The following is a 72,089-nucleotide window of genomic DNA, read 5'->3' as shown; positions in this document are numbered from 1 at the left end:
AAAAACCACAACCTATCAAATTCAAGTGAACGGGATATAGTATTAGAAGGGAAAAGCACTACACATTTAAATCAATCCACCTCTACGGTAGCCACAAACAGCCACGGGTCTACAAAGAAATCCTGTTGGGAAGTACTCAAACTCCCAGGGGTTAAATTTAGTAAGTAAATGTAATTAAAAGACTTGTTTATGTAGGAAAATCCTGTGGCTATAATTAATTGCAAAGCTGGTAGAGATAGAAAAAAAATCAACTGAAGTAAATTCCATCAATACCCACAGTACTGAGGTAGATTCTGTGGTTTATATAGGAAAAGTTCTGAGGTTAACTCCAAAACTGATACTGGTGCTGAATGAGTAAAGTATAATCCTTAGCATGCCCTAGTTACTAGTAGCTCACAATTGATTGGTTTATGTATTACTTCACATAGAGCACTTATCTAAACTCAATGTCAGATGCAAGGGTAAAACAAAATGCTTAAACATAAAGTGATATAGTCCTAATGGGTAACTCCCAACAGCAGAGAGACAGTGCATAAAGGCAGTATCGGGGAAGGAAGGGGGGAAAGTAATAACACAGCTAGGGTGTAGGTATATATTCCTATAAATTATACATGAACCTGGAGCAAAACTAAGTTATTAGACATGTGCAATTTGTTTCGGTCTGAATGAATATTCGGACGAATTTCGGCAATTCGGACATTCGGATGCTTACGAATGTCCGAAGTTCCGAAGTGTCGAGGTTCCGAAGTGACCGAAGATCCGAAGTGCTGATATCCCGAAGTTCCGAAGTTGTCGAAGTGCCCAAGTTGTCGAAGTGCCGAAGTTCCGAAGTGCCGAAGTGAGATTTGCTTTTTTTTTCTGCAATCTGTCTGTATTCTGTTTTTCTTTCTTTTTTTTTTTAAAGAAAGTTTGTGTCTTTGCAAGCCAGCCTGATTGCCAGAGTCAGTGTCTCTCTACTGCACTGTGATTTTACTGAAGTTATTAATTTTGTGTTTTTTAGCTGTTGGCAGGTAGCCTGATTGATTGCCAGGGTCTCATTGTTGCATTGTGACTTTGCCACAGTGATACATTTTGTATTTTTTTTCTTTTTTTTTTCTGTGATTTAATTTAAATAAAAAATTCACAACAGAAAAGAAATCATAATGGACCGTCCACGTCCTCCAAGTCCTCACATTCTCCCCTCAAGCAAAGTGACTGAGAAAACTGGTAGCCGCCATATCGCTGCTGGTAGTACCACTACTAGCTCCTCCACCAGTACAAGTAGTGGTACACTTGCTTCCTCTTCAACTCACCTGAAGCGGAGGCAAATGGAACGGCAGGAGCTGCTAGTGCTTCCAATTCCTGAAACCAAAGCCAGCAGTAGCACTAGAAAGAGTTCAAGCCCAGTTAGCCCACCTATGAATCTGAAGAGGGCAGAGAGGGAAACTGCAGGTCTCAATGTTCAGCCATTTGGCACCAAAAAGCAGCAGCAGATGCCTTCCAGTGGCAGGGTTGAGATGTCCCCTAGGTCCACAAAGCAGCCACCATCCAAATCTCGTAGACAGCTGTTTACTCCTCTCACAACCACCAGCATTGTTAGTAGTGACAGTAGTACCTCTACTTCCACTACTGCCAGCTCCACTGCTATGTTTTACAGCAGCTGGGCAGTTTCAACACAGCCTGTTACCGCTACTTATCCATTTAGGCAGCCTAAGAGGGAGATATTGGAGTTAGAGGAGGAAGAAAATGCTAGTGCTACTCATGCCACCACCACTACTACCCCTGCTACTGCCACCATCTTTCGTAGCAGCAGCAGCAGCACCACAATAATGGATGACATAATACAAGAAGATATTGTAGTTCCCAGTAGCCAGAGAGAAGAGGGAATTGATCAGTTTGCCCCAATTTCAGCTGTTGGTGACATATCTTTGTTTCTCAGCAGCAGAGATATGGACCAAGGCTCTAGTCTAGGAAATGAGCAACTAGACTATGATGATGAGCCTGAGGATCTCTCTTTTGAAGATAGTCCACCACTTCCCACTCATTCTCCCCTACTGATATCTGCTCCCCCAACTCCAGCAGTGCCAACTGCCTCTCCAGTTGATTGTGAAATTGCACAGTCTTCCCCACCCATAACTAGTAGTGGCACTCGTCGTTCCACAGTGTGGGAACATTTTTCAACAATTGGAGACGGCCGTCTGGCAAAATGTAAACTGTGTGGCAGTGAAGTCGGCCGTGGGAAGGTGTTGGGTTATCTTACTAACTCTGGGACGAACCAACATCTTCGTACACACCACAAGGCCATCTTGCTAAGGCAAGAAAGCAGTGTGGCTCCTCCATCTAGCAGTACTAGGAGAAGTAGTAGTGCCACCACCACTAGCCATGTCAAGAGGAAGGGGGATCATCGAACTTCTGCTGCAGGGCATAGTGCCACCAGTCATCCAATTCATGCTGCACAGCCTACCCTAGAAAATTTTCGTGGGTTTCACTCTAGGGGGATGTCCAGGCAGCAGTCCAGGAAAATTACTCGGCTCATTGCTGAGCTGATAGTCGTTGGAGGTGCCCCTTTTAACATGGTAGAAGGGGAGCCCTTCAAGCATCTTATGGCGGCTGTTTCACCGCAATATGTAATTCCATCGCGCACAACTTTTAGCAGGAACATAGTGCCCTCACTCTACCGTTCCTGGGTTGCGGTGTTGAAGGAGCATCTGGCAAAGGCTGGTGGCCAGTCAGTGCACTTCACAACTGATTTGTGGAGTGCTCCTAGTGGACAGCATGCTTTCCTGTCCTTGACAGGACATTGGTGGCAGCCCAAGGTGTCAGGAGATGTCACCACGTCATGCACAGAGAGCAAGCACTGCTCCTTCCTCCTCCATGCTGAGATGATTGACGAACAACATACCTCAGCAAATATTTTGCAGGCACTAAAAAAGATTGTGGTGCAGTGGGTAGGACACCAGGCAAACACACAGATGGGTTTTGTGGTGACTGATGGAGCAACAAACATGGTGAAGGCAACAAACATGGTGAAGTTCTCAATGATGGTAACTTTGTAGCCGTGCGTTGCTCAGCTCATATCCTTCATTTAGTAGTGAAGGCTGCTATTGAAAACGAAAGAAATCAATGCCATGTCCTATGAGCATTACATCGGGATCGATAGCCCCTTAGTCAGGGAGGATTGGTTAATGATTGGGCAGCTAGTGGCAGTCCTTAGGCCATTCAGGGATGTTACGGAGAATTTAAGCCAAGAAAATGCGAGCCTTGGTCAAGTAATTCCCTTGTTCACCCACCTCTCAAATAAGCTGAGTCGCTTAATTTCTAAAAAGGAAGTGGTACCTGCTGGCCAACTACTTGGTGATGTTGCTGCACTTGTTAGGAGGCTCGAGGAGCAACTAACACGTAGGTTTAATGAGCGCATGGAGTCCTGCCAAGAGTTGATGCTTGCGTGCATGTGACCCAAGAATAAAGGGTAGGATGGCACTCCACATGAATTCCCTGACCACTTGGAGGGATAAATTGATTGACAGGGTGCGTGATGTGCAAAGAAAGAGGATACGGTTGTTTGAGGCAGAAGAGCTGGAGGAGCCTGATAGTGTAGCACCATTATCTACCAGTGTATGCAGCACTGCTCAGTCCACTGGAGCAGCTGCGTTTTGGGCTGAAGCCCTGGATACTTTTGTGGGACCCACTACGGTTCCCTCAAGAAAAGGAAGTAGTGCTGAAGAGATGGTGAAGGCTTTCCTTGGTGAACCACCTATGCCCCCTACTACAGATCTTTTGAGCTTTTGGGAGGAGAAAAGGGATGTGTGGCCTGCTCTCTCTCTGTTAGCCCAGGAGCTCCTTTCTTGTCCCCCAACCACTGTCCAGAGTGAACGTGTGTTTTCTGTTACGGGAAACATACTTTGCCCTCAGCGGTCCCAACTGGCACCGCGGCTCATTGAGCAAATGGCTTTCCTAAAAGTCAATCTGCCCAAGTTGGGTTACCCCACTCTTAGCTTTGACACAGATTAAACTACTTTGTCTATACCCTCCATCTGTTTTTCTCTCTTTTGTCATTATTCTATACTTCTATGTTAAACCCGGCCACTCTAAGGACCGGTAATACGTTTACTATCTTTCCTTAGTAGATATCTGTGTCTCAGGTTTTCGTGTTGGGATATACCTTCCTTGACAGTGTTTTCTCTTCTGTTTAATCGTTCACTCAACCCTACTTTATGACGTACTCCTTATTGATTGGCCACACTACACGTGGCTAATTTATTATGCACCCAACGACTACTATGATTGGTCCAAGTAATGTTCTTTCTACACACGGGCTCCTATTTAAATCCTTCTAGCATTCAGTCACTTGTTTTCTCCTGAGGAAGGCGCCATGTTAGCGCTGAAACGTGCTTTGGGTTTTGGGCTTTAAGTTCTTTTTTTTTTTTTTACTCACGTAACTCACTATGGAACGGGTGTTTGTTGTTTGTTTACTTTAATTTATTGATTTATTTAGTTTTTTTTTTTTATGTATCCTACTAGCTAGTTGTTTAAAAATAAAAAGCATTCAGAGAGGCAGTATCCAATTCATACCACACCCACTACTTTATAATATAAAATTAGTTTTTCTTCTTCTGAGTTCTGAACAAAATTGCATATATCATTGCTCTTAATTTGTTGAATTGATCTAAATAAATAGTGTGCTGGGTTGTATAATAGTTTGCCAACTCCTCGTCGATGTGTTCTGGATGGAAGAGCTCCGTACTCGCTTGAAATATGAGATTTGGCTTCTGAAGATGGACAACTCACGGAGGTGCCATAAGAGCCATTGCCGTGGACTTTTTTCCGACTTGGATATGACTCTGCTTTGTGACCTAAACGAGAGACAGGAGGATTCCCTGACCGATAGTTGGTTGGTAAGTAATGGTATGTCAACACGTCAGGCAATGACATTCCATCACCTGCACTCTTAATCACTACTCGCATGCAGTAACACACCCAGTAAGTTTGATCCCAAACACACCTGTGCAATTCACCATTGCTGTGGATAAGGTAAAACACACTTCTAACACTAAATAAGTTATGCATGCACACAGCAGCCACAACTTCTATACTTTTATGTCCAATATCCATGCTGCACTGCTTCTTGCTTTTACTTGAGCACAACCTGGCTGCCCTGGGTTTAGTGCACTGCTCACACACAAATTAAGCTTTCACTGAACTTCTTCCAATCGCTATAAAGTTGGAGAGGCAAGTGTACTTCACATTCACACTATAAACTGACATGACAATCCTCAGCATTCCTCCCATATGTATATTCACAACAATTCATATCTCCAACAGGTGACACAAGATATGGATTTAAGGCCTGGCTGCTCACTTGTCACACAGCATCTTTGTCTTGCCGAGCAAGCCTACAATGAGACCTGGTCCGTAACTAACTGAACCTTTAGATCACACTTGTGTGGCCGTGCTATACTATCCTCAAAAGGTCGCTGGCATTGTCATTGACTGCTGTTGCCAACATATTTTGGTGCATCAGGGGATTCGTTCACAATCATACATGAAGACTTCCAAGCAGGGGTCAAGTCCTGGGGAAAAAAGTGTGGGAACTCCCCCCCACCAAAAAAAAAACCCACTCGTATGCATATATAAACGCGTGCACACACAAACACTCACAGACACACACATGCACTCAGACACTCACAGACGCACACACATACTCAGACACTCACACAGTGGTGTATTTTAATTTTGTGCTGCCCTAGGCATGACTATACCTGAGCACCCCCTAATCTAAATTTACCACCCCTTCCTGTCAAGGCCGCACCGCTTCCTGATTAAGAACCCACCCCTTCCTCTTTAGACTCCACCCTTTCCTGCTCCTTTTAAAGAAATACTATAGTGCCAGGAAAACAAAGACCAAACATCCTGTCTTTTCATGATTCTATCCAGACACAAGTCTTCTACATCTTCGATTGGTCGATGAATTGTCACAGCCATTTCCCAGACTTATCAGTCTTCTGGAGTTCCAGTCCCATTGGGTCTCCGTGCTCACTCCACAAGATATTTGGCTTATTCATGGACATCTGCAGCCAATGTCTTTTCTGACTGCACCTGTCTGCAGCAACTTAAATATCTGTTAACACCTTTATACATCATTAAAAGGTTGGATGTAGCCAGATCTGCTCGGTAGTGCTGCCATGAAAACAGAAAATGTATTCTATACTCGCCCCTAACTTTGTTTTCCTCATTGTGGTTTTGGAATAAGACTGAGGATGTAGGGCAAGCTGGTCAAACTCGCGGCCTGCATGCGCCCCCAAAGGGCATCTTTGTGGCCCAGTGAGCCGCGAGTACATGCTGGTGTTATAGCAGAGTAGACACCTGCTTTCCCTACATTGCAGGTGCCTACTCTGCTAAAACTTACCCGGCTGGGGAGGAGGGCCAGCGAGGGAGCTTAAGTGTTCCTGTTCTTTATTTTCTCCCTCGCGCGCTCCGTCTGTAGTAAAGCCGGGAGCCTGAATATGACATCATATTCCGGCACCCGGCATCACTAAACCGTGCGAGGGAGCAGTGAGGAGTAGTGATGTCCCGAACGGTTCACTGGCGAATAGTTCCTGGCGAACATAGCTTGTTGGCGTACGCCACGGACGGCGAACATATGCGATGTTCGGTCCGCCCCCTATTCATCATCATTGAGTAAACTTTGACCCTGTACCTCACAGTCAGCAGACACTTTCCAGCCAATCAGCAGCAGACCCTCCCACCTCCTAGACAGCATACAATTTATTTATTTATTTTAGACAGAAGTGTGTTAAATTTGAGCATGCTAGGCTGAACGTGCGTATATCATGGCTAGTTGCACTGAGGGTATGAGTATATAGCAGTACATTGTTGTAAAAGATGGCTGTCATGTTTAGGGTGTAGCTTGCACGTTATCAACTGTGTATTTATATCAGCAGCTCCACCACTAGTTATAAATCAAGTTTGAGTCGCCCCCTGAGATGAGACTGGTGAATAACATAATACATGAACGGTTAAGGTAAAGGCATGTAAGGAACTACGACAATAAACTCTTTAGGAGGTGAAATAATGACATGTTTAAACGCTTGCTACTTTACGATTAGTTAATGTGCAGAGAGCAGTTCATGTGATCAAAGGCATGGTGTGGAGGATCGGCTATAGTGGGACATGCTTGGCAGGCTGCTGTTTACTGCTTGTGCTCATCCGATCCCTTCTGGGCGCCAGGTGCAGACCCTGGGAGTCCCTGATACCTGGAACAACAAAGGCAAGTCTATGGCTGAGTGCCGGGTTCGCGGCTTGAGGTGGTGGAAGCTTGTTTTGTCGGGTGGTCGGATCTGTCCCGGTGGTGCTTTACGTCCGGTGCGGGATTGTGGTGGCTTAAGGTGGAGGCGAGTGCTTGACGTGGGGTAGGCTCTGCATTTCTGTTTGTGCCTCCGGTCCCGTCTTCGACGCCTTTTGCGTTGGTGGATTTTAATGGGGACTGCTTCGCTTAGCTGTGGTGGAGCTTGTTGGGGCTGTGGTGGAGCTTGTTGGGGCTTCCTGCTTGTTATTTGCTTCCAAAATTGATTAAAGAGTCTGTCCAGCTTAGACTCAATATCCTGCCATGCTTTGTTGGTACCAGGAGGACACGCGGCTGCCGCCATATTGGGAGAGTCGCAGATGAGTATGTCAGCCTGGGCGGCTGTGCTCTGTGCGTCCATTAGCTCACGGGTGGACCGGGATAACCCCCACCGGTCCGAGGGGTGGGGTAACGGAGCTCCTGCAGGGAAGTAGCTGCTCCTGGGCATCCCAGGATCGGGAGATCGGCCGCCTCTCCCGCCTGGTGAGCACCAGGCCACACTTGCCACGCGGAGGTAAGTAAGACTCTGTCGAGTTGCTGACCGCTATTAAGCATGTCGGGTTGGTCAGGTAGGAGCAACATTGCTGGGTCATCCCCTTCTAGGGTGAAATTCGCTTGTTGATAGCTGCTTAAAGTGAGATATTGAGGGAGCTCACACGAAGTGCGTCTTTCCTCCATGACAGCTAGGCCCCGCCCCCCGGAAGCTGCATTCTTAGTGAGAGGAGGGACAGTGAAGCTGCAGCTGATTTTTTTTTTTTTTTTTTAATTCTTTATTTTTATCGTGCTTTGAGTAATTAACACATAAGCTCGTGGTGCCCCAATAGCATTCCCCGAGCGTAATTTACAGGCATAGACAGTAGGAGCATTGAGATTTTTGGCACATTTTAAAATGGAGCTTAGATCAGGACGTTAGTAAATACGAGTTACATTTGCATGAGTTACGATTACCAGAAGTTAATTAACATGTCTGACTTAGGTTAATAGCATTGTACAGCACCCTAACCATCTAATAAGTTGCTTGGGTGTACATACATTTTTATACAGTAAGTATCTTAGCTAGGGCTATTAGTCAGACTAAGTATAACAAGATGCAGTAGCATAAAGTAGAGTAAAATAGAGTACTATAGAGTAGAGTACCACCAGGCAGATCGTGGCGCATTGGGTCATCCCCTGCGAGTGTCAGGGCGCTAGAGACTGCTGTGCATTGCATGTTTGGCTGTGACATTATTAGGATATAAGTCCCTCCATGTAGCTGTGTATGCCGCCAGAGTGTCCCTTGGTGAGGCTGCCTGCGGTGAGTTCTGCGGTTTGTGCCTTTCGTGTCGCTTACTGTGTGGGAGTTTAATAGTAGGCATCCTCTTCTTAGGTATGGGGATACACCCCGCAGGTCTCTCCAAGTCCACTGGGTCCTGTTGAAATACTGCTGGGCACAATGTCCGTAGGTCTATGTGGTCGTGTGACCCAGTCGTGGGGTGATTGCAGGTCTTGTGCCGATCAGATCACCTTGTCCGGTGCGGTACGACCTGGCTGTTACAGGGGGACAGCTTTTCAGGGCCTGCCTCAGGCGATGGTCTGCGGTCTTGGAAGTAGGAGGCTGGGGTAAGGAGCTCCTAGTTGGCGCGGTCTGTGCGGCTCTTCTCTAGTGGCCTGTGGGGCAGTTATCGCACGTTCGGCCATTTTGTGGAGGCCGCGTGGCGGTCATTGGCGGCTGGTGCCGAGCTGCCCAGGAGCGCCTTGTGGGTGTTTGCCCGCCTGGTGGGGACCGGGATAACCCCCACCGGTCCAAAGGGGGGGGTGTAACGGGGCCAGGAGGGCTCCAGTCGCGTTGTGGTTCACTGCAGCCGGGATGGAGAGCGAGGCAGCGGCCGTCTATTCCACTCCCCTCCCGGGTAGGCCTCAGTCCCCAATCCCCTGAGCATCTCACCAGGACCCAGATCCACCCGATTTCAGGTGCTCTAGCTGCACTGGGACACTACAGGAACTTGTGCCACGGTTTTCCAGGGTGTTTCAGGCTGAGTTTAGTGGGTATTTGCCCAATATTGGCTGAATTCTCCAGGAGCTGTGGTGACTTGCAGCCTGCTAGCATGGCCGCCTGGCCCCGCCCCCCAGCTGCAGCTGATTTAATAGGGAAATCGATAGCTAGGCTAGTGTATTCAGTGTCCACTACAGTCCTGAAGGATTCATCTGATCTCTGCTGTAAGGACAGCACCCCAAAAAGCCCTTTTTAGGGCTAGAACATCAGTCTGCTTTTTTTTTTTCCTGTGTAATCTAATTGCAGTTGCCTGCATGCCAGCGTGTGTGTCAGGCTCACAGCGTATACTGTGCCCAATTGCCCAGTGCCACCACTCATATCTGGTGTCACAAAGGCTTGCATTTAAAAAAAATAAAAACTTTTTTTACTGTAATATAATATCAGTCAGTTTCCTTCACACGTGTGCGTTTCAGGGCCTGCCAGGGCACAGTGTCACACCAGTGCAACTCATATCTGGTGTAACAGTAGTGTACATTAAAAAAAAAAATACAGGGGCTTGTTGTCACCTTTCGGGGACCCTTGGTGTTGTACGTGGCTGGGTGGAGGAAGAGACCTTCAATGACATCAGTGAGGACAAGGAACGGGACATGGCTAGCTTGGTATCCAACCTTGTGCAAATGGGGAGTTTGCGGTTGTGCAAATGGACTGTTTGCGGTTGTTTGCGGTGCGTTAAACGAGGAGTTTGGTCTGTCACTGTGAAGCGGGCGTAACCCTTACACTACCTGATTGATACAACATCATACCTGATGTTTTAAAGCACGTTATTCCAAACAATTTAGGAATATTAGGTGATTTATGCCCTTTATGGATTAAAACCAGACTCTGCATCAACTATGTAATTTTCCATGGGAGTTTCGCCATGGATCCCCCTCCGGAATGCCCCAGTCCAGGTGTTAGTCCCCTTGAAACAATTTTTCCATCACTATTGTGGTCAGAAAGAGTCCCTGTGGGTTTTGAAATTCGCCTGCTTATCGAAGTCTTCGGCGGTTCGCCCCGGTTCGCGAACATTTGCGTAAGTTCGCGTTCGGGAACGGAAAATGTTATGTTCGCGACATCACTAGTGAGGAGCAGATAGAAGATCCCCACTGGTCACCAGAGAGAGGCCCCAAATCGGCTCCCAAAAGGTAGGGAGCAATAAAGAAAATGATCTGTGTGTATGTGTGTGTGTCTGTCTGTGAGTATGTGTGTGTCTGTCAGTGTGTGTCTGTGTCTGTCAGTGTGTGTCTGTGTCAGTGTGTGTGTGTCTGTCAGTGAGTGAGTGTCTGTGTGTCTGTCAGTGAGTATGTGTGTGTGTCTGTCAGTATGTGTGTGTGTCTGTCTGGGTGTGTCTGTCAGTGTGTGTGTCTGTGTCAGTGTGTGTGTGTCTGTGTGTGTGTCTGTCAATGAGTATGTGTGTGTGTCTGTCAGTGAGTATGTGTGTCTGTGAGTGAGTATGTGTATGTGAGTGTGTGTGTTTGTGTCTTTTAGTGAGTGTGTGTCTGTCAGTGAGTGTGTGTCAGTGTGTGTGTGTTTGTCAGTGTTGCATTGGCTGTGACTGGACAGTGGAGTACCTGGAGGTGCATGGAGTCACGCAATGCCACGTGACATCGACATGCTCCACCTTGACAGGGTTTCAAGAAGTAGCGGGAGGATCAGATTTGGCACAGGGTGGTAGAGGGGGGTGCTGTGGTTTAGTAGAGGGTGGACGACTGGTGTTTAGTAGAGGGGGGTGCTGTGGTTTAGTAGAGGGGGATGCTGGTTTTTTTTTATACTGTACTTTTTAAAATAAACCTAACTTTCTATGAAAGTTTAAGGTTTTTTTTTTTTTTGCGGCCCAAATAAACTTAAACCTTGCTCATGTGGCTCGTGCTAGACTTTGAGTTTGACATGCTTGATGTAGGGGATGTGATACCGGAGAAACTGACGGAAGCCAAGCACAGAGAGATGGACACAGGTTTCTTCAGGAAGGAAGAGATTCTTTATTGGATCACCGATCGGGACTCAGAGGGACTAGCGTCACCAAAATACAGCAAGTTCTGAGCCCCGGACAATAGTGCAGGCTCCTTATATAGGCACATAACTCCTCCCATATTAAGCTCCACCCGCACATTCTCTTAACCAATCAACACAAATAAGAATTAACTTCCTGCTTGACCGCATGGCTTGTCCAGCACAATGGAGGAGGGGAATACTACATCCTGTATTCTTGCACATGCTCCGTACACTACTGATCGTATCTTGCCTCGTGCAACCAACTGATCGATACGTCAGCATATGCACGTACACATGCCACGTGGTAATCTCGGCCTACTAAATTTATTTTTACCGAGATTCCACCACATTCCCCCCTTTGATGCCTCTTGATATTTCACAATTACTTGAGGCATCACTTAACCTTGGTTTGCATACACCACAAGTTACCATGAACCAGACCAGACTTATCTTATGATGTGAATCTTCAACACTCATCTTCCTGCATTGGTTCTCCCTGATCTAGAGCCTTATACTTATAAATCGCCATTATCTGTGCAGCAGCCTTCCTCTCTGCTATATTTTCTATCAGGCTTTGCACAGACCTAACTACTAAGGGTATAAGACACGGCAGGAGTAGACACAACATTAAAATCAGTAGGACTCCACCTACCACTGCCTTAAGCCCTCCAAACCACTCATACCAGCTACCAAACCAACTACTTGGATTATACCCTTTCCATACCTGAGTAGGCACATGCGCTAGTTTAACCATATGGCTAGTAAGCTCAGCTATTGCTTGCCCTTCGTCATCTATTTGAAGACAGCAATTGCTCAGGTTAAACTTCCCACATACACCTCCCTCTACTGCCAAAAGGTAATCCAAGGCTAATCTATTTTGGTAGACTGCCGTCCTCATCCTGGTGTAATGCTTCGCTAGAAGATTGAGCGCTTGTGATGTCTCGTTAGTAATAATCTCAACCACCGCCTTTAATCTTATAATACGGTTGAGCATATAAATAGGGGTTCTGTAACCAAAGGTACCATCCTCAGCCCACGTGGCTGGCCCATAATAATCTATGATACGCTGGGGAGGCCATTCATTATCTTCCCAGGTGCCTATCTCTATGGGTCCCCTTTTCTTCCTATGATTCACATCATACACTTTAACACCTAAAGTCTCACCTGTTTCAATCGGTAACAAGAAGAAGGATGGTTTGAGCATACCCAACACACATGCCCCTTCCCAGTCCTGTGGCAACTCCGAATAGGCTTTCTTACCACAGATCCAGTACAAATTTGCTGGGGCTCTCCAGGTAGAGGTGATGGATAAATCAAACCACACATCCTTTAAATTGGTGTATCTAGCAATTGGGTTAGATGGTTCTGAGACATTTGAAGCCGACCACCAAGTTGTATTCTTTGTATCATCATCATAAGCTTTTTGCCCTAGACAAGTTAATTCTCCTACAGAAGTGTTATACATTATTCCTTTCCTTGCTATGCAAACATAACCTATGATGGAGGTCTTTAATCTCCACTCAGATTTACCTCTAACACTCATATGATAATCGGCTTGTGTAGATATTAGTTGGTCAACTGCCTCAGAACCGGACATTACCTCCTTTGCTTCCCAAGGCCATTGGTCTCCCATGTTAGTACCTCCACACACATAGCAGTTGGTAACATTAAGACTACCGGCAATACTTTCAGCTAAGTCAATGAACAGGTTTTTAGCATTATGGGGGATCTTATTATCTATACTCATCTCTTCATAAAAGGAATGGTATACTTGATGAGTTTGGGAGGATACCGTATCAGTCTCTATCCCTATAAACAATACTGTCCCAGGATCTAAACCCGTCCCGTATATTTGAAACCCAAATAAATTGCCATACTTGTCTAAGAACTTATCGGGGTTATTTATAAGTATATGGATGGGATTACATTCCATAGACTTACAATATGGGCTGGTAGGCAACTTAGTCACTATCATGTCTTTGTCTACTGTCTGTCCCCAAGTCGCCCACCCCACACAAGACCAATATGGGCAGAAGTTATAGTCTTTATTTGGGCATCTAGGACTCACATATTTATTTTTACTACTGGGACAAATATATTTATCATTAGACCCATACGTCCTCTCCCATCTAAGATCCCCACATACATTCCACGGCTTTCTACCACTCGATATCGCTTTACACGCATCAAATAGCAGAACACCCGAAGAATGTACGGATTCTAACACCGTCTTATTAATTAGGGTCCCCTGAGGATCTCCATTCCTGAGAGTCAACCAAATTGTACGAGGTTGATACTCCGGACTGAAGCACTTAGGTTCTCCTACTCCTAAATGGCACACACTATAGTCTATATTTAGGTATCTACATCTCGATACATCTCCTTTACACTCGTATTGTGAATGCCAAATTAGGGTTTGTTCTCGTAGTCTTAATGCATACCTCACAGCTAGGAGTGTCGGTACCTCTACCTTCCTGAATATAAAAACACATATAAATAAACACTATCAAAAACACATCTTTCGCCGTCATCCTCAGTCTTCGTCCGTGCGAAGGCACCTCAGCTTCCAGGATGTAAGGGCTGCAGGGAATGGAGTTCTGCTCGTCTTCACAGGAGTCCCTTCGAGACTTTCCCTGGCTTATAGACTATACGTCGGTGGGCGGACAGGCTTTATTATGGCCTTCTCACTCACGCACCAAATCCCAAAAATAATAAAATTTGTAATCCACAATAGTTCCTCGTTACTCCGACTGAGTAGTGCGTTTTAACCGGATCTTGCAGGGATTCTCTGGATCTGCTGTAACTTGCCAAGAATCGACTGCTGCTGGTTTAACCCTGGAGTGATGTATCCACGGAGTCACTTCGGCTACTTTTATCGCTGTAGGGGTAGACAAAAGAACAACATAAGGACCTCTCCACTTGGGCCCTAACGGTACATTATTCCACTCTTTAATCCACACTTGATCTCCTGGATGATAACTATGAACAGGGGGATAAATATTCACAGGTAATCTATCTTGTACCCATTTCTGTACCTCCTCCATAGTCTTACCCAACTCTACAACCTGCTGCCGGGTAATTCCTTCTCCCAACTGACTCAAATCCCCCCTTAAGTTACCAAGTACGGGAGGTGGTCGCCCATACATGATTTCAAAAGGAGAGAGGCCCCTCCTTCTGGTAGGGGTACTGCGGATTCGCAATAGAGCTATGGGTAAGAGAACGTTCCACTTAAGTTGGGTTTCCTGACACATTTTAGCCAACTGGTTCTTAATAGTTCTATTCATTCTCTCTACCTTACCAGAGCTCTGGGGTCTATATGCAGTATGAAGCCTCCACTTTATACCAAGCATATGAGTCAGTTGTTGTAGGCACTGATGAACAAAAGCTGGACCATTGTCCGATCCTATAGAACAGGGTAGTCCATATCGGGGTATTATTTCTCGTAGCAGGAATCTCACAACTTCTCCTGCTTTCTCTGTACGAGTAGGACATGCTTCTACCCAGCCTGAATAGGTGCACACAATTACCAGCAGGTAACGATGTCCACCCGATTTAGGCATCACTGTAAAGTCAATTTGTAAATCGGACATGGGGAGTCCCCCCATAAACTGGACTCCTGGTGGCTTTACTGGTCCTTGTCTTGCATTATTTTTAGCACACGTTACACATCTTCGTACAATGGCCTGAGTCAAGTTGGACAATCTTGGTATGTAGAAATGTTTTCTGAGAGATTCTTCAGTACTGTCTCTCCCAGAATGTGTCCCGTTATGATAATTTTGGACAATTTCTACCGCTAGTGATGCTGGTATGACTATTCTTCCATCTTCTAGCTGATACCACTTGTTCTCCAAATACTTTCCTGGTTCAGTCTTTAACCACTCCTCTTCTTGAGCTGTATAAACTGGAGTCCATTGGGACAGTGGAGTTGGTATAAGAGCAGCTATATGCCCCACATACTCCTGTCTTCCTGATTCAGCAGCACGCTTAGCTGCACTATCTGCCATCCGATTTCCCTTAGTTACGTCACCATCTCCTCTCAGATGCGCTCGACAATGTATGATACCGACTTCTTTCGGTTCCCACACTGCTTCCAATAGTTGTAAGATTTCAGCTGCGTATTTGATTTCTTTGCCTTCTGAATTCAGTAGTCCTCTTTCTTTATACAAAGCTCCGTGGGCATGAGTGGTTAAAAACGCATATTTGGAGTCCGTGTAGATGTTTACTCTTAAACCTTCAGCCAATTGTAACGCTCGTGTCAGTGCTATCAATTCTGCCTTTTGTGCTGATGTTCCTTTCGCCAGTGGCCGAGCTTCTATCACCTTGTCTATTGTTGTCACTGCATATCCTGCATAGCGGATCCCTTCTTTCACATAACTACTGCCGTCGGTATAATATTGAACATCGGGGTTCTGGATGGGAAAATCACGAAGATCTGGTCTACTTGAGAATACTTCATCCATTACTTCCAAACAATCATGTTGACTTTCAGTAGGTTGTGGCAAAAGGGTAGCTGGATTTAAGGTGTTTACAGTCTCTAAATGCACTCTTGGGTTTTCACACAACATTGCTTGATACTTGGTCATACGGCTGTTACTAAACCAATGATTTCCTTTGTAATCCAACAACGTCTGTACTGCATGTGGGACTCGTACATAAAGTTCTTGACCCAGAGTGAGTTTATCGGCTTCAGCTACTAGCAGGGCGGCTGCAGCTACGGCTCTTAGACAAGGTGGAAGTCCGCTGGCCACTGCATCCAATTGCTTAGACATGTAGGCAACAGGTCTTTGCCATGATCCCAAGTACTGTGTCAATACTCCCACAGCCATTCTTCTTTGCTCGTGTACATACAGGTAGAATGGTCGTGTGTGATCAGGTAGACCTAATGCTGGGGCACTCATCAAAGCCTTCTTCACATCTTCAAATGCCGTTTGCTGTTCTTGGGTCCATAAGAAGGGGTCGTGCTCTGTACCTTTGATAGCTGCGTACAGAGGTTTTGCCAGTATCGCGTAGCTGGGAATCCATATCCTACAGAAGCCTGCTGCCCCCAAGAATTCTTGCACTTGTCTTCTATTCTTGGGTATTGGTATTTGGCAGACAGCTTCTTTTCTCTCTGGCCCCATAATCCTTTGACCTTCAGAGATATGGAATCCCAGATATTTGACAGTTGGCAAACACAACTGAGCCTTCTTTCTAGACACCTTGTATCCTGCCTTCCAGAGAATGTGTAGTAGATTGTGCGTTGCTTGCTGACAGATTTCTTTTGTAACTGCTGCTATCAACAAGTCATCTACATATTGTAACAATACACACTCTCCTGGGATGGACTCGAAATCCAGTAGATCTTGACTTAGGGCTGAACCAAATAGGGTAGGTGAATTTTTAAACCCTTGGGGCAGTCTTGTCCAAGTCATTTGGCGTTTTGAGCCCGTTACAGCGTTCTCCCATTGGAAAGCGAAAATACATTGACTTTCTGCGGCAATTCGGAGGCAAAAGAAGGCATCTTTGAGGTCTAAGACTGTAAAGTAGGTAGCCCCGCCCGGAATTAAAGCAAGCAGGTTATATGGATTGGGCACAACTGGATGTATACTAACAACCGCATCATTGACTGCTCTCAAGTCCTGCACAGGTCGATACTCATCTGTACCGGGCTTTTGAACAGGCAGCAATGGGGTGTTCCAGGGGGAAGTACAGAATTTTAGGATACCATACCGTATGAACTTATCCAGATAGGATTGGATGTTCTTCTTAGCCTTCTGCGGGATGTGGTATTGTCTTAGGCTCACTGGATAAACCCCAAGTTTTAGTTCAATTTTTATAGGTGGAATATTGCCGGCCAGTCCTGGTGGGTTGTTCTCTGCCCAAACTCCTGGTATGTTAAATAATGTCTCATCACTCCTAGGGTTTTGGCTAGTCAACGCTGTATAAAGTCGCCACTCTTCTTCCTTTGGTACGGATAATGTCATGATACCTGAAGGTCCATTAAACTTTAAAGATGTTGTTCCACTTGGTAGGAACGTAATCTGCGCTTGTAATTTTGATAGCATATCACGTCCCAGCAATTGGACTGGACATTCAGGCATATAAAGGAATTGATGTTTTACTACGTGGCCTCCCAATGTACAGAGTCGACTTTTAAGAACCGGTTTTTCAGCACTTCTTCCAGTTGCTCCTATTACAGTAATAGTCCTTCCAGATGGAGGAGCAACTAGATTAGTCACCACTGAATGTTCAGCACCAGTGTCGATCATGAACGCACTCCTTTTTCCCCCTATTGATACATCGACCATAGGCTCCGCTCGACCAAGGGGGATGGAGCCCGGTCGGTATCAATAGTCCTCCATGACCGTGTCAGCCAATCCTACAAAGTCCCTACCTTCTCTATCGCGGGACCTTTGCGCTGCTGGAATATACCTGTCTTCCCTAACACTTCCTCTGTTCCCATTACTCCCTCTATTACCATTACTCCCTCCGGGGCCTCCTCTACCTCTCGCTCTGCCTCTAAAGTTTCCGTAACCTGTCCTAGGTCTGTCTCTCTCACACTGTTCTCTTCGAGGACACTCATTTCTCCAATGCCCTTCTTCCCTACAGTATGCGCACTGATTTCTACTTAGAGGTTCCTCATTCCATCTACTATCGCCTCTATCTGGGCCCCGTCTATCTACGCCTGCGATCGCTACCGCTAGCATATCAGCCTTTTTACGCATCTTGCGCTCTTCCTCTTTCTTACTTTCTGTTTCCCTATTCATATAAACCTTATTCGCTACCTCCATTAGTTGGGTGATTGACATACCTGCAAACCCTTCTAACTTTTGTAGCTTGCGCTTAATATCTCCGTAAGCTTGGCTGACAAAGGCGGAGTTCACCATTCGGGAATTATCTGCGTCTTCCGGATTAAAGGGGGTATACAAGCGGTATGCCTCCAATAATCGGTCATAAAAGACACTGGGCGCTTCATCACTTTTCTGAATCACCTCAACTGTCTTTGACATGTTAATAGCTTTCTTTCCTCCGGCTTTCATGCCAGCAATTATAGCGTCTCTATAGGCTCTGAGTTGAACCATATCAGCACCATTTACATTCCAATCGGGATCGGTGTTGGGATAATGTGTTGCGGCCCATGCTGATGGATTGGCTTGGTTTAAAGTACGGGCTTTATCCTCTAGTGCTTTAATGGCTGCTTGGTTAATCCTTGTCCTTTCCTCATTGTTGAATAAAGTCATTAATAACTGCTGGCAATCAGCCCATGTCGGGTTATGTGTCTGTACTATTGAGGTGAACAGATCAGTCATAGCTTGTGGTTTCTCAGTATACGAGGAATTGTGGGTCTTCCAATTTAAGAGATCGGTTGTCGTGAATGGGACATATACAAAGACTGGGTCAGCATGTGCCATTTGGCCTGCGGCATCGATATAGGCTGACCCAGGATTCAGACGAAGAGGCATCTGATAGTGTTTTAATTGTTGGGCACCGGTCAACTGTCGGGTCTGTATGGGGCTACGTGGAGGGGCGTCAGTCATAGGTTCCAGTCGGGGAGAAATAGGGTATGGGGATGTGGGAGCTTGGTTTTGGGAAAAGGTTGTAAATAAAACACTTCGAGCCGAGCTAGATGAAGCTTGACCGGAAGTCTGAAGTGGCGCCAAATCAGGATATTCGTTTTTAATGGGGGTTGGTTCTGATTCCGGAAGGGGAGATTTAGTACGAGGGGGGGTGGATCCTGTACTGGAGGAGGAAGCGGAAGTGGATGGGGGTAATGAGGAGAGAGTTGCAGGACTTCCTGCATTTGCGTCACTTCTTCTTAACGGAAAGTAAGGGGGCGGCAAAGGGATCTCGGACTCAGGGGGCGTGTCCAAAATGGGCCTAACACCAGTCCTAGTGGACGAACAAGTCCTAGCTACCATGAGGCGACACTGCTCCTCGTGGCATGTCTGGAGCCATTTTGGCGAGTCATTTACGGCCTGTCTCCAACAGTCAATATAAGGAAACTGGCCGTAAAGTTCAGGCCTACCCGATACAGCCACGTGTAAGCGCTGTACCAGAGTTGTATCCAAACTGCCACGTGGCGGCCATGCCGCAACCAAAGTAGGCCACTCCCTAGTACACAAAGTGACCAAACGTACAGGAGACATTTTAACCCCAAAATCACAAGTTTTGAATCCCTTTTTAAAATTCTTCACCATACACCCTAAGGGATCCGGAATCGTTGACTGCGACGCACCCATACTTAACAATGGAACGTCGTCGACAACTAATACTATACACGCGTACTATTCAACAGTCACACCCGTTTCCTCTAGCAACAGCACCACGTGGTACGGTTACCAAGTGAAACGTACACAATAACACAATAAACACTCAGGGAATTCCCGTACACACACAGCTGTTACACCAGTCACTAGATAATCAATATTATGCCCTTTGGCGTAACTATACAGTCACCCACGCTATAATTCTCTATATACGAATTACCCGTCTATAACACACCCCAGTAACATCGTCTTTTACAAATAGCGGTTACAGTACGGTTAGCATAGGTCAAAGCACAAGTTAAGGTCACAATACAATTATTAGTGGTTATGGTGTTAAACATGCAATGGACGACAATGATTAGTACTTATATACAGTGTCAGTAAATATACAGGGTTATGGTACCGTGCACTATAATACAGCAACACACTATTAACACTCTCGCTAGACGGCTGAGCTCGCGCTATCTAACAAGATATACACTTTACTAAACAATCTTTATCACATTTACAATTCCCAACTAAACTATTGGCCAGTACCTTGAATGGACTACCTAAAAACAATCTACATACGTTTTGGTTAGCCACACTGCCCAATCACCATATATAGCGAGCTAGAGGACCGAATTTACACAGACGCCTCTTAGTCGCACTATCAAAAGTCTAGTGGGTTCCAAATTTACACGCCTTCCCACTTAGCCCAGATAGGATGAGAGCTAGCGAACCGAATTTACACAGACGCCGCTTAGTCTCCCGGTCCCTCCGACCTAGCGAACAAAATATACACCCTAGAACGCTAGTCTAGACAAGACACCGGTGTCCGGCTAGGGCTATTTACACCAGAGCCCCGCCTGACTAACAAAATCAAACGGTCTGACTAAAGAACGTTCGATCGAGCGGTGCGCCTTCGCTCCTTCCCTCCGACAGAGGGGGCAGATACACAGATTCAAACCCCTTTGGGCCTACCGCACAATCGGTATACCCCTAGTGGGTCCTGCCGTCTAAAACAGCAGTTGTCTTACCTCCTCGTTCCTGAACCTGAGTTCACACTCATCGACGGGGACACCCCAGCACTTCTCACGTAGAGGCCGATGATCTCCTGGACAACAGACCAGTGGCGCCGAGACGAAGGGAGGTCCACGCAGAAGTTCAGGGGTGCAGCCGTAGAGAACGTGGGCAAAGATAGACCGTCTCACGCCTCTGCCTCTCAGCTACCGTTGAACGATGAGCTTCCCGGCCAACGCACCAAATGATACCGGAGAAACTGACGGAAGCCAAGCACAGAGAGATGGACACAGGTTTCTTCAGGAAGGAAGAGATTCTTTATTGGATCACCGATCGGGACTCAGAGGGACTAGCGTCACCAAAATACAGCAAGTTCTGAGCCCCGGACAATAGTGCAGGCTCCTTATATAGGCACATAACTCCTCCCATATTAAGCTCCACCCGCACATTCTCTTAACCAATCAACACAAATAAGAATTAACTTCCTGCTTGACCAGCACAATGGAGGAGGGGAATACTACATCCTGTATTCTTGCACATGCTCCGTACACTACTGATCGTATCTTGCCTCGTGCAACCAACTGATCGATACGTCAGCATATGCACGTACACATGCCACGTGGTAATCTCGGCCTACTAAATTTATTTTTACCGAGATTCCACCACAGATGGAGTATCTATTATTGTTTAATTAGGAGGTGTTCCTGTGTAAGTTAGGAGTGGGAGGAGCTATACCTCTGTAGCTATAAAAATAGTCAAATCGGTATAGTAAATTGAGGTAATTGTAAACAGTATTGCAAAATTCAGACTAAAATAGCCAGGTGGTGGTTATAGCTTGTAGAATTGTTAAATTCATTACAATTCTCATTGCAATTCACATAATTTTTTCAAGTAACCAAATAAATACCAATTGCATGACTAAAAATGTGTGACAACCTCAACTATATTTCATGAAGGGAAACCTCAACTATATTTCATGAAGGGAAACTGGGCAGTCCCCCCCTCCCCCCCCCTATTTTCCGATTCTACCTCATGATTTATGCATTTTGGAAGTTAGTGAACAGTGTCTAGTTACAGTACATTGTGGTTTTAATTTTTTTGCTAAGGAAACACAATAAAGAATTAGTGCTATTATGGAAACAGCATGCCACTAAGTATAGCTATATAGTGAGCTACATTACAGGAATATGTGGCATTTTCTGATAATTTACAAGCACAGCCTCCTACATTAAAATATATTTATCTTTATACTTTAAGTGTTAATAAAGTTTGTAAAAAAAATAAAAATTAAGAATTCCCTGTCTGCCCATACCTATCATGGCTGCCTCTTCCCACTAACAGTAAGCGATTGGGTCTCGGAAAGCCCACTGCGAATGGCACGCTCAGGGGTCCTCTCAGCCCAGTCACTCGCATTACGCTGCCCCAATATATGCCTGTTTCTTTCCCCTGACAGCATGTATTCACACTACACGTACCCTTTAGTTTATTTACAATACAATACATTTGTGAAACTCGTACACCAGCACAGCTCTGATCCCTGGGGTGTGTCTTCTTATCGGGGTTGCAGTCTGTATCAGGCATCGCTGTAGCCATCTATCAGAGGAGGTGCAGTGACTGTAGTTGGAGGAGGCCTTTTTACACCCGGTTTCAGCCAGCCCTGCTGTCTCCAGGTCCTTAGTCTCCCTTGTACTGCGCTGGATGGGAGAGCCGGCCGGCGGCCTCATGTTTGGCTTTTACCTCTGACCCTGTGCAGTTCCCTGGAAGGTGGACACGGAGGGATGTCTCAGACTAACGCCGTGGACAAGATGGATAAGACCATCAAGGTAGGGGATGGCCGGCACCTGGGTTTATAGCTGGCCAGCCATGGTGCGGCTGTGTGACACCCACGGAGACTGCTTGCCCCTTACCGGCCATTCTTTGACATGTTGTATTGTGTCAACAAAAGACATGTCTGCTGTGTGTGTGTGAGACAACGCATTACATTATAACTGGGCTGGCCGACAGACAACTAGACACTCAGCTATTGTAGTATTGCAGCTCCCAAAGGTATAGCTCGCAAAGCATCACGGTAGTTGTAGTTCTTCAGTAAGTGGTGATCTACCATTGTCATTAAGACAGGTCACTGTCCAACAAATAGAAGAGCCCTAACTGCACAGTGTAAAGACACATTACTGTGAGTATTATTGCTGTGCAGCTGTGTTATACACTCAGATACACCTACAATATGGAGCTACTAGAAAAAAAGGGACAAAGGGATTTGGATGCAAAGTAGGGACTGTCCCTCCTAAATAGGGCTAGTTGGGAGATATGTGCTGGCATTTAAATCCCATGTCTGCCAGTGATGGGCACCCTTTAGCAGACTGTTGTGGGCTGCTTTCCCTTTAACGTCTATAGCGATAACCGAGTAGTCAACCTTTGGCATTCCAGATGTTGTGGACTACATATCTCATGATGCTCTTACAGACCTAATACTAGAGAAGCATCATGGGAAATGCGGACCAAAACATCTGGAATGCCGAAAGTTGTCTACTCCTTTCTGAGGTGCTAAAGATGAGCGACTGATGCTTATCAGGCATTGTTCATGGGGTAGACGAGTCACTTTAAAGGGTTGCTGTCAGGTTGAGACACATCAGGGAAGCTAAATGTTAGGGCTGTTAGTGGTAGGTTGCTCAAGGGGAGCTGATGGTGCAGCAATGTGAACTGTGTTGGTTTGGTGCAGCAAGGGATGCAGGGAATGTCGATGGTCATTGTTAGTTGTGTTGTAGACTGCCTGGTGAATCTTATTGTATGCGTCCATTAATGCTTGCTCATTAATGCTTGCTGGAGTTTATTCACCGACCTGGGAAAATAATTGTTTAGCCACATTTAGAATATTTATCCAGTTCATATGTTTTTCCTATGTACTTACTTTGTTGTAAAATGTAAAATTGTGCAAAATTGTCCTAGTTTAGTGAATAAACCTTTCTTAGGTGTCACTGTACGAGTCATGCTTTAGTAATCACTGGTTACCAATTACTGGTGAGGCAAGCTTTATTAGTGTCATCAGACAAAGCTCATGAAGTGTTTGAAATGGTATACCGTAGTTTCTGTATGTGCATGCCCTCTCAACTTGTGTATTGTGAGAATTTTAAAGACAGGGATTGCCACTTGGTTATTTTAGATCTAAGATTTAGTTACTCTTCTCCACTGAGCACATTGAATACTGCTAAGATTCAAGATACCTGCTCCTTTTTTTTTTTTAAACTTTCCTTTTCTTACAAATAAATTAATTGTAGCTTTATGTTATCTGTGATGTTTCTATTTGTGCATTTCACCTCACGGCTGATTTCTTATAAATGACAATACACTTTCACTATTTACTTTCTTTTTACCTTGACCAACCCCAAATGATTTGGCTTCTCCTTGATTTACACGTTTAAACCCTTATTGTGTATTTGTTGATATCCTCTCTAGGAACCTGGGGCTCTAATTTAAATATGGGTTTCAGAGGCTTTAGCATATTGCCTTTTCTTGTGAATTGTATGGAAAATCATTGTTTTTCTGTGTGTGTTTATTAGAACCTGCTATGACCTGTGTTTACACACGGTAGGGTTTCAATTCTCACCTTTTTTTGAGGGTATGTCTTTTGCCAAGGGTAGATACCTATTGTGCAAAATGTACATAGGATAACAATGAACAATAATTTACTTAACATTGAGGTGGTCTTTCCTTTTTTTTTATTGTGGTACTTAAAAATACTATGTTAATTGTTATGTATATTTGTACTACAGCATTAGGTTATTTTGTCTGCAAATTGATTCACTATATGAGTGGTGTTTTTTGTTCAGCTAATGATCTATAATCTGTCTTTAAAGGTTTTCTACAACTCTTTGTCACATAAAGTATTTCTAATCTCATACTGCTCTGTTGGGCACTTTAGCAATTATCCACTTTTTTGGTCCCCTTTCCATGCATTTATATGATGTCATGGGACACGCTTTAGGTTCAATCAGATGCAAGCCTGTGATTGGACTGTTTTGTGTCAGCTCAGAGTGCATGTACGCAGTCTGAGCCAGAGAGGGGAGGTAGGGAATGAAAAAAATAAACCAGAACCCTGTTTCTGTAGTGGCGGGAGAGAGCGCACCGCGGATGTGAGGTAGAGGAGAATGCTCTTCATCTTGCAGGTACTCTGCCTGCAAGGGAGAATATTATCATATCTGTTGCCAAAGTGTTATGCTCGCTGTCAACAAATGTAAAATATGCATAGAATTGACAGCGTTCCAGGCTGCCTAAGCCATGTGTGCCCTGTTGTAACCGGCCCCTGGTACAAAAGTGCACATTACTTAGTTTGAAACTCTGTGTATTCATACTCCTACCACCATTACCACTTCAAATCACTGAAGTGGTCATTGTGGTTGGAGTAACCCTTTAATAACATCCCATTCTCTGAATTTATTTTTGTATTCCACTTGTTAAAAATCTCCACGACAATTCATATTTTCAGTGTATTTGCCCTAAATGGCCCAGATATGTCAAATTTTGACATTAAAGGGACACTCCAAGCACCTAAACAGCATACACTGCCTACATGACGTCTGCTCTGAAAAGGAAGTTGTAGCGAAAGCCACTTCGCCACTGTGGTTTGGAGGGGGCTGCTTGCCCGCCTCTTACCCTGTGACTACGGTCCCTGGGCGATTTGGCCCTTTATGCACGGTATTTGGGCATACTGTGGGTTATTGGGCTGCCCCAGGATTATGGGCCCTCTCATCAGCCCATACGAAACTTAAACCCCATGGCGTTTGAACTGTGTTTGTGGCATCTAAACGCTGTTTGGATATGTTGAGCGCTCAGATCCAAGCCATCTGGGGATGGGTTGAATGTGGGGGTTCTGTTTAGTATAACAGGAGTTATGTATTTTTATGTCTTTTGGTGGTTGCTGGTAACATGTGCTTAATGGAGGCTGTGTTTGTCCCTGGATATAATTAAATCAGCTTCTCCATTGTCTCCAGGATAGAGGATTCTGGGGAACTAGTTTGAGCTTCTAAAAACCATGCTTCCAGAAGGTCAAATGCACATTTGTACTAACTTTTGAACCCCTGGTCCAATTCGTATGATTTTTGAGTATGTTGTTCCCCCGAATGGATTGATTGTGTATATGTATTTTTATGCGAATGTGATGTATATTTTGGGAGTTATGAATGTTGTGTAAAAACTGTATTTTCCCTACCTAGGATAATTGTATTTCCTGTGTGTACAGATAATTAGTTTACAGGTAGAGGGGAGGGCTATGTGTGGGATGTAACTATTGTGTGATTGGTTAATGTACGTTACTGTGTGTCCCTCCCCTTCATGGGAGCACCTAATAAAAAGGGCTGCAAGCTAGCAGCCAGAGAGTTCTATTTTTACCCTCAACTTGAGTCCTGTCTCTTATTGGGGGAATCTGCTACAAGGGATTGCTATGCTAGGCATATTCCCTTGCTATAATCACTGAGCTCTTGTAAGAGCTTGTTCCTGCTTCGTTCTGAAGGGAGATAGCTGCAGCCTGCAGTGCTTATGGTGTCTGGTGGAGTGCTTGGAGTCCTCTGGAAGCGCTAGGAGCATCTTTCAACGGAGGTACCCAGACGGGGTGCCAGTGGATCCGTTACAGAAGTGTTTACATGAAAATGGCTGAAGGGAGATATTATACTCACCAGAACAACTACATTAAGCTGTAGTTGTTTTGGTGACTATAGTGTCCCTTTAAGTCTCTAGTTTTGCTTTAAAGATACACATCTTATTGAAGTTGTTATAGTGTCTTAAATATTTCCCCCATTATCTTGTTCTTCAGCTATAAGTATTTTAATAGAAGTCTTGAAAGCGTGGCTTGAAGCCCACTGAATAAAAGAGCCAAGACTGTTACTTCCTAGTCATATTTGAAGTCACACACGCATGCACAGTGTCAAGGCTTGTCATAGAGAATCATTGCATTCTATGATTTTCTATGACAAGTGTTTGGTGGATTGCGGCGAGTGCAGCAACTGCGCCTCCGGTCCTCAATGCTCCTCTGTAAGGTGCAGTAGATATTTCTAAGATGAAATTGCACTAGGAGGAGCATGCAGTAGTACTAAGGGAGACTCGGCACCTGAGACGAACTGTTTAAAATAATTTTGTTATATTTTACACTGCAAATAGTAGGGTGGGCCTAAATGAGGACAGAAAGACTATATAGCGTTAGCTATACAGGATTGTATTCCTAACACTATTGTGTTCCGTTAAAATATTTCCTTACAAATCTCTGAGGTGCTCTGTCTCTTCTTGTCATTGCCCTTCTGGAAAAATCTGGCCATTTTCCACTCAGATGAATCTCCTGAGCATCAGTTTTTTTTTTTTTTGTAATTATGGATATAACCTGGATAATAATGGGAAAACAAAAAGCCGTGGAAAATCAGGAGTGGCATAACTGTATATTTATATATTGAAAATTAAAATGGTCTTGTCAACAAAAACTAAACGCATTAAATCTGAATCAGGTTTTTATTTTTTATTATTTTTTTGAGTTCTCTACTTTTCATGAAATATACAAGGATAATCTAAAGAAATTCAGGAAAAGCATCAAACTCAACATCAGGTTTTCAGACATTTAAGCCACAACTTTTGCAAAGGTTGAGTTTATAACCTGTGAAACAGCTATAATGATATAGGAGCACATAATGGTTGGGTAAAGTTATGTGGGTAAGTATCTATTAACAAAGCTAATCTTATAGTTTTGCATTACAGATTTAAGACCCGTAATATCTGGAACGATTGTACCAGTGGTTCAGCTTCTGTCGCCATGTATAAAGGGGATAGAGGACAGCCTCGATGTGTTCCATTATATATTGGAAAGCTCTCAGATTCTGTACCCATGTTAGTAACCCATGCCCATGGTGACAAGTTAAGGCCCTTTTATAGAAATCTTAAATTTAGGCGGCAAACCCAGAGGTATTGCCAGTCGATCCTATCAAAATGCTTCTGTGCATCAAGACTGAGCAGTACCATTGGGATTTTAGCGTGGCCAGCAATATCAATTAGATCTACGGTTCTTCTCACACCAAAATAAATCCTCAAAGGTGACTTCTATCAGATGTTCAGAGTGGAGTGGTGAAGCAATTATTTAGGTGAGATTAGAATTTAGAAAACTCATTCATGATCAGGTATGTTACTGTTCTCAAACAATGTCTGCCCTTTCAGCTGTAGATGGGTCAGGATTTTTAGCTGAGAGCTGGAGAATGAAGCGCTATTTTAGTCTGATGATCAGTAATTTTTCTTTCTCTAGATTTGCTTTTTGATGTTTAGAAGATATAGCGTTTAGGACACCTGTAATATAAACTTTAAACATTGTTTATTCTGTCGCCTTTGGTATTAGTATTATTTTTGATGTGATCTATATAGGGATATGGCTCCTACCATAAAATATTTTAAAGATCATATTGATTTGCCATGGGGGGTGTCAACCCGTTATGAGCTTTTATTTCTAATGAAAAACCTGTCACGTTGTTTGCCTGTGAAGTTGATAACATTTGAGCGCTCATCCATATACTCAAATACCAACTGAAGAGGCATTCAATTCCTTTTTGTATTGGGTTAATTTACCTACAGTCTCACAAGACCAGCTTGACTTCTTGTAACAGCCCTTAACCAAGGATGAATTGGCCTGAAATGTTCTGAAATCCCCCAGACCATTAAATAAATGGCAAAACACAAGGCACTGGGCTCAGACTGGTTTTCCAATGTAATAGTAGTTGGAACACCAGTCTGGGCACAGTGCCTTGTTTTCTGGTATATCTTTAATAGTCTTGGGGATTTCAGACTATTAGGCTGTCAAGTTAGAATCATGTTTTGCTTGTAAATACTTTTGCATTGAGCATATTTGGTGTTTCAGTTTAGATGCCAGCATGTGTCATACATCTTTTTTAAATTATGCATCTTATTGCTCAGATTTGTCCAAATAATTTAGAACATTTTACTCCAGTTATAAATTGCTATTTTATATATATATATATATATATATATATATATATATATATATATATATATATGTATATGTATGTATGTATGTATATATATATATATATATATATATATGTATATATATATATGTATATGTATGTATGTATATATGTATATATATATATATATATATATATATATATATATATATATATATGTATATATGTATATATATATATGTATATGTATAAAAAAATGCTAGCCAAAATTGGTGACCTGCCCACTTTAAAGGGACACCGCTACTAAATATAGAGCAATCCCCATGGAAACGATCAACCATCAGAATGTCCCTCAATATTAGCACTGTGCCCCAATAAATAAAAATGCCCTCACTGTAGGTGAGGGGGAAACAATAGAAAATGATGCTCTGTTTGCTACAGATAATGGGAAATGGTTCTGGTAATGAACTTTTACTAAATTAGGATGTGACTGCTAATCCGCATGCTTCAAAAGCTTTCTGTGGGGGAGATGAGCATATGACACAAACACAGGAGTTTATAGTTTAGCTGGCAACCTAGTGCCAGCACCTAGAGCTATTCATATTTACTCATGAAAACCCTGAAGCTATAACAGAAGCCTGATATAAAAAAAAATGCTTTCTTGATCATTGATTGTGTGTGTGTGTGTGTGTATAATGCATGTAATTTTCTTATGCACAGTTAAAATAATATATTCTGACTTACAGCTATGTTGCATCATGAATGTGGAGGAAAGGCAACCCTTTTAGTAATGGAGGGAAATAGGGAATATAATTTTGTAATATTTGAAGTGGGGTCCGTGTGACCCAGTTTCACTTGACGAGCCACACCAGTAATAACATCATCTCCATACTGATCCATTCCTCTGTTCCATTCCAGGTATTCCCCCTTGATAAAGATACAGAAGGGAAACATTTACGGAACGACAGACTGCAGGTACCCCAGACTATAATGTATACACTCCCGCCATTCTCGACTTTTCTTTCTTTTTCCCCAAACTGTCTGTCACCTGGTATTGCCCAGAAGTTGGGCCTTTTCCTGGACGGGGACTTGAACTTTTCTTCTTCTGCGTACCCTTGCAGCCAGTAATTGCCACTCTTTTCATTACAAATCATATCAACGGTTTTTCTCTGACCATGTCGACCTTTTTATCATTGGGTCTTTGGAGTCTATCTGGGACTACACATTCTTTTTTTCCCCTTGCTTGACTATCTTCATTCCACAGCACTTAACTCCTTTATTCTCCTCTTCCACAAACTCACGTAATCAAATTGCTGTCAGGGTTTTCTGCTAAACAGAGAATTGAGAAGTTAATTGCAAACTATATCCCAAAAGAGCTAACGTTTTCAGATTCAGCTATTTTGACCTACAGATTGTAACTCCTTTGTCAATTCCTGATTAGAAAAACGCATAACCTCTCTCTATTGTCGTTGCCTTCTTTACTGACTTGGCAATTGGCACTCAGCTGCATACATAATAGATATGAAAAAAATAAAATTAAAAAGCACCTCAGGTTTGCATGATAAAGCTATAAAATTTCCAAATTAGTACCGATGGTCGGCTATCTCATGATCTGATTCTATGTGATTCGCTATGACTTGTGCGAGATTTCTGACTCTTCCTCTCCACTCTATTGCTGTTCTTCCAGAGGACTACCAGCTGCCAAAGTTAAGAACCCAAGCTGTAAATGTTCTTAATGAAACTGTATTTGGCCTCATCTACTCTTTGTAGACTATTTGGATGAACGTGGTATTTGTCTTGGAGGCTCTAGGCAATATTATACGCATTTGTGCATGGTACATAGGCTGCTAATCAAATTTCTATGAAGAAAATTTCTATGGTACAATATTCTTTTAATTCTCGCTATCCGTTTCTGTGGGCAGTCCACTCTCTACACTCTTTGCTACGGTGGTTGTAGACACTAATGCTTCTTATTCTTAAGGATTTTTCCTAACTTAACAGCATCAATCGATGTTATTCTTCCTTTCCCTTACTACAAGCCCCTCGCCCACTAGATCAGGCATTTAACCACCATCATCGGTATCAGAGCACACCTTTACCTATTGAGCTTATTCACGTGTTACATCTTTTAATTGGTATCTTTCCTTTGGTGTCTATCCCTAATCTTCACTCTCTGCTTTCCAAGTTCAAAACGCTTTCTGAAATGTGTTAAACTTGTTGTGGAGATACCTGGGGTGCCTAATTTCTATCCAATAAAATAAAATGAAAAACGTTCAGGGTCCTGGCATGTCTGTTTGAAGACATTTGTTAAGCAGCAGGGCAGAAGTAAGGATGATTATATTTTTTTCAGGGTTGGAAGAATTCAAGGTGCTGTGGTGACCCAGAAATGTTTTCTCTGTCTTGTATACACGTCATTTTGAGGGTATTCTAAAATCTCTGACCAGTGCTTCCTCACTATCTAGCTTGCTCTGAGAGCATGAATGGGATCTGCTCAGGATTATGCTTTGGGGTTTGAGGCTAGGTTTTTGGGTTAAAGTGTTTCTGTGTGTCAGTTGGGAGTTCTAAAGTGAGGTGAAAGGATTTAGGTGTGCGTCTCATTGAACTGTTAAATATGTATAGGGGGTGCGTTATCAGTTATGAGATGTGTTTTCGCAGGACTGAAGTTCGGCGACTTAATAGAGATCGATTGAGTCAATGCATCACTATAATGAAATGATGATCGACGCAGAGTGGCAGTTGCCGTGCATGCGCACTGGCCTCACAATGCTTCCCCATGGGAAAACATTGAATTGGCTGAGATTATCTGTAATGATAACCCCAGCAAGGAAATGAGCCATGGGGATGATTAAAATGCTTTATTGAATGAAGGGCAGGGAGAGGGCATGCATCTAAATATTTATGAAAATACTACAATGTTAGAAATACCCTTGCCTCTATAATGCTCTCAGAATGCCTTAAAAAGTGCAAAACCAGCACTCTCAGTGGCTGACTATTCCTTACAAAATCTGTTCTAAATAAGCAAGTATAATATGCATTGGAAATATGAAACAAAAACGTGATCCCATCATCTTAAATTTGTGTCTTTAGAATTTGCTTTGGGATTTGGAAATGTTTGATTTGAATATTTAAAAAAAAATAAATAAAAAAAACTTAAAAATAAAGGGTAAGCAAAATACCAAATTGTTCTATAGATTGTAGTCAAACCATCAAGCACTTTAAAGTGGATCTGAAACTGTCTGGGGACTTTGCATCATTTTCAAAGACACCTTTGGAGGGGGAGAGGCAAGCAAATCTGATTTAAAATAAAAAAAATTGACTTACCTGAACCTTTCCCTCGAGGGAGCTGCCATCCTCTTCCTGTCGCTCCTCTTATGCTCCTTGCGCATCAGCTGCCTGCAGCCATTGTCACTGCTGTACTCTTGAGCATGCATGTGAGTACAGTGCTAAGGTCTGTTGAGAATTCCGTGAGACAGCAGGAAGAGAGCTTAATTTCTCTAGTCGTCACTGGTGATGGCTGTCGGAAATGACAACCTTGTTGAAAGGTATCCACGCCCAGTGTCAAGCTTTGTCAGGTGGAGGAAAAATACTGAGGTAAAGTAGTCCAACGTTGTCTCATTATAGCTTATGACTGAGTTGAAATCCCAACACAGTCAGTTCTATCTGTATGAAATACTCATTTGGGCATGGTGGCAAGGGTGGGGTGGAGGAGTACAGGGCCCCTTTAATTCCTTTCAGATATGTACTGAAGGATGAAAAGCACAACGAGAGGTTTAAATGCAAGGAATAGAGGAGGTTACAGCTATATAAAACAATGTTTAATATGTCTGAGGACAGAGGCACTGCTGTCCTTGGCAATAAACAAAATCAAGAATAAGACTGATGTTTATTTAGGTACAGCGATTTTTACGATTACCTACCGTGTATGTGTAGAATATTGCATATTCTATGTTTCTATTGATTATATATGGATGTGTGGATTGACATAAGTGACAGATGGTATAAGTCACAAGGCTTTCTTTGTCTGAGAGCTCTGGAATGTGGATTTGGGTGTTTTGTCCTTATATGGCTAGAGTTATGCTCTGACGTCAGTATGGGCACTTCTATATAGTAACTGAACAAAGAGACACGAGGGCTCTCTCTTGGCTCTCTCTGTCTCTCTCTCGATGTAAAGATGTAAGGATGTAACTCTCCCTTCAGAAGTCCAGCAATTACCATCTGCTGTTGAAATCCATTATCCTGTAACATCATTTGTTGTTTTATTATGTATCAGTAACTAAGAATAAACCTGAAGAAACCGTAAGTCAGATTACGTATTAGTACTTTTCATTAATATAGACATATATTAATGTCGCGTGCAAATTTGGCCCAAGACTATATATACAAAAGAAGTATATATCAATCAACTGAAGAGAAGAAGAAATTAAGAAGATTTAACAGTGACGATCGATCCAAGCCAGTTTTTACAGTGTGTGTGTGTATATATATATATGTATATGTACCACAACAATATATATATATATATATATGTATGTATTGTGGTTACATTTATTTTTTCCTACAATATATATTTCCCCCTAACAGGAGTTGTCTGTGATTGGCAGGAAGAATCTTGGCATTGACTATTACTGCTTAGGTTTTGAAAGGTGAAAGGCATTCCACTGATAGGGTAATTAGCACTGTTGGCCAAATTGCACAGGAAAGGGTTAAGGGTTAATATGAGGAGCAGGGTGTATTAGACATGCAAGGTCAGGTCAAGTGCCATAGCAGAATCTGTCACTGATTTACACCATCCCTTAACTTCTTACCTAATGGTCTGTGCTTTCAAGTCAACGGTAGAACCAAGCAATCTAGAGTCAGTTACTCACATATGTAGCGGCGTGAGCTTCAATATCACTTTTAGCAATATGTAATGCTGTGCAGACTTTGAACTCTGAACTCCTGCATGCTATATACAAGGCCACTTAAGAAACGCGTGTGTGTTTGTATAAGAACATGTTTTTATTTTTCTCTTTCTGCAGCTGAAGATGGTTTAAAAATCTAATTTTTAGACTCAGACTGGGTACCACTGACATTCTCCGTTAACTCTCTAGCTACTAGCTCCCCACTGAAAGAAGTGAGTGGAAAAGGGATGTAACTTCACTCTCTTTTCTCAATGGTGATAGCCTCAGGATGCCCAAGACCTGCACAGGAAGTCGAGGCGCAGTGCGATTAGCCGCTGTTTTGCAGTCTTTGACTTTCATGAACGCTTTATCTCTTGCACCAAAACCTCCCGGCAGTATAACATGTTCAATGCAACAATGTTATGTTGTCCAGAAAGCATACAGGCACACATGGAATTCTTCTGCTCGTGTATCCTCAGTGCCTGCACTAAGATAGAGGGGATCAGGCAATGCAGTATTATGCTAAAGAGAAGTAGTAGGCTTCAATAGAAAGCATGACACAAAATTCCTATGATTAGGGACTGAAAAGGCAAAAACAAGTTTGGATTTTATAATTGTATTTATTTTTGTAGAAAGAGGGCTGTCTCAGAGTTCCGCAATGGCAGAATCATTATAGGGGGTCTGTGACGTCCTATAAAGTAAATTGATAATTGAGTACTCCATAAGATCGTGTTTCTGTTTTCTTACTTTACTTTTTTATTTCTTCTTTTAATGTAGGAAACGTCCATATTGGAAGACTACCAAATTAATTGGTCTCAGAAGCTTGGTGCTGGTATCAGTGGTCCTGTAAGGTAAAGTTATTTTGGTTTTGACTGGAAACCTGGACTTATAGGAGAATTGTTTTATGTATATTTTTGTAATGTTTTCATTAAGGACTTTTTTTTCTTTTCTTTATAATTATGCCAGAATTTTTACAGCAGCTTTTTTTTTTTTTTTCATCATGTGGTATTTCTTCCTGAAGTTTTGATTAGCCTAGGAAAGCTGACAATAGATCTTGGGCTCTGAACCCAGAAACTCGTAATAATTTGCTGTAAGTGGGCGAATGTGCAAACAGTTGGCTTTTTCTCCAAATTATTGTAATCCTTTCTAATGATAAAACAAATCTTGGTAGGTGTAGGAGTAGAAAAGGTCCTCTCAGTCTTATTCTATAATAACCCGTGCTTATGGAAAATGAAAAGTAGGATAAAGGATTAGTGATGAGCTTCACTCCCAAAATAAGGTAGAAGGCATTTTAAGACACCAGTATTACTACTGCTAACGTAAAATCTGTAACCTGTTTAGTGGATCCAGTAAATCCACTAGTTCACTTTTATTATGTATTAATATAGAATAATTGATACTGCGTCCATTCTGGCCCACTGTTGGCAAGTTTATCGATATGTTGTTCAGCAAATTGGATTTGCTAGTTTGAATAAATTTGCACTGTTTGCCCATTATTTAAGTATCTCACCTCAAATGGTTGTTGGCTGTATGGAAGACCCCATATTTAGTAATTTAATTGGTTCCATTTTTTTTTTTTTTTGCACACATTTTTCCAGACCATACTACAATTATCTGGGGGAAATCTAGCTGGCCACCTGACATATCCAATACTTTGGGATAAAATTTTCAAATAACTGAATATTTTGGTATATATTTTTTAAAATTTATATATAATTTTTTTAACTATTTAAAAAAATATATTTTAAAATGTTGGCCTCAAATAGTAAATTGAGGCCAACGTGTTTTATTGTTTTTTTTTCTCCTGCTTTTATATACCATTATTTAGGTGGGGTTAAAGATGATGCACCTGTGTTATTGAGTTTAGCTAATCAGCAGTGACAAGTGAAGATGTAAGCTATCAGAACAGTGTATGGCTTAGGTATACACATTTTATTTCCTGAAAGCACAATTAACATAATTATGTGTAACTATCAACATGTATCCATCTTGCATGTGGAGCGGAAGTGCTGTTTCTTGGTACAGGGAGAAATATCCCTAATGCAGATTAGTTACTGACAATATTTAAAGGACTGTAGTTAAAAAAAAAAAAAAAAATTAAAAAAATGTAACATTTAATTTATTATAGGTAATGCTTTTGAATATGAGATGTGAGGATGGCATGCACACAAAATGGCAACAAACTTGAAATAAGGCAAACTTCAAGGTTTCCCACTTCCTGATTGACCACCCTCGTGGGTTGTATTACAGAGGCAGCAAGAAATGACAGTGGGATTAGGGGTGTTCTAAGCACCTGTTCTTTTTATGATCAGCTTCTGCTGTACCTTTAAGCAAATAGATCCTGTGCTCTGAATCTCCTGTTACACTGTCCCAGATCACTGTGCTTGGCTTTCATCTATTTATACCAAGAGCAAACTACTTCTTTTTCTGTGCTCTGATACTACCATTGATTTTGAGTGGGCCAACAATAGCACCTTGGCTGCATAATGGCCATGTTATGTTTATTCCAGTCTATCTCTGCCATTGAAACAGTGCTTTGTATCTATAAGAAGATAGAAATAGAATACCATGCCATTCTCTCCAATATACCTTGTATATCGGATCTGTTTGACATTTCTACACATTTAAATGTAGTCCTTTTTCTGCTCAAGATGTTAAACATGATTGTGTTATGGCCCACTGCAAGCTAGCAACCCAAAGTAAGAGCAATTTTTAAAATGTAAGATCTTAGAACCTGTATTTGCCCCATAAGAATGTTGGCTTACAATAGGAGCAATATGTACAAATACATAATTCATTTTACAGTATTTTAAACACAAGTAAACGTTCACATAATGCCAGAATTGGCAATATGCATCTGGAGAGCAAAATAACAAATAATTAATCTTGAGAAAAGAGGAAAAACTTAAAGGACCACTATAGGCACCCAGACCACTTCAGCTCAATGAAGTGGTCTGGGTGCCAGGTCCATCTAGGATTAATCCTGCCTCCTGTAAACATAGCAGTTTCAGAGAAACTGCTATGTTTACAAATGGGTTAATCCAGCCTCTAGTGGCTGTCTCATTGACAGCCACTAGAGACGCTTCTCACTGATTTTCACAGTGAGAAGACGCCGGCGTCCATAGGAAAGCATTGAGGCTGCTTTCCTATGGAGTGGCTGAATGCGCGCGCGGCTCTTACCGTGCATGCGCATTCAGCCGATGCCGACCGAAGGAGGAGGAGAGTCCCCAGCGCCGAGGGAACACGGCGCTGGAGACAGGTTAGTGTTTATCCCTCTTCAGCCCGGCAGGAGTGGGACCGTGAGGGTGGGGGCACTCTCAGGGCCCTATAGTGCCAGGAAAATGAGTTTGTTTTCCTGGCACTATATAGTGGTCCTTTAAGAAGAAAACCTACATAACCAACATAGAAAAGGGATACAAAAGCCACTGTTTGCACCTTTTTTCCAAAATCCACAAGAAGTCCTCATGGGTGATTTGTGAATGCATTTTTTTATGAAACCTTTATTTTTGTAGGTGCAGCATGATGATAACATTATCACATGTGTTCGGCATTACAACGCAAGAATAACATAGATCAAAGTAACAATTTTAACACGTGGGAGCTACCCAATTTTAATTTTTGAAAGCCTATTCAGCCCTTTTACGCCCAGTCTAAGGGTGGGAGGTGTCAATAATGTGTTGGGTGGCGCATACATATAGTAGTAAGTGCCTGTAGGCTTAGCAGCAAGATGCTGCGTCTAGAATAGACAAAGGGCACATCTGGGTGGGTAATTATCTGATACGGGACTTTCAGTATTGTGAATGCATTTTAAGGTGGAAGAGTTCTGGTAAAACCGTGTGCCATCAGTTTTGGCTCTTTTTCACTGTCTCATTAATATTGCTACTAATGACCATTCTTCACCCAGAGTCTGTATGAAAAAGACAACGCAAGAACGTTTTGCATTGAAAGTTCTTCTTGATCGTCCAAAAGCAAGAAATGAAGTGAGTATAACTGGTTATCTGGAGTAAAATATAACTAGGTCTAAACTATTGTGGGTGTCTTAGCTTCTTTATGTTGACATTGATAATCATTTCTTCCCCAATATGCATTTCTCACTGTGCACATCAAACAGAACTGTTTGTTGGTGAACACTCCCAGCAGAAATAATTAATCTTATTTGTATATGAGATTATACAAATGGAATAATGCACTGTTAAATGAAAAATAAAACATATTATGAAAACCAGTAGGGGGTGTGCACAAGTATATATTTGGCTTGTTAAAACCCTTCAGCACTTTTTATTTTTTTATTTTTTTTAAAGTTGGTCTGTTATTAGCATGATGTACTTAAAGGACCACTATAGGCACCCAGACCACTTCAGTTCAATGAAGTGGTCTGGGTGCCAGGTCTATCTAGGGTTAAGCCTGCAGCTGAAAACATAGCAGTTTCAGAGAAACTGCTATGTTTACATCAGGGTTAATCCAGCCTCTAGTGGCTGTCTCATTGAAAGCCGTTAGAGGTGCTTTCCGGGCTTCCCACTGTGATTTTCACAGTGAGAAGACGCTAACGTCCATTGGAGAGCATTGAGAAATTCTTTCCTATGGACTGATTGAATGCGCACACGCGACTCTTGCCACGCATGCGCGTTCGGATGATGTCGGAAGAGGGAGGAGAGTCCCCGGCGCTGGAGAAAGGTAAGAATTTAACCCCTTCCTCCCCCTTCAGCCTGGCAGGAGTGGGACCCAGAGGGTGGGGGCCCAAAGACCCTATAGTGCCAGGAAAACGAGTTTGTTTTCATGGCACTATAGTGGTCCTTTAATGCAATATTCCTTGCAGATATTTTTATTTTAAGAAGTTGTAGCATCTTTAGCAGTAATTTCCATTCATGACCTGTCTGTTTTCATGGTGGAGTTGGTCATCTTGGAACTGACGTGTCCGTGCCTCTAGAACCAAGCATTAGCCAAACGCCTTTATTTCATAAAACACCTGCTATGTTTTTGGTTATTGAAAAATTCCAGCTTAATTGTAATCGTTTGTATTTTGTTTTTAGTCTATATGATCGTGTATAGACACTTTCTCCTGAGAGGGCCATGTTATCACCCAATGTACTAATGACAAAATGAATATGTTTAATTCAAGAGACCTCTCTTGGTGCAGCAATCACACGAAATGTTGCTGGAGATGCTTCCATTTATAGACTTTTTGCCCGGCTTTGCTTTTTATACAGAACCTTCCCCTCCATGTCAGTGTTGCAGCTCTCACTCAAGCTGTAAGCTTGTGACATGGTTCCATTGGGCCAGAGTTTTGAAGCCTGAATTCCTCCAGCACTGTTGGATTGAGATAGCGTTGTCATCCCAAAATATATATACTCTCATTCTATACCCACACTGGACATATTAGTTGATCTCTGAGTTTGTGTGTCTTAGGGCTGCGTACACACATATAAAACCATATACTTTGTTAATGGCAGACATGACTGGGACCCAGAGCAGTTGAGGAATGGACGGAGGGAATCGATGGCGGACTGGGGGGAGGGCATCTACTCCGACCTGTGCCAAAGTTCCCTATCCTGTCTGCTTTATCTAACTTCTCTCTTCTCCCTTTTATCTAACCGCTTTCTCTTACTTTCTGACTTGTACTTATTTTGACATTCTATAGACTTTTTTTTTTCCAGGTTATAACTGGGGAGACTGTATCAATTATCAACTCTCTGCATATCTCTATCTATATCTCTATCTCTATCATAGACCAGCTCTCCTTTACATTTAACTCTCACTTGGGTAGTGGGTAACGAGATCTCTCCACATAGTAACCTCTCATACTGTACCATCGTACGGAGCCTTCTTTGCAAATTAGGGGAATGTGGCACATCAAAGTGGTCTCATTGACAGGCCGACTGCTGGGGGGGGGGGGGGGGGGGGGAATGCTAATTTGCCACTTTTCTAATATTAATTTGGTTGGGGTATTCGATCTCCTTTACTGCTTTTAATCTAGAGCTAGCACTTTGTAATATGTTATGCTTTTGCAAAGGAGACCTGTGTGTCTTGCAATATTCTTCTTTTCTTTTCTACTCTTTGACAATCTATCTCTTAAAAAAAATATATCTAATAAACACAGATTTAAAAACAAAAAAAACATATTTTTGCACTGGGTCACATTTAGCACATATATCAATGTTCATGTTGTGTCTGATATTTTTGGTTGCACATCTCACAGCCTTACTGTTTTCTATAAGTCTGTTCTATTGTCATTTTCTTGGTTTTGTTGAAATGTAAACTTTTTATGTAGACACAATTGCATATTTTCTAATGGGGACTTCTTGTGCTAATTTACCTGTCCTCTATCCTGAACTCTCTTTAATCACACTGATTGCTTTATCTTCAAGGTTCGACTACACATGTTGTGTTCTGCACATTCGAACATTGTGCAAATTGCAGAGGTTTATGCAAATAGTGTGCAGTTCCCCCATGAATCTACCCCCAGGTAAGGAAGGCCATCCAAATCTACATTTGGCTCTCTTATACACTTTTATTCTTTTTTTGTGTGTGTGCCCATTTTAAAGACCGAAGAGATGTGATAGGACATTTCCCTTTTCAGGTTTGTTTGTCTTTTTAGCTTGAGAATTGGGACTGCCTGACAGTTTACACAATGTCAGTCACCAGCTACGATTAATTAGCTGAATGATGTAGTTGATCCCGTAGAGATTCATTGTTTTTCATTGTTTTTTTTCTGCCAATTAGTGCAAGGTGAGGTTTCCAAGATCTTAATTGCATTTAAACATCCATCTTCTGAATCCGATAATGGAAATTCTTTCTGTAATACCTCCTGTTTAGAATCTCCAGTAATTGTTGTTCTTTCTCTCAAGGCGTCTTATTGGATCCTCTTCCTAATTTTTCTCTCCAAGATATATTTTAAGAATGCAGGTGTCAAAAGTGATTGATTGAACAGCCACAATGATTAGATGGATTAAAACACAATGCAAGTATAAAGGATGGAAGCACCTAAATCAATAAACTTCATTTTAATCTTTTATATTTAACTCTATAAGTTGTCATAACATTGGACTTCACCTATGTTTGCAGCTTGTCACGAATGCCCAGTTTGAATTAGAAAGCCAGTTAGCATTTGTTATAACCTTAAGCATGCAATTGTTCCAGATTAGTACCTTATCAGACAATTTTTCCTACCTACTTTTAAAGATGGGTTTTATACGTTACCAATATGAAGTAGATTATTGGATTATAATGTATTTACATAAACACATTATCAGTAGATAAAAACAACATATATGGCTGAATAGTATTTGGGGTTGAATGCTTCATAACTGGTTATTCTATAGATCAGTGATTGTGAACGTGGATGTTACCTGTACACATCACAGTCACAGCGTTATGCCTGGGAGTTATAATACAAAGTTATTTGTCAGAATTGCACATTTTCATTCATTTTTTGTTTAGTTTTTTTTCCCCATTTCTCTTTTTTTTAACATTAAAATGAACTTTATCATCCCTGTTCCAAGGAAGTATATTTTAACGAATATTTCTTGATTTCCTTAAAGGGAAATTATTGCTGAAAATTAATATTGCGTGCAAATATTTCTTTAATTTGCTCTGCAGCTTTGGCTAGAAAATGTGTACACATGTTGCCTGGTTAAGTGACTCTTAGCAGTTTTCTGTTATCGGTTCCTGGTCACAGTATATTTGTGCCATACCACATACAGCTTTATTAGTTAATTAAAAGAGCAGCTGATATCATTCCTCCTGTCAATTACCTCTGCAGATATTTATATGTGGGGGGGGGGAGGAAGATCTGGTGGCTAGCTTCAACATATCTAATCTGTGGGGTAACTAGTGCTGCAAACCATGTTTAACCAGTTAACATCCAGTGCCTAATCCTTGCCTTAATACTAACCTGGCTCTGTTTCAGCAAGAGTTTCTCTTTTTGCACTATAACAGTCATGTCAATATATATAATTTATATTGGTCTTTCAAAGCTGATCAGAATATTTACACACTTCATTTAGCATAACATGTTACTCTCTTAGATTTCAGCTATGCTCTAGTCTAGGTTATTATTGTAAGCCAAAAGCCAGTGTCATTTTACTGTGGGTGATAACCAAGTCTTTGCAGTACAGGCAGAAATCATAAGTACCAGACACAGACTTCTTATGAGTTACCATCTTTTCAGCATTACAGCACACTGCTTTTGGTGGTTATGATGCTGTCCTACAGTTTGTGGTGGTTATGGTGCCTTGAGGCCTCTGATGCTATCCCACTGTTACAAGTTAAACCATTTTCAAACTGTTTGGCAATTGGTCCACTGCACAGATAACACTAGGGCAGTGGTAGGCACCGTTTGGCACTTTAGATGTTGTGGACCCATCAGGGGAGATGGAGTCCAAAACATCTGGAGGACCGAAGGTTGCCTACCCCTGATATAAGGGACAATCCACTTTCACATTATCAATTTCAATACTGTCTTCATTGGCTGAGAGTACTATCTTGCACTCTCCAGCCAATTGATTCCTTCCAAACTTTTTAAAAATAGTTATCTTTTATATGAATTTGCGGTAATCTACTTAAAGACAAAAAGCAAAATGGGGGGAAGGAGGTGAGGGGCAGCAGGCCACTGGGAGCCACTTTTTTTATTTTCAAACTGTTTGACTTTTAATAGTGAGATGGTGCCAGGGGTGTTTTAGTACATTATCACTACACTTGGCTATAGTTCCCTTTTTTTTTTTTTTTATATTAAAAACTCAAATTTCTGTTGGATCATTGGATGTTGCTGATGTTCCAAATAGCTCTGTATCTATGCCAGTGTGCAGTAAATTGATACCCGTTGGTCATAATGTCACCTGATAAACTGATAATATTAGAAGAGCTGTACCTGTCCGGAAGGCAGCAAGGTGGATAATACCACTGCTGGCGGAGAAGTGCCAGTGCTGTCAGTCTGGGCCATGACCTTCATCAAAACTGAACTAAAACGCAACCAGATCGTAAAATAATATACAAGGTCGCTCCTTGCAACGACCAGTGTCAGCATTCACTGCATATTCACTGATATTTGACCCACTCTTTAAATTAACACTTTTGAACAGGGCACGGCTGCTAATTGTTATGGAGATGATGGAGGGGGGCGAGCTGTTTCACAGAATCAGCCAGCACCGGCACTTCACTGAGAAGCAAGCCAGCCAAGTAACAAAGCAGGCAAGTTACAGAAACACCACCAGCAGTCTTGCATTGAACAACTAAGGGTTAAAGGCATTTTAAAGGGACCTAGATTCACTTGACCTTATTGCCTGCTTTGTTATAATCTGAATATCTAGTGCACGCCACAACTTGCATAAGGTTTTTTTTTTGTGTTTTTTTTATGTTTGTTCCAAACATATTGTGCAACTGCATTTAACGGGGTTTCCATAACTTTGATCACTGCATGAAGGGCTTGCAATATGTTGCAGGTCGTTCTCTGGTGTGAAGGGATTAAATCAAATTTGATTGAATACAAAAATCATTGGCAGTTAATGCTTTCCTTTCTGGTTGTTGATTTGTTTATATGCTCATGTGATTGTATAGGTTGATTCACCTCTGAACTAAAAAAATACACATTGATTTTTGAATGCACTGCTCAGACTTCCTGCCTCTTTTAGCGCAAATGTACAAGATTATTCAAACTTATACAATGCCTGCTTCTTTAAGAAGCTAGATATTATGTATTTCATTGCCTATATTTATATCCCTGTGGTACACTAACCCACTGATGGCTTGTGCTTTGGTGTTGCAAATCCGTATGGAATTTAAAGATTAAGTATATCTGAGAAATTATATTATCAACATTGAATAATGAGTGACAGTCATTGACAAGCAGAGAAATTCATGCACTTGGCAATCACTTTATTGTTGGGAAACAGTCAGATCTCTCATGATCCTCCCTGACAATAGAGGTTGACATGTATGGCTGATAAAACTGTTTTTCTGACTTGTGTTCTCTCTTGACAGATCGCCTTGGCCTTACAACATTGTCACTCACTAAATATTGCACACAGAGATCTCAAGCCAGAGAACCTGCTGTTTAAGGATAACTCATTGGTAAGGTCATTTGTAATGCTTTTGTTAAGTGAAGGTGGTTGTTAAATGGTAATTAACTGTTTCACTGTATGTTCTGGTGTCCAGGCTTGCATATGTAGAATTCTAGACTGCTCTATTGTTGCATAGTTATCCTTGTTTAATACAATGCATTGTGTTTAGTTTATACCTATTGACATCAAGGCATAATTTGTTTGTCTATTCTCAATTTCAGGATGCACCAGTTAAATTATGTGACTTTGGCTTTGCCAAAATAGATCAAGGTGACCTAATGACACCACAGTTTACTCCATACTATGTAGCTCCTCAGGTAAGTAAACATTTAGTGAATGTCATTGGTTTGATATTTTTTGTCTGTTAAACAGATACTCCAGGCTAGTTCTAAAAAATGTTTTTACACTATATAGATAATGCATTAAAGGGACAACCTTGGCATGAAAGCCACTCCATATTATTAGAGTAGTTGTGTGGTATACAGCCTGTGGCTGCAGTCTGGTAATATAAAATATTGCAGATTCAGAAAAATATCAATGTTACATTTGGCCATAAACATGCCTCTAGTGGCTCTCAGACTGGCAGCCACTAGAGCCACTTCCAATTATTGAAAGCCTTCATATTCTGCATTATCATCCAAAGGATGCCAAACACTGTGAATGCTTCTTTATGTGAAGCATCTGATTGGCAGAGCACCGTATTTGCTGAGCATGTGTAGTTTGCCATCAATGTTTCTCTGAGAAGCATGGCATGGAACCACAAATTATACACATGGTCTCAGTAGAGGAGGTGTGGCTGCCGGGAGTATACCGTGAGTTATCTTCTTAATGTAGAAAGTTAATGCCTGAAATATTGCTTCCAGAAAACTTTGCATTAAAAATATATTATTGGAGCAAAAAATCAACACTGCACAGTTAATAAGGAGGAGCAGAGAACACAGATTTAAAGCAAAATAATCATCAGAGCTAACTGTAACTCAACGCACATATTGTTACTAGCAGGTGAGTGCCTGGAGTACCCCTTTAAATTGACTTTTGTTATTGGCATTTATATAAAGATGACATATTCTGCAACGCTTTAAAATATCAGTGTTTGAGTAATACAGCATATAAGCAAATATTAAAAGTATAAACAATGTGTTATTGAGAACCCTGCTTAAAATAGCTTACAAATGGTGAATTTGTAGGCTCTCACTCTGATTAAAAGCCTGCTAACGATTTTTTCAGAAAACTAAGTGTTATATCTACAAAACATATAAGTTTACCAATTCCATAGTTTTAGTGTGCATTTTATTTTTAGATTTAAGTTTATTAGGCAGTTCAGTTAGTACTTTTGTTGGGGTGAAGAGGGTTTATTTAAAAATATATTTCAGAGGAAAACTAGCTATTGAAGACCATAAAATACACAAAGTCTGTGTTACTAGATAAGGATATAAAAATCACATTTTTTTTTTTTAATTTCTTTTTAGGAATGGTGTAAGTGGCTAAATTGGTGAAAGGTTTTAGAGTGACCTTGAGTGACATTTTTGCAAATTCGAGGAACCAAAGTGAAAAAATTAATGCATCATATGTCACGGGGTGAAATGATTTATAATAAATATTTTTTTTTAACAATTAGAAACAATATTTTAAAAATGGTTGCAAAAAGTTAGAAGTGACAGATATGGTTTATGGTGCCCAACTTCATTATTCACCTTCATTTAACCCCTTAAGGACCAAACTTCTGGAATAAAAGGGAATCATGACATGTCACACATGTCATGTGTCCTTAAGGGGTTAAAGGTTAATTTGAAAAGCCTTCTGTAACGGATCGACGGGCACCCCGACTGGGTACCTCCGTTGAAGGATGCTCCTAGCGCTTCCTGAGGCCTCCAAGCACTGCAGCAGACACCACAACCACCGAACCGGAGAATCATATGAATGCTCTCAAGCATATGAATGCTGTAAACAGCTGAACAGGAAAAGCATACAATCAGCTTACACTCATGACAATCAGCATACGATCCAATTCCCCCAATAGCGAGAAGACACTTTGTGTTGAGGGTCAAGCAGAACTGACTGTACTGGCACATACAGCCTCTTGTATTCCCAATCCACAAACTTAGTACTGCCCACAGGGTTTTACAGAACAACCAATAACACACGTACATTACAGAAAACACTCCCAGCAATTACACACAAAATCCTCCCCTCTGCCTGTGATCTAATTATGGTACACAATGGGTAACATAATTATCGCAAGCAGGAAAAATACAGTTTTTATATATGTACTATAACTTAACAAATATACATCCAATCTTCATAAATAAATTACATATAATTAATCAGCATACTTGAAATATAAACATATTAAAAAATCATGCCAATCCTTCCATTAGTTCAAAAGTTAGCTGGAAGTACTTTATGACCAACCACAGGCACATTTTCCTGCCCAAAACAGTTTCATAGATTTGGGCTGTGCGGTCGGTCAATTTCACACTGAAAAAATGACTAAGTCCCATTCAAATGCACGAACGGGGCCGTTCGTGCATTTAGCTTAGTATAGCAGTGAGTTCAAACTGCCGAACGGGACTTAGTCTCTGCAGCTGAAAACTGAGTGTAGGAGAAGGTAAGGGTCAGCGGTGTTCGTTGAAATGTGTAGCCGATTTCAGTTCCATGGATTTGGCTAAACATACCGCTGACCTTGTTCGAATGAACAAAGATGGCTGCCACCACGTGTTCGTTTGTCAAATGGCGGCCACTTCGGCACTTCGGCTGCATCCGAAGTTCCAATTTAAAGCTGCAGAACTGCTCCAATACAATTTAAAGGAGCAGTAAGGCTTTTAAAATCCAATCTGCTAAAATAGTCTTTAACAGGCAATATCTTCCAAGGGCCATAGTCTTAAAGGGGCATTGTTCCCAAAAGTCACAGTATGTCCCCAGATGGTTCTTAAAGGGCCAGCAATAGCATAATAAAATACAATATGCCCAAATACTGTATTTAAAGGGTCAAATCTCCCAGGGGCCATAGTCAGCAGGCAGGAGGCGGGCAAACAGGCTTCTCCAATGCCCAGTGGCGAGGTTGGTTTCGCCACACCTTCTACTTGAAATTTCTCTTTACTGACCATCGATAATACAATTGGATAGTGTTACTTGGCTTGTATTGATGGTAGTAAATCTGCCATACAGAGATCTTTAGGGATTAATGATGTAGACCAGTCCTGGTGATCTTCAGTGCCATTGAGAAAGAAGTGTTAATCTCTAAACCTTTTTACAGGGACAGACAGTACACTTTTTTTTCTGTCTACCTTCTTGCAAGCATTCAGTTCTGATTTAAAATCTATGTATATGGTGTGATATTTTAATTAGTTTTGCTAAATGTGTATTCTCGGCTCTGGATTGCTCTCCTCCAGCGATGTCACGCCAATGGAGCTTATCAGTTGGAAAGCACTGCATCAATGGGGAAATGTGAAAACTCTCTACGTCCTCTTGTCAAACTTCGTTTCAGAGTTAAACTCTCTGAAAAGTCAGAAAAAGCCTCCAGTGGCTGTTTCTAAACATTGCAGTTTCTTTGAAAAGTTTAGAGGACAGGGGTACTTCTTCCAGGCCTGTGTTACTAGATAAGATGAAGCAGTCTGGGTATCTGTTGTTGTATCTATTTAAATGAACACTATAGGAAACAAAACCTGTTTTTCTTAATGAAGCAGTTTTGGTGTATAGATCATGCCCTTGCAGTCTCACTGTTTACTTCTGTCATTTAGGCGTTAATTCACTTTGTTTATACAGCCTTCCTAAGCACTTCCTGAAAAGTAAGCTAGATGTTTTAGGTTCCTGTGCATTTGAATGGGACTTTTTTTTCTCATTTTTTCAGTGTGAAATTGACCGACCGCACAGCCCAAATCTATGAAACTGTTTTGGGCAGGAAAATGTGCCTGTGGTCGGTCATAAAGTACTTCCAGCTAACTTTTGAACTAATGGAAGGATTGGCATGATTTTTTAATATGTTTATATTTCAAGTATGCTGATTAATAATATGTAATTTATTTATGAAGATTGGATGTATATTTGTTAAGTTATAGTACATATATACAAACTGTATTTTTCCTGCTTGCGATAATTATGTTACCCATTGTGTACCATAATTAGATCACAGGCAGAGGGGAGGATTTTGTGTGTAATTGCTGGGAGTGTTTTCTGTAATGTACGTGTGTTATTGGTTCTTCTGTAAAACCCTGTGGGCAGTACTAAGTTTGTGGATTGGGAATACAAGAGGCTGTATGTGCCAGTACAGTCAGTTCTGCTTGACCCTCAACACAAAGTGTCTTCTCGCTATTGGGGGAATTGGATCGTATGCTGATTGCCATGAGTGTAAGCTGATTGTATGCTTTTCCTGTTCAGCTGTTTACAGCATTCCTATGCTTGAGAGCATTCATATGATTCTCCGGTTCGGTGGTTGTGGTGTCTGCTGCAGTGCTTGGAGGCCTCAGGAAGCGCTAGGAGCATCCTTCAACGGAGGTACCCAGTCGGGGTGCCCGTCGATCCGTTACAGAAGGCTTTTCAAATTAACCTTTAACCCATTAAGGACACATGACATGTGTGACATGTCATGATTCCCTTTTATTCCAGAAGTTTGGTCCTTAAGGGGTTAATGTCAAAAGTATCTACTGCTCTATTAATAGCCTCCTAGACCCGGTAGGAGCCTCGTGTGTGTGTGTGTGTGTGTGTGTGTGTGTGTGTGTGTGTGTGTGTGTGTGTGTGTGTGTGATTAAAGTTCAATTTATAGAGAAGGAGATAAAAAAAAACATCTAAAGCAATTTACCCTCTGACTGAAAACTTCTTAAGCAAGTTACCCTCTGATTAAAAATGAAACCATTTTTTTTCCATGCAGGCCAGGGCATGCGTGGCTTTTGCTGCATAAACCGTAACAAAAGTGATTTACCTCCTAAATGACCGAGAATTAAGCAGTGAGAAAGCACTAAAACTGCTTCATTAAGCGAAGGTTGTTCTGATTCCTATAGTACCCCTTTAAGGTCAAAATAACTAAGGTGAAAAATTGTCATATATGCTTCTAGTTTGATTAATTTGGGTTTTACATTCTGAAATCACTTTTAATTCTCACTTAAGTAAATAACGTTGTGTGTGAATGTTTAAACGGTCATAAAATCACAAATGCATGCAATTTTTCACATAAACTAATCTGAAAGACATTCACTAACTATCTTTAAAGGGAAATAAGTTTAAATTGGATGTCCTAAATTATTGTCTTGAATTAGAAAACCATGAAAAAATGGTAATTGACATATGAAGGCTTGTAATCCTATCACTAGTTATGGGTCCTCAATGTGCATGCTACTTATGGAAGCCTTCCAGGTCATAAGCACATGTACGGTATTTGGTGCCAAAGACCCATTGCGCAGAGATGGCTAAATGTGTTACTGCAGATAATGTTTTACATTTCTGAAAAATCCAGCCTTTCAAAAATCTATTTTGTCCACAAACTCCTGGAGTATCCGTGCTGGTCGTCACAAATTAAATATTTTATTTTTCACCTGTAATACTTTAGCTTTTCTGCATAGAGCACATAAGGAATATCTTATTCTTCAAAAAGTATCCCTCCCCTCTGAGATTTTTGTACGGTTTTGTTGGTCACTGAAAGTGGTTAACAAAAGTGTTCTTTATTTCAACTTAGAACGCCTCCCCTTTGGTGACAAGCTATCTAAACTGATGCTGCTATTTGTAAAGATGCATTGAAGATCACATTCCACTACCGCAGTATAATATGTATTTGTATAGCAATTGGCATTCTGTGAACCCAGATCTGGAACCTATGGAATTAAAGTAATTTGTTTTTTGTTACTGGAGTCTAGACATATACTAAATAAAGGAAAAAAATAATCAACAAAGATTCACTAAGATGCAAAAAGCAGTTGGGGTGAGACATAGAACAAAAAATAATCGACCTCTAGAGCACCCCCCCCAAACGCATTTCGTGCACTTACAGCTTTTACTCAAATGACCACATATATCTCGCATGTGCCCACCTATGCTGACCTCCAATTAATTTTCCCATGCACATGAAGAAAACAGAAAAGCAGATAACAAATTATCAAAACCTAGACCAATTTTGTTTTTTAGATTTGTGATTTCTCTATCATTTGATGTAATGCAATACACATACAAACATGCCTTTCTAATACTGATCATTCTCAAATAGTTGTTTGTTCAATGCAGTTAATGTATGCATTTTTCTGGACAGGTTTTGGAAGCACAGAGAAGACACCAAAAAGAAAAATCTGGAATTATTCCTACCTCACCGACTCCATACACTTACAACAAGGTAAAAACCCATGATCGCTCTGCAACTAAAGCCAGCAACTCATAAAGTGTTTGCATAATGACTCTGTAATATCAAGGTCACCAAATCATATTCCTGCATTGTGGGCAGAATGAATGTTATGACCTTTCTTGGTGTCCAAATAAAATATAAAAATCTTCACCAATATCTGAAACTCTTTTCAACTTGTTCTTAGTGTAGTTGAAAATGATCCCTGCGATGCAGCTCCTCTGTTTAACAAGGAAGGAGAGTATCAGCATTAAAGGAACACTCTATGTGCCATAACCACTGCTATGCTGTTGTGGTTATGATACTTAGTGTTCCTTTAAAGCAATCAGGCCTTTGTGTTGGGCAAATTGACTATATCAGACGAGAACTGCAAATCATTAATATTTAGCGTTGTAATGCAACATCTACGCCATCCTGTAAAGTGGAGCTGAAAAAAGTTAATTTTAAACACCAATTCTCAAACCATAAATTGGAAGATCTCAGTCTGACACGGGAGGATGTCTCAACTAATACAAAGAATTTTTTTTTTTTTCCCTAGATGATTTTTTATTTGTATTAATTTTTTTTTAACCAGAAAACTCTATTTCGAAAATAGCTTGGTAGAAATATATTACCTAGCATTTAAGGTATAAGGTTTTATATAAGAATTATTCTAAAGATTCAGTTATTGAAGAATAAATTGTATTGATATGATTTTGCTTTATCAAATATCTTTTTGTTTTCATCATAATTCAATATTTCCTATATCATGCCAGTATGACATTTTCTATATATATATATATATATATATATATATATATATATATATATATATATATATATATATATATATATATATATATATATATAATTTATTGCATCTGTATAATCTTGAGCATGTGTGTTCCCAGCATGAAAGGGTTAAATTAACATATGCTATTTTACCGCAGATTCCAATAATACATTCGTACTGCAATAATGAATGAGGTGTCTAAAAGGAACAGAGTGTAGAAAGTATAATAATGAAGGGAATAATTGCTAAAGGAGTGCCCAAAATTATGAAATAGAACAGACTAAAACCAATTCTGGTGCCACTGTACTTTCAAGGTTAAGCTGATTTTGGTGTGATTAAGATCTGAAAAATAATTACACAATTCAAAACCGGGCATGGCCTGTTATCTTTCAGTATATGCACAGTTTAATCAATACTTCCCTTTTCATTTTAAAATGATATTTTTAATTTTACTGTCAAAGTTGCGCGCGTGTGTGTTTTCCATATATGTGAAATTAGAATACTACTACCATAGGAGATAACATTTTGTGTGTCTATCTGTGATTTGACACACTATAGCTAAATATAAAAAAAATACACTCCAATCTTCCGACTGATTACCTGGGCAACAACCCAGTACAAGTTTTTTTTAAATGAGACGCTGTACTTCTGAAACCATAAAGTAATGGTAATATTTTTCTGTCAAGTAAAAGCATGTTTGTAACCAATAAAAATTGAGACCTGCGTGTTTCACATGTTGCTTAGATGTTTGCGGAACCTGCGAGTTCCACAATTTCACATTTAACTGATACAGACCTGCATACTACTCTCTTATGCATTGTATTCTATAAAAAAAAAAAAAAAAAAAATGCGGGAGGGTTCTCTTGCCGAAGTAAAGATACAACAAAAAAATACACACAAATCACAGTTTGTAACATGACTTTTACGTAAAGGGAGACTCTGGACAGTTTAACCACTTCATCTCATTGAAGTTGTTATGGTTCCTTCAGTCCAATGGTGCTATTACATTGTTCTGTGACAAACCGTTTTCCAATGGTATGATACAGAATGCGGGTCCTCAAGAACCCGCAGCCCAGCCCCTCTCTGCTGCTAGGGCTGATGCTTCTGTATTAGCCTGAACACTGACTAATAGTATCAGGGGATCGGTCTTGTCAGTCGCTGCACTCTGGTATGAATTATTATTGCTAATCTGGAGTTATACTTAACATCAGACATACCTTTTTGAGGGTGCAGAGCCGTGGTCACCTAGGAAACTCATTCAGTGTCAAACTGGACGGCGCCAGATGACTCCAGGCACCATAACCACTTTAATTATGGTGTCTAGAAATGCTACTTTAAATGCCCTCTTATCTCTTCTGTCTATTGCTGCAGACTCCTTATTAAAATTATATTCTCTTAAAATTTCTAGGGGTTTTTATTTTGTACACTCAAATTCATGTCAAGTGTGTGTTTTGCAAACTAGCCATATAATTACTTCTGCTGAGCTATAGTCATGTTGATCCACAATATGTTCATTAAGCTGTGGTTTTCCTCTCTGTCAGAGCTGTGACTTGTGGTCGCTGGGTGTAATTATCTACGTGATGCTCTGTGGTTATCCACCTTTTTACTCTAAGCACCACAGCCGAACAATCCCAAAAGATATGCGGAAGAAAATCATGACCGGAAGCTTTGAGTTTCCAGAGGAAGAATGGAGCCAGATCTCTGAAATGGCAAAAGACATTGTCAGGAAGTGAGTAAAGCTATTTGAGGATTACTTGACTATTTTTTTTTTTTTTTTTAAAAGGACATTGTCCTCAATAATCAACAATGAATTTAGATGTGTAGGCTGCTGAACATGAACATGGAAACATTTATGATTCTTCTTTAAAGATACGGGCAAACAGAAGCAAAGTATTGCATTTTCGAATGCCAGTTCCATGCCTTCCTATATGGATTGTAGTTGTATTTTGGAGCTTTTTAACAAGTTAATGACCAAAACATTTTCTATAATAAACTAACGGCAGTTTCATGTCATTTATTTATTTATAAAATATTTTATCAGGATGGATACATTGAGATTTCTCTTGTTTTCAAGGTCTTTGTCCACTATACAACTATACATTGCATTGTTACAATAGGATTATTAATATATATATATATATATATATATATATATATATATATATATATATATATATATATATATATATATATATATACATACATACATACATACATACATACATACATACATACATACATACATACATACATAACAGGTAATAAATGTATTCAACCATGACAGGTGCATTCTGTGCTGAGGTATATTGCCATAGATCTCTTAAAAGATTTTAGATTGAATGAAGATTTGACTGTGTCCCTCAGGTTATTCTATAATTGCGGTGCTCTGTAGGAAAAGGAGGATAAAGCCACTTTAATTTTGTATTGCGGTATGTTAAATATCATGCTAGTACTGGATCGGAGGTTATAGGAGGTGGGAACAGCTGGGGAGAGCATTCTAATTAGGTAGGGTGGGTGCTTCCCAGAAATGCTCTTAACATAGAAACATAGAATGTGACGGCAGATAAGAACCAATCGGCCCATCTAGTGTGCCCAGTTTTCTAAATACTTTCATTAGTCCCTGGCCTTATCTTATAGTTAGGATAGCCTTATGTCTTTCCCACGCATGCTTAAACTCCTTTACTGTGTTCATTCCCTTTATGTATTTAAATGTTTCTATCATATCCCCCTGTCTCGTCTTTCCTCCAAGCTATACATGTTAAGATCCTTTAACATTTCCTGGTAAGTTTTATCCTTCAATCCATGAACCAGTTTAGGAGCCCTTCTATGAACTCTCTCTAAGGTATCAATATCCTTCTGAAGATACAGTCTCCAGTACTGCGTACAATACTCCAAGTGAGGTCTCACCAGTGTTCTGTACAATGGCATGAGCACTTCCCTCTTTCTACTGCTAATACCTCTCCATATACAACCAAGCATTCTGCTAGCATTTCCTGCTGCTCTATTACATTGTCTGCCTACCTTTAAGTCATCATCAGAAATAATCACCCCTAAATCCCTTTCCTCAGATGTTGAGGTTAGAACTCTATCAAATATTCTGTACTCTTCCCTTGGGTTTTTACGTCCAAGGTGGATTATCTTGCACTTATCCACATTAAATGTCAGTTGCTTATGCACAAGGTTGGAAAGATGAAGAGTGCCTCAGGATTCCAGCGACAGCCAGTTTAGCTCTTTTAACATGTTACAGTGGGGGGGTAAAGTAATTACATTCTAGTACAAAGCGGCAGAACAGATTATATAACGTATTAAGGTGGGTTTGCGGTGTGGGTGCATACACTACATCTCCATAACCAATGACCGGCATTAGCATTTGTTTCTGTACAGGGCACCTAGTTTTGGGTAAAGTTTTATATATACACACTCTACACAAACACACACACACACACACACTACATTCATTATATACACACTCTACACAAACACACACACACACACACACTACATTCATTATATACACACACTGTAAATAAATATTCAATTAATGTAATTGTATTGGTATCTAATTTTATTTAGAAATTTACCAGTAGCTGCTGCATTTCCCACCCTAGGCTTATACTCGAGTCAATAAGTTTTCCCAGTTTTTTGTGGTAAAATTAGGGGCCTCGGCTTATATTCGGGTCGGCTTATACTCGAGCATATACAGTATATTTAAAATGCTCAAACAGTCATTTCCACACAAACACACACACACACACACACTGCATTCATTATATACACACTCTACACAAACACACACACACACACACACACACACTACATTCATTATATACACACACTGTAAATAAATATTCAATTAATGTAATTTTATTGGTATCTAATTTTATTTAGATATTTACCAGTAGCTGCTGCATTTCCCACCCTAGGCTTATACTCGAGTCAATAAGTTTTCCCAGTTTTTTGTGGTAAAATTAGGGGCCTCGGCTTACATTCAGGTCGGCTTATACTCGAGCATATACAGTATTTTTAAAATGCTCAAACAGTCATTTCCAGTCATTTCTATTTTACTCTACTGGGAAACTGAATGGAAGGGTCAGATCATCAGAATTACATGTATTAAAAGTACATACAAACTGTACATACCAGTAACCAACCTCATGCTTATGAGTTGCATTAACAATGAAACAGCTGTCCATGAGTGGTTCACTGGTTTTGCATCTTTTCCTAAATTGTGTTCCAAGCAGTTGTATACAGCAAACACAGATTAAAAGGAATCCATGTTCAATAACTCCGAGGTAGTCCCTAAAACCACAACAGAATAAATAACCATTGTGACAGTAGTTACCCAAATCCCTGACAACTGGACAAAGATTCTTCATGATACCTTTAACCACAACCAGCTGGCACATCCACAACGACACCATATGCTTATTTCGCAAGACCCACTGTCACAAATTACCTACCTGGACTACGGTCCTAACACAGAGAAGACAGACAAAGTAGAGATACTACTGACAAAGCGTCATCTTAATATTCACATAAAATGAAAGCCTGGTGTAAAGGTATCGAGGCAGTGAAGGGGTTAACCCTACGTGAAAATTGGTGAACAAAAAAAGGAACAAAGGGCACTGCCTGTAGAGTATATATGAGATTTTTTTCAATCTGTAGGCCAAAGGATAGATTGGGGTCTAACAACATACCTAGATATTTGAAAGATCAGGCTGCTGTCAGTGTGCTATTTGTATTTGTTCTGATACACAATTGTTGATTTTGTAGTTTACATAATTTAGGTACAGTTCCAAAGATCATTGTAACGGTTTTGTTAGTGTTTAAGAAGAGTTTGTTTTCCGCTATCCTTTTTTCTACCTCTGTGAATTGGTTTTGTAAGCTTGGGTTTACTAGCGTAGATTAGTGTCGTCTGCATACATGTATTGTGTTGGGGAAATCACGCATTCACAACTTTTTTGCCTTCTAGTTAGAGTGCAAGTTTTGCTTTAAAATTTAGCTTTTGCAACGAACACCTGACCTGTATACCAATCTATATCTGATGGATTTATTTAGCCAATCTATATTAACGGGTTTGCACCTGCTAATTTTATCTTTGTCGTGGAATTCACATTGATTTAAGAATTTGTAGATCATTTCTCAATGCCTTGACTTTTTGTCAATGTTTAGCTGATTTTGTAAAAGCTAAATTGCAAAAAAAATGCATGATTAAAAAGAAGTATTTGATTTTAGCCTGTGCTACATTTACCATTATGAAGCTTTGTGTGTGCTAACCGCTCCATTGGAATTTGTATGTGAAGCCGCATTGCAAACTGGACAGACAGCTTTTCAACCATTCTAGACTATACATTCCAGAACAAAGTGCTCTTAATGGAGGAATTAGTATAGATTATTCTGGTTACCATGCTGGATACACATAATTCAGAACTTTGTTCCATTACTGCTCCAGTTAATGTCTTCATAAATAAGGCCAACTGTGTTTACGTACCTCTTAGAAATATAGGGAAGGATGATGTCTCTCCCTCCTCTACATTAGTTACATAGTTTAAAAAGAGACATGTGCCCATAGAGTTCAGCATTTCTCACATCTGTTTTTGTTATTGATCCAAAAGAAGGCAAAAAAAACCCCAAAAAAATCAGTTTAAAGCGCTTCCAATTTTGCACCAAACTAGGAAAAAGTTCCTTATTGACCCCCAGAATGGCAGTCAGATCTCTCCTTGGGTCAAGAAGGGGGGGGGGGGGGGGTGGGGGGGTGGAGGGAGAGAGACACACACATTATCATTAAAACTGTTTAATGATTGTTATGCCACCTGCATTAAAGAAATGTTCGACTGGCTAGATTTAGTCCATATCAAATTGATTGGACTTCTTTAAGGGATGCTATCTTTTTAAAGAAGCCCTAGGTTTGTGAGCCTTACTATACTTATTGGCATAGGAGTAATTTGTACATGTTTGGAAGTTCTACCTTTTCTCGGGATACTATATACCTGTTGATTTATTTCTCGTACAGACTGTTGAAGGTGAAGCCAGAGGAGCGACTCACTATTGAAGGAGTTCTAGAACACCCTTGGCTGAACTCTACCGAAGCTCTGGATAATATCTTACCATCTGCACAGATGATGATGGACAAGGTTTTAACATGTTTTAATCTATGATCTGTGACACTACCAAGATAATAGTGAAATATACTTGCATTTCTAATTTGACTTTGATGTTTGCAGAGAGCACCCATTATTTTTAATACATTTTACATGTAGCCATGTAAAAAGCTGATTCTTCAGTGGGCCTTATAATAAACTAGGCAGTGTTGCATTATTAATACAGGTAATGCTTTATCAACGCTCATGTGGTTGAGAGTGCTACAAAACTGACTTCTATTTAATGTCTTAATCATACCTATATTCTTTTGTGCCAACTTTTCTTTTATTCATTTTTTTTTTTTTTATGAACATGCTTTATTAAATAACACAGCAGGACTTCTGCAGGGGCAGCCCAGAAGAGGTCAGGGCTGGTACAGACCACTGTAATCGCTCCCTCACACTCCAGCTCTTACTAATAAGTTGGGAGTGCAGGCTGGGGCTCCTAGCAGCTGCGCTCAGACTCACTGAGCAAGAGGGGAGTGATTTCTGTGGTCTGCACCTACCAGAGGTACAGACCACACTTGACCAACAGAGAATATAACCCCCAGTAGTGAACTAGGGAAAGACCACAGAGGGATAGACTATGGCGGGCAGAGGGTGAGACACTGGGTTATTCACTAGAATCCTAAACTCTCTAAATGTAGACAATGTATTCCACAATGCAAAACATTGTGATTATAAATGATTGGAGAATTCTTCCAGATCAGATTTTTTGATTCAGTTTTTCATTCATAATTAATTTGTGAAAAATCAGAGCTTAGGGAATAATGATGTTAATGTCCCAGATTCAGGCATGTGCCCTAATCTGAAATTATTTTGTGTGTCAGAACAAGTAGATTGGACTTTTAGTACCTTAGACAAGTAGATTAAAAAAAAAATCTTCACCCATCTAATATAATAATTTAGTGCGGTCAATTTATAAGCGGGGCACTATGTATGAAGGAATTGTGTATAAATGCCATTCCAAACTCTACTTTCATTTTTGTTGTATATTAAAGGATCAAATAAACGGTTATTTCTCGTTTTAGGCAGTGGTTGCTGGGATTCAACAGGCCCATGCGGAACAGCTTGCCAACATGAGAATACAAGATCTTAAAGTCAACCTGAAACCATTGAACGTGGTCAACAATCCCATTCTGCGCAAGAGGAAATTACTAGGGTAACTTTTCCTGAGCTGGCCTTTCTTTGTTTCCAAGTGGTCTTCTTTTGCATGTGTTAGAATTTATCATTTTTATTATATGAACTGGTAAGAAGCAGTTAGATCCATTCCATTTACAGTCATATATTCTATAGTCAGACATACTCAAAAAAATTCCCCTATTAGCTAGTTTTCTCAAAGGCTTTACTCGTTCTTCAGGTGAACATGGGCTTTCAGCACGATACTGTAACACCTCTGCACCAATGTTATTAGTTTCTTCTATCCGCTGATCTAAACTGTTCACAATCTCTGCAAGGTTTGAGCTGCCTAGTTAAGCACACAGTACACAGTAATGAATAACTATTTTTATATGACCATTGCCACCTCTCAGTTGATGGTCTGTTCCAGTAGAGACCTCAGCTTTGCCTTTACAATATCACAGAATTATATTGGATTACTAATGATTTAGGTAAGTACTATTTTCGTACTATTAGCGTATTTTGGATTCGTTTTGTATTTCTTAGGTCTGTATTGGATTTGGTATTGTGCATTTACAACATTGTAATTTTAGATCCACACCATTGGGACCTCCAATAGCACCAAAGCACCTTCCATAACTGCTAGATTATTAACTGTTTAATCAAGGAACTAGTACTCGGTGGGCTAAACATTGCCCATCCGATGTACTATGAAATGAAGGGTTTGTCTATCGTGCTGTATTGGATCATCTTCTTCTCCTGTTATTACTTATTGACTTGGGTTGAATATCATCTTGATAAATAAGGTTATTTTTGGAGTTAGATTATGTTCCTTAACTTTTTGGTTACAATCAACATGGAATTCCTAAAATGTTGACGTAATACATCTTGAAGTGCAATTTATAGAGGAGTACATATTATTCTACTTATGGTGTGTACCTCCAAGCTTAAATCAGGTTTTTTTTATTCATCAAAATAAATATCTGGAAGCTGGTCCATACGGATGTATGTTTCATATAAATCAATCACAGATGTCAAAAATCATTGAACAGTCTGTGCACATGTGCAAATTTCTGTATTCACTCAGAAAAATGTACGTGTATGCTTGCTAAGAAATGAAAGCTGCCATTGTTTGTCCTTTAAACATTTCAATGGTAGTCGTGACCAAATTGTAAATTTCTTCTCTTCTCCAGTCACTGGAGGTTAATTTGATTGGTTAAAATGCTGCATATTTATAGGTAAGTATCTTTACTTTTTTTGTAATTTAAAATAGACCTTGATTTTCCCTTTTCCTACTCTAATATCATAGGTGAATGGGAGGAACTAAAATGAGCAGACTGTGTATTATATCCCTAGAAGCTTACCTCTAGTGATCAGATAGCAGGTTTTCTATATGGTGAAATTAATTAATCTAACTTTTATAGTCTAGAAGTGGAGAGGAATTTTACTATAAGATTGTAGGACACCATAAATAAACATAAAGAAAGATGAATTACAAAAGGAGACATTAAGATAGTGTATATCTCAGAGCTAGAGGGTAGTGCTTTTTATTCAACATTAAAGGGACACTGTAGGCACCCAGACCACTTCAGCTAATTGAAGTTGTCTGGGTGCTGTGTACATTTTGCACTCAGCTCGAAGTCTGCCCTCTGTGATTGTCTAATAGACAGCCACTAGAGTGCTTTCAGAATGCAAACTGACTTTTGGTCCGTTATCTGATGCTGGACGTCCTCACGGAACTCCAGCGTCAGATTTTCCCCACAAGAAATCATTGATAAATGCTTTCCTATGGGGAGGTCTAATGCCCGCTCTGCCATTGTGGCGCATACGCATTAGTCACCCCGCTGGCTGTTGGCGAGGGAGGAGCCTGACCCAGCGTGGAGGGACATCCACGCTGGATTAAGGTAAGTGGCTTAAGGGATTTTTTAACCCCTTCAGCCCCGAGGAAAGGGGGCACTCCAGGAGCCTATAGTGCCAGAAAAATGGGTTTGTTTTCCTGACACTATAGGATCCCTTTAAGAAAGCATACATTTATTTAGAAACAGCTGGGATTTAATCTGCTCGTCTGTGTTTTAAATGGGTCTTCAGGATGCATAAGTGGGATTGGCTACCGTACCTGCTACTTACTCCGTTATAGCTGCAAGAAATAGAAATGACTCTCAGAGACAAACTACATTTAAGTAGAATATTTTAAAATAAAGGGGAAATTGTAACTTTCTGCTCTCAATAATGTTGGACATAGTGATAAGATATTGCCATGTCTTTTTATTTATTTATTTTTTTTTTGTTAAAGAAGTGGTCTCTTATGAAGTACTTTTTTTTTATTTATTTTTTTTAAAACACTTTTTTCTCAGAATAGATTTTTGTTGCGACAACCTCTATAATGGCTTCCTCTCTCAAACAATCAATCAGCCAATCAATCAAAACAACAAAAACAATAAATAAAATTCCCCATCCCAAAATGAACGGATACTTTGAATGGTTTGTTCATTAAACAGAGAGTTGTGATGAGTTGGCATCCAACATGCACATTCTAGGCTAAAATAGCATTTTTATTTTCCCAGCTCTATTTTGGCTTGAATCTTGCACGTCAGGTATCAACTCCGCACAAATCACTGCTTAGTGACTAAACCCCCAAGTTTCACAAAAAACTCCTCCATTTCCGAAATGCATTGAATTTTTCCCTTTGATTGCAGTACAAAGCCGAGGGATAGTGTTTACATCCAGGATCCTGAGAACGGTACTGACGACGCTAATATCGCTTTGGAAAAGCTTCGAGATGTGATTGCACAGTGTATACTACCGCAGGCCGGTAAATTCAGAGGAAGCTATCTATTGCTTGTATAGCAAAAAATTAAATAGTTTAAGAATACAGCTGCTGGTGTAGTCACATGATCACTTTCATTCACGCCAAGAGTGAGAGTCAAATTCCATTAGGTGCTCCTGTGCCACAAAAGTGAATTTTCATTAATCTACTACTTTCCCTGGTTGCTTTACCTATTATCACATTTGCCTTTTCAGTGTTGTATTGTATTGGTGTTTTAAAGAAATATCTGGTAATTGCTTGGGTGATTTTTGGCTGGCAGATGCTAGCGATTTCAATCCCAGCAGTGGCACTAGTCGCCTCAAGGTGAACTCTGAATTTATTTATATTAAAACAAGTATTCTTTTATATTGCTGAGAATATATTGAAGCAAATATTTAATTTGTTTTTTTTCAGGCACACTGTTTATTACAACGTTTTGGTCAGTTTTTTTTTATGTATAACACAATACCTTTCTTTCCTCTGCAGCAAGCTATTGAGTGCCATGAGCATAAATTTCACACAGTCACAATAGTAATCTATAAGGTTTTTGTTAAACTGAAAGTACAGTTAGTTATGGAAATAGATCTGGTTCCATGTGCCATTTGGAGAAGCAACTTACAGGGAATGCAGAGCTGGTTTCTCTGGAAATCAAGTGTGAAAACATTTTATATTAGCTGCAGAGATTGGTTTTGTATGTTGAATCCCAGCCAATAAGATCCCCCAGGTCACCCACTGGAAAGACACCGTAGAGTTCTGTCTTCTGAGCTCTCAGGGTTCTCTATAAAGAGGTGAGATTAAATCGGTTTACATATTTTGTGCACCCCATTCAGTCCTTTACTCCATAGATGTTCTTTACCATATAGAGTAATCCCATTGAACCTTTTGTTCAAGGAACACCTCTCCTGATCAAGAAGTGTTTCATTATTTATGTTGTCCAAGTCCTAATGGAGGAATGTGAACTCTTTTTTGTTTCACAATATATGGACCAGGAATCACTGTTAGCCTACTAATTGGTTTGAATGCCTTAGGGAATAAAATCTATATATCCTCATATCTCTCTCTGTTTAACAGAAGAAAATGAAGATGAGAAGTTAAATGAGGTAATGCTTGAAGCGTGGGAATTTAATAAAGACTGCAAATTATTGAGAGACGTGCTTCAAAGTTTCAGCTGGAATGGTAAGAAATAGGTCAATATACTTGTTTAATGAAATTAATAAATTCTGAAACGCCATGCCATTAGGGCTCCATAAAACACATCAGTTTAAAGAAGCAGTCTAGGTACCATTAACACTAAATTCCAATATAATGGCACCATTAACACCAAGTGCCATTCCCCAATTCTTGCTCAACCTAGTTTTGAGAGATTTGACTGAAGTTATGGTTCCTGAGACACTCGCAGCCTGACTCCACTTGTTAGAACTCATAGGAATTAACCCACGTAGCCAATGAATGGTGTTAAAATATTGAGGAAATTACCGCAGATCCTTGATTTAAAGGAATACTATTGGGTCAGAAACACACGTTTTCCTGACCCTATAGTGTTAAACTAGCTATTTACCCCCACTGGCCCCTTCTTACCCCCTTTAAAGCTAGTAAAAACTCACCTTATTTTCAGAGCCGCTCCGGTCTGCTGGCGCTGACTCCATCCGATCCACTTCCTTGGCAGACATCAGAATTGATGATCTCTGCCAATCAAAATGTTTTCCCATAGGAAAGCATTGGATTTGCTGAGATTGTCAATGATGATGATTTCAGACAATGAGGCAGCTTGGGGCTGAGCTAAACGACACCCTGGCCAATCAGAATCTCCACATAGAGATTTATTTATGTATACAATATTTTACCAGGAAGGATACATTGAGATTTCTTTCATTTTCAAGTATGTCCTGGGCCCATTGAATCAATGCATCTCTGTAGGAAAGCAGCACTGACCAAGGAAGGACCTCTAGTGGCTGTCTGAGGAGTGCCCACTGGAGATGTCCCTAGGCTGTAATGTAAACACTGGCTTATTTGTGAAAAGGCAGTGTTTACATACAAAAGCCTGGAGGGACTGACTTTACTCACAAGAACTACATGAAGCTGTAGTTGTTTTGGTGATTATTGTGTCCCTTTTCATTTCAACTGCTCAAAAATGGCTTGACAAAAAACTAGAGGACTACGCCCACAGCTTACTTACAATGCTTTAAAGTGGAATTCTTACATCTGAGATTCGTGTGGACAATCTGATAACAAATACAAATGTTGGCTTTGGGATATTGCCAAGACAAAGTTCCCTTTCTGCATTAGATATATCAAGTTTGTCTGTGTTTGAATGTACTATTTTTGGTTGAGTAGTATCACTTGACTTTTTGGGTCGGACTGAGGCAGACTGCGTCAGGGGATTCCGGGCAACATAACCACTGCAGTGGACTATAGTGGTTATGAAACATGGAGTGCAACTTTAACCCTACAGTGCTTGACATATGATCATGCCACTATTGAAGAAATGCCTGAGCATGCCCTCACTCATACCACATTTCTCTAATGCCTGAGTGCAGGGGTCACCCTGCTGCAGAAGTAAGTTTTTGTTGGGGTGTTTACATTTGTATTTTATCATAGAAATATAGAATGTGACGGCAGATAAGAACCATTCGGCCCATCTAGTCTGCCCAATTTTCGAAATACTTTCATTAGTCTCTTGCCTTATCTTATAGTTAGGACAGCCTTATGCCTATCCCACGCATGCTTAAAATCCTTTACTGTATTAACCTCTACCACTTCAGCTGGAAGGCGATTCCATGCATCCACTACCCTCTCAGTAAAGTAATACTTCCTGATATTATTTTGAAACCTTTGTCCCTCTAATTTAAGACTATGTCCTCTTGTTGTGGTAGTTTTTCTTCTTTTAAATATAGTCTCCTCCTTTACTGTGTTGATTCCCTTTATGTATTTAAATGTTTCTATCATATCCCCCCTGTCTTGTCTTTCCTCCAAGCTATACATGTTCAGATCCTTTAACCTTTCCTGGTAAGTTTTATCCTGCAATCTATGAACCAGTTTAGTAGCCCTTCTCTGAACTCTCTCTAAGGTATCAATATCCTTCTGAAGATACGGTCTCCAGTACTGCGTACAATACTCCAAGTGAGGTCTCACCAGTGTTCTGTACAATGGCATGAGCACTTCCCTCTTTCTACTGCTAATATCTCTCCCTATATAACCAAGCATTCTGCTAGCATTTCCTGTTGCTCTATTACTTTGTCTGCCTACCTTTAAGTCATCAGAAATAATCAACCCTAAATCCCTTTCCTCAGATGTTGAGGTTAGGACTCTATCAAATATTCTGTACTCTGCCCTTGGGTTTTTACGTCCAAGATGCATTATCTTGCACTTATCCACATTAAATGTCAGTTGCCACAACTCTGACCATTTTTCTAGTTTACCTAAATCAGCCATTTGGCTTATCCCTCCTGGAACATCACCCCTGTTGCATATCTTAGTATCATCAGCAAAAAGACATACCTTACCATCAAGACCTTCTGCAATATCACTAATAAAAATATTAAAGAGAATGGGTCCAAGTACAGATCCCTGAGGTACTCCACTGGTGACAAGCCCAAGCTTCGAATATACTCCATTGACTACAACCCTCTGTTGCCTGTCACTCAGCCACTGCCTTACCATTCAACAATATTGGAATCCAAACTTAAAGATTGCAGTTAATTGATAAGCCTTCTATGTGCAACAGTGTCAAAAGCCTTACTGGAATCTAGGTAAGCAATGTCTACTGCACCACCCTGATCTATAATTTTAGTTACCCAATCAAAAAAATCAATAAGATTAGTTTGGCATGATCTCCCTGAAGAAAACCCATGTTGTCTCTGATCGTGAAACCCATGTGTTTTTAGATGTTCAACAATCCTATGCTTTAACATGGTTTCCATCACTTTCCCCACTACTGAAGTAAGGCTTACTGGCCTATAGTTGCCCGACTCCTCCCTAATACCTTTCTTGTGAATGGGCACAACATTCGCCAACTTCCAATCTTCTGGGACTACTCCTGTTATCAATGATTGTTTAAATAAATCTGTTAATGGTTTTTCTAGTACACCACTAAGCTCTTTTAATAGCTTTGGGTGTATTCCATCAGGTCCCATTGACTTGGTCTTTACTTTTGACAGTTGAAATAGAACCTCTTCCTCGTTAAACTCACGTGTAATAAATAACTCATTTATACTTTTTCTTAACGGAGATCCCTCTCCTTCATTTTCATCTGTAAATACCGAACAAAAATATTCATTGAGGCAGTCAGCTAGACCTTTATCCTCTTCTACATACCTTCCTTCTTTTGTTTTTAATCTAACTAATCCTTGTTTTACTTTTCTTTTCTCATTTATGTATCTAAAAAAAGTTTTGTCCCCCTTTTTTTACTGACTGCTATTTTCTCTTCTGTGTGTGATTTGGAAGCTCTTATAACTTGCTTAGCCTCTTTCTGCCTCATCTTATAGATCATTCTGTCTTCCTCACTCTGGTTTTTTTTATAATTACTAAATGCTAACTTTTTGTTTTTTACTATTTTGGCCACATCTGCAGAGTACCACAGTAGTTTCTTGATTTTTTTTGCTTTTACTGACAAGCCTAATGTAATTTTCTGTTGCCTTCAGTATTGCAACTTTTAAATAATCCCATTTCTCTTAGACGCCAGTTAAATTGCTCCAGTCTGATAATGACTCCTTTACACATATTCTAATTTTAGAAAAGTCTGTTTTTCTAAAGTCTAAAACTTTTGTTTTTGTGTGGTGTGACTCTGTCACTGTTTTTATATTAAACCACACTGATTGATGATCACTGGATCCTAAGCTTTCACCTACAGTTATATCGGATACCAAATCTCCATTTGTTAACACTAAATCTAGTATGGCCTCTTTACGAGTGGGCTCCTCAATGACTTGTTTTAGAGACAATCCCAGTAGGGAGTTTAGAATATGTGTGCTCCTGGCACAAGCAGCTATTTTTGTTTTCCAATTCACATCAGGAAGATTAAAGTCACCCATGATGATAACTTCCCCCTTTATTGTCATTTTAGCTATTTCCTCAACTAGTAGATTATCTAACTCTTCAATTTGTCCTGGGGGCCTATAAATCACACCTACACAAAATTACTGCGTGATTACCAAATTCTAACGTAACTTTTCTATATAAAGAGTACCCTGGTATTGCTATGTCCCAGTCATTTTTCTCATTATACCATGTCTCCGTAACAGCGACTAAATCTACACTATCCGTTGCCATTATTGCCTCAAGTTTATGGATCTTATTCCCTAAACTGCGAGCATTTGTAGACATGACTCTAAGCTTATCATTTTTTAACACACTTGCTACAGGCACCTTCTGTCCTTGTTTTGGGTGACAATTGGATTGATGTTTTATCACCCTTTTGCCCCCCCCCCCCTCCTAGTTGAAATACATCCTAGCAAAACCTCTGAACTGCTCACTGACAACATTTGTTCCCTTTTGAGAAACCATCTTTTTTGTACAGTTTATTTCCATTCCAAACAGAGCTACCATGAGAAATAAAGCCAAATCCTTGCTCCCGACACCATTCACCAAGCCACAAGTTAAAGTCCCTAATACGCATCCGCCTGTCGTTCTGAGTGTTATGCACAGGCAGAACTTCAGAGAATGACAGCGTGGAAGCAGCCTGCCGTATATCATTGGCAAAAATGAAGTAAGGCTTACTGGCCTATAGTTGCCCGACTCCTCCCTAATACCTTTCTTGTGAATGGGCACAACATTCGCCAACTTCCAATCTTCTGGGACTACTCCTGTTATCAATGATTGTTTAAATAAATCTGTTAATGGTTTTTCTAGTACACCACTAAGCTCTTTTAATAGCTTTGGGTGTATTCCATCAGGTCCCATTGACTTGGTCTTTACTTTTGACAGTTGAAATAGAACCTCTTCCTCGTTAAACTCACGTGTAATAAATAACTCATTTATACTTTTTCCTTAACCTTTTTTTTTTCCTTAAAAACTTCCTTAACCTCTGAAACCTTATCTACCTCCACTACTCAAGTATTGGCACGATTAGTATTTTTACGTCATCAGCACATACCAGAACTATTTACAGTTATACAATGGGAATATGTACCAGCAAGTTATCGAAAGACAAAATAATGTCTACGCATACAAGAGATTCCTGCTTAAATGAGTTTACAATCTAGGAAATTGATGTGCAGATTGAAATTATTTGGGTAATTTTTGAAACCAACAAAAATGCCAAAATGTTTACTGTCCACTTTCTAATAACTTTGAGCCTTATTTATTTATTTTAGGTCGAGGATTTACTGACAAAGTTGATCGCCTCAAACTTGCAGAAATTGTAAAGCAAATTATTGAAGAACAAACAAACTCTCAAGAGGACTCTCAGTAGCTAGAGTGGTTTGCAGCTGCCCCCACTTTTTTTTTTTTTTATTATTCTTTTTTTTTTTTTTTTTAATCTTTTAAGATAAACTTATATGTTCTTAAGTGTAAAATATTTTATGTAAATTAGCACTGAATTTCAACACTGATTGAACATACAATACAATTGTTGATATAAGTTCAAAAAAAGGAAAAAAAATAGATCATTGGTACTGTAATTTTATTTAAAAACTGATTTGAAGAATTTAATATTATTATTTTTTTTTTAATTCACACTACTGTACTGTTGGCATGTACAAGCCTGGCAGGGAATGCACCATAGCATATGGTTTTGTAGAGGCCTAAAATGTGGGGTGTCTCTCTCTTTTGCTCTTACATAGCCTGGAGACTGTGTTACACATATCGGCAAATGTAAGGAAGCTGCTTTACACATATCTGCAGATATTAGCAGGCTATTTGATGCTTTCACTGGCCATTGGGGCCTGTGATGCATTGCTGGGCACCTGCTGCAGGCTCTGCTGACTGTCAAAAAAAAAAAATTAATATACTTGAAAATAGGCTATGTAGAATGTAACTGATTGGTTACACTGGCAACCATTTCCTCAGGAATATTTGGAAAGAGCACACGCCTTTGATCTTGTTCACCAGCTGCTCTGATTATGTGCCAGTATAATTCTGAAGGAAATAAGACTCTGACTATTATTAATTTAAAAACCCATCTTTTAACTTTTTTTGTGTTTTATTTTTTTTTTATTATTATTATTATAATATAACCAGTGTTATAAAGATCTTTACCAACCTAGTACTTGGAATTAAGGCAATTTTTAAACCAGAAAATGTCGCTGTTTACTACTTGCGGCTGAAGACACATCTACAGCAATGCATTGCAGGCCTGTTTGTAATGTTACTTTATTTTTAAAAATCATTTCCTTCTTACTTTCTGCTGCAAAATCTGAGCTTTAATATTTTTTTTTTTTTTATGCATTCTAGTTTTCTATTATCTTTCTTTTACTCTAAACATGCATACGTGGTGTGGGTTAGTGTGCCTGAACAAGCAGTTGCATACTGCAGACTAAAGTGCCAATTTTCTACGAACTATTATAAAGTCTTGTCAGTATGTTATGATTTCATTACACGTGATGCAGTAGTTCAGGATGCCCTGCTTTTTGCATAGCTGTTTTTCTGCAAGGTGTGATGTCTGTCATTCAGTAAACCCCTTGGTGCGGAAAGGTATGAGTGAACTCACATTGCAGCTGTAACTCTGCTCCAGCGTTTCAGTAAGTAATTCCTTGTTTGCCAATATATCAGGCTCCTCTTGCAAAGGAAGAGTTAATATCTGCTGCTTCAACATATCGCTGCTAAATCATCTTTAAAACTGTGAACTGTATGGTCGTGTACAGAGTGCAGGGATTTAGTAATTTGCTGGAGTGTTCTCACTCTAAAACATAAGAGGAGATTTATAAAATGTGACTGTGGATCAAGGTGCAGAGCAGTTGCTACGGAGTCTGTTAACTACCCTGTTTTCAGAAATGTCGCCCACAATGCAACGATTTTTGTGTTTATACTTGTTTTATGTATGTATCTCTACCGTAATGTTGGATGAATTCCTTTTAGAGGTTTGCAATGGATTACAGTGGTTGTTTGCTCTGTAATTTCTTGTTTTGCCACTAGATGAGGCTATACTTGCTTAGCTGATCCCTGCAGTCATGGTGGCCTGCTCATACTGTACACAATGACGGCTATAATGTATTTGAAAATAAGCAAAAACAGATGAGATTAAGGTCAATCAGGACTTTAAGTTACAATTCTTTAAACATTTTGCTAACTTAATTTGTGCCAAATAACTTGAGTACCTAGTTCAGTGCGCTAGGCATTAAACAATAACCAAATAAAAGTGTACATCGAAACCGCAGCGAACCAGCAGAGCTGATGCACGGAATCTGTTTTTCAATCTGTCATTTCATCATCATTATGTAACGACTGGTTTTTGGAATGCAAAATACTGATTAAGGTACAGCGCACACAAAAATACAGTTGTTTTTGTTTTTGTTTTTTTCCTCTCTATGGTTTTGAAGTTCAGACATAGCTCTGTTTTTTGTTTTTTTTTTGTTTTCATTAATTGAAGAGGAAAATGCTTAATGAAATGAAGTGAGTTATAATGAACCATCGAATGTACGATTTGCTGGTCAATCGAGCTCAGAGTCTAGCTCAGTATAGTTGACCTATGAGGAGCATCTGGCTCTATGCCACGGAAGGAGAAAAGCTAGTGTGTGGCACCCAATGGACCACATGTAAGAAGTCAAACTGCTGCCAAACCGTTTGATTACTTACATAGAGGTACTCAAGTACACTTATGGCCACCATAACTACTACATCACATTCTATTGAATTGTTCTGTTGTCACACGTAATGAACCTGGAATAGAAATGCTGCAAACTCCTTGGTAGCTGTGGACTTATGTGCTCAACAGTCACAATTTGACATTGGGTTTTCTGCAAGCTAGTAAAGGACTTGGATATAGTTTTTAACCCTGGTGCTCACAGCGTTTGACTTTGTATTATGTTGCTGCCTGACTACAAATATCACTCCTAGCAGTGACACAGAGCTGTGATTGGTTAAATCAAGGCTTAAGGAAGACTAGTAAGGCAAGTTGTGCTAATGTATAGAATATCACCAGCACTCCATGTTAATGCTGCACATATATGACAAATGCTCACAGCAGGGCTTTATTAGTTGTGGCTTGGTCCCAGTACAGCATTGCCGACTTATAAGAAGCCAGGTTTCATAGGGAGTGTCCACACCTGATATGTAGATTACATCCGTACATTAATGATCAGATATAAAATGCTGCCTTTATTTCACTTAAAGACTCACAGGGCTAGGCTAGAAGGCCTGCATACTGGGCATCCTAGCCATGCATATCGTGCATGTTTGTTTGCTTTTGTTTGTATATTTGTAATGTGTAATTTCAGTTACAATTTTCACATTCACATAGAAAGCTGTTTGTATAGTAAAAGAGATGTTTCAATGCTGGTTGTTTTTTGAACCGCTTTCAATATCCGATAAACAATACATCATCCATTAGATGACATGAGATACCTCTTTACAAAATGTGTTAAAAACAAAATAGGTACAGAGTGCACCAGCACACCAGAACATGCACATTTCTTAATAGTATTCATTGTCAAAATGTGTTTTGTTTTTGCGTTGTCTAGTTTTCTTTATTTGTTGAAATATTCTAAACAGGTGATATCTGCCTCTGCTTTGCAGGCCTTTACCAGTACATAGGAAGTACATGTTTTTAGTTTGAATTACTGCTAATTCTGAGTTACTTCTTAGACTTGACAATTATCCTCGTTTAAAGCGATATTGAACTGAAAACCTATTAATGTGTACCTTGCAAGAGGAGCCAGAAACACACTACAACGCTGGGAATTATATGAGCTCTTTGTGCGTTTGTTTTTCTTAACCCATACAAACTATGCCTTTTGAGGAATTTATTCTCCCATAGCGGAGTAACATAATAAATTGCTAATTTACCTTGGACATTGCTGCCGAATTTTGTCACTCAGATTTCCTTTTGTGTAATGCTTTTGGTTTATAGTTCCTTAAGCCCACAGTATGTCTACAAGCATTAACAAGATATTTTTTAAGGTTATGTCATATTGAACTAAATTGGGGAAGTCTAACACGGAGCCTTTAGCCACTGTATGGCTATCAAATTTATTATTGGAAAATAAAGTTCAACAGCTGGAGCACCGATGTTGGACACCCCTAACGTTAATATACCGCTCGTCCTTTAAACATTCATTTTAACAGCATTAGTGATTGTTTAAACTGTACAGTCAGAAGTATGGACTAACGAAGGGTAATGTAAAATACAAAATGTCAGACATGTAGGCTTGCATTTTATGACCGAAATAAATTTTAAAACCGGAATGGCCAAAAGGAAGATCTCCAGCTCTTGGTCGAACTACAACTCCCATATGCCTTTGCTTCAGATTGCCTCTAGTAGTAATCTGATCAAAGGGGCTTCTTCCAGCTGGCTGAAATATAGTGCAGTTCCATCTTTCTAGAATCCACTAAAGACATGCATGGTTTTTTTTTTACACATTTTTAAATATACAAAGATGTTTTTTTTATAGGAGAAATGCTTGTTAAAGATAAAGCATCTCTTTTAATGATTTTAATAGAAATGAGATAAGAAGCTACATAATTGAACCATCGCATTTTAAAAAATAATTTCCAAACATACCCCTGTGTAGGTTTTAGCCAATGTAAATGAGGTTCCCTGTGATACAATCTGAACAAATTAATCACATTGACTTTGAGCGGATAATGTGCAGAAGATTGTGGGTTATTGGATTCTTCCAGAGCCAGCTTATGTCAGAATTTTAAAGTATACTCTTTCTCTATCAATCTTATTGATCTATTCATCAATCTTTTTCTTTCTCTCTCTCTCTCTCTCTCTCTCTTTTGTTTGGTCCTAGTAGTTGTTATGTGTGTTAAAGAATGAAAAGACTGTATAGAATGTTATTTTGTGGTAACTAAAGGTCAAATGATATATTTATGAACTTAGTCCTAAATGGATATGCAGCTTACTGCATAGCAATGTTTAGTTCAAACTCTGCTAGGCTCTAAAATGCTTAAAATGTTAAAACAAAATTCCATTCATATCAAAATGCAATATTTCTTGAAGCTGTTATAACACCTATTCATCAAAAGTCTGTTTTAAGTATTTGACAATGAAAATTTTAAGAAGTTAATACTGGGTGAGTGCACTCAAAAATTTTACATTTTTCAGACTAACTTTTTTTTTTTTACAAATGAAAACAATTTAGTATTTTTTTTTTTGTCATTTTTTTCCCCCCTCAATAATTCATATTGGTGTAGTCAGTAGTGATTTTCTCCAATATAACCCTACCCACCATCATACCTTTTTGCCATTGTTATTTCTTCAAGATCTATACACTTCGGTGACACAAATTCCATGGAAGATTTATTCTCCCCATTTTTAATGTGCGAATTACAAATGTTTTTGAATCGTGTTTTTGTTTTCACAACTTCAGTTTTATCCA

At 40.2% G+C, this 72,089-nt stretch overlaps 1 protein-coding gene across 2 annotated transcripts; it reads left to right on the top strand.

Annotated features, from left to right (window-relative positions):
* Window positions 1-22,227: 22,227 nt before the first annotated feature.
* MAPKAPK5 (MAPK activated protein kinase 5) lies at window positions 22,228-71,480 on the top strand. Of its 2 annotated transcripts, XM_063454226.1 has the most exons (15): window positions 22,228-22,395; window positions 29,437-29,493; window positions 34,176-34,249; window positions 37,303-37,378; window positions 39,764-39,861; window positions 42,476-42,584; window positions 43,374-43,463; window positions 43,675-43,770; window positions 49,689-49,769; window positions 52,089-52,276; window positions 56,561-56,681; window positions 57,719-57,849; window positions 60,503-60,618; window positions 61,684-61,788; window positions 66,924-71,480. In XM_063454226.1, exons 1-15 carry the CDS (start codon window positions 22,351-22,353, stop codon window positions 67,019-67,021), a joined length of 1,485 nt encoding a protein of 494 aa, XP_063310296.1. In that variant the 5' UTR covers window positions 22,228-22,350; the 3' UTR covers window positions 67,022-71,480. The 2 variants fall into 2 exon arrangements, with proteins under 2 accessions (XP_063310296.1, XP_063310297.1); XM_063454227.1 differs by lacking the exon at window positions 29,437-29,493.
* The last annotated feature ends 609 nt before the right edge of the window (window positions 71,481-72,089 follow it).

Source organism: Pelobates fuscus, chromosome 5 (assembly GCF_036172605.1).
Source record: "Pelobates fuscus isolate aPelFus1 chromosome 5, aPelFus1.pri, whole genome shotgun sequence".
Taxonomy (NCBI): Eukaryota; Metazoa; Chordata; class Amphibia; order Anura; family Pelobatidae; genus Pelobates; species Pelobates fuscus.
The sequence above is the reverse complement of the archived record's forward strand: the minus strand, read 5'-3'. Positions and strand labels throughout refer to the sequence as shown.

Excerpts from the sequence above, each read along its gene's own strand:
- MAPKAPK5 (XM_063454226.1), top strand. The coding sequence starts at position 22,351 with ATGTCTCAGACTAACGCCGTGGACAAGATGGATAAGACCATCAAG. Across the intron at positions 22,396-29,436 it reads AGATGGATAAGACCATCAAG|GTATTCCCCCTTGATAAAGA; the intron begins GTAGGGGATGGC and ends GTTCCATTCCAG. Across the intron at positions 57,850-60,502 it reads CGCAAGAGGAAATTACTAGG|TACAAAGCCGAGGGATAGTG; the intron begins GTAACTTTTCCT and ends CTTTGATTGCAG.